This window comes from Lagenorhynchus albirostris, chromosome 2, assembly GCF_949774975.1.
Source record: "Lagenorhynchus albirostris chromosome 2, mLagAlb1.1, whole genome shotgun sequence".
In the NCBI taxonomy this organism is placed as follows: Eukaryota; Metazoa; Chordata; class Mammalia; order Artiodactyla; family Delphinidae; genus Lagenorhynchus; species Lagenorhynchus albirostris.
Genome location: NC_083096.1, coordinates 165,987,819 through 166,052,858, shown reverse-complemented (window position 1 = coordinate 166,052,858; position 65,040 = coordinate 165,987,819). Strand labels below are relative to the sequence as shown.

Genomic DNA, 65,040 nt, shown 5'->3' with positions numbered 1-65,040 from the left:
CAGGTACAGGGATGTCACAGCCTCCTTTACCTCCTTTGTCACTGTTAGGAAGATCTACCTTGGGCCCAGACTCCTGTTGCAAAATAAAATACTTGAGTTCAATTGCATTCCATTCCAATCTAGTCTTTTGGGGGATAAACAACCCAAACGCTTTAAGTTTTCAGCAAGTGGTTGATTTTCCAGGCTTTCATTATAGATCCCATCCTCCAACAGTTCAAGGATCTCTTCTGGTTGGCTACCATCCCACTCCAGCCTTTACCTTGTTGCTAAGTTACTTTAAGTTGGCATATGAGTGACCAGCTTTGGATTTCCTTTTCTCCCCACTACATGCTGAAGTTGGTGGACGACACTTTTTAAAATCAAACTATAATATGCATACAACAAAGTGTGTGAAGTGCACTAATACTAACTGTCCAGCTCAACCTTTTAAAAAAGAAAACATTTGATATAGCCATCACCTAGTTTGAAATGTAGAACATTTCCAATGCTCCCTGTCTCATGCCTCTTCTCTGTTTTCAATCACTCACCCCCCCCAGAGGGAGCCACTGTTTTTTGTTTCCTATCATCTCATTGGGACCCAGTTGGAGTCTGGGTGAATCCTCTTTTAACATCCTGTTAGCAGGTAGAGTGTATATGCTTAATAAAAATCAAGAACAATAACTGTCCTACTCTATTATTGTTACTATAATAACAGTAATAAGCACTAGAAATCAAGCAGTGAATAGAGAGATTAATTCCCTACCCACATGGTGCTTTCATTCTATTGAGGGGAGACAGATAATAAGCGAGCATATAACCAAGATAATTGCATACCATTAAGTGCTCTAAAGGAAATAAGATGCTTTGATGGAGAATAAAAGGAGTGAGCTACTCTCAGTAGGATGGCCAGGGAAGGATTCTCTGAGGAGCTGGCATCTGAGCTGAGCCCAACCTACCACTGAGCTCAGCTGCCCTAATACCTCCCATTTCTTGATTATCTACTATGTATCAGACATGTCATTAGCAACTTCCAAATCCTTTACCTCATTTAGTCCTCCTGGGAAGTATGTCATATTCTCTCTATTTTTCAGACAAGAAAACAGAGGCTCAAAGAGGTAGTAGCAGTTAATGTGGATACCAGCCTCATAGCCCCTCATCCCTTCTCTGAGCCCCCGTGTGTGGTGGTTTCCAGCAGCTGAGAGCCTCTGCACTCAAAGTCCCACTTGTGTCTGCTTCCTTGCCCGAAGGCTGTCTTAGGCATCTATGAACCAGGAAGGGAGAGGCATGTGCTACCCACCCCAAGGGCAACCTTCGGCCATGATGGAAGCTGATGACTCCTCATCCTTAGATAGGATGATTCTGAGGTGCATTTCACACTGTCTCTTGAGTTTCCATGGGGAGCTGAGCCCAGGGGCTCACAGCACTAAGCTGCACATTAGTGCTCCCCTCCCTGTGTCTTCTCCATGCTCTAACTTCTGCTTCTTGAAATCACCTCCCAAATAGACTACGAGCACCCAAGTCTCAGGGTCTGCTTTTGGGGGAACTCAAGCCACCCCCTTGCTCCAAGCACAGAAAAGTGCTTGGGGACATAACATTCTCGAACTGTGCCACGCCCTGTCACCCTCTATGCCTTTGCAAGTGCTGTCTCCTCTGCCGAAACATGTGTTGAATCCGTTGTGGTCCATCCAATGTCCATGACACTCCATCCCTGCCACCCTCCACCTGATGAACTCCAGCTGCTAGTGTCCAGCACTGGTAAGAATCATGTTTGTGCCAAGTGCTTGGCAAACCCTATCTCGTTCAGTTGACACAGAGATTCTGAGACATCGGTAGTACCATTCCTGATTTGCAGGTCAGGAAACAGATTCACAGAGGCCAGGAGACCTACCCAGGTTTTATAGTTAAAGACTGGCAAAGCCAGGACAAAGGGAATTCCATGGAGGTCAAGTGGTTAGGACTCCGTGCTTCCACTGCAGGGGGCACAGGTTTGATCCCTGGCTGGGGAGCTAGGATCCCACAAGCCATGCAGCATAGCCGAAAAATTAATAAACAAAAATTTAAAATCCAGGACCAAAATGCAGATCTACATATTCTACTGCCTTAGCCCTTGGCTGGAGAGAAAGGATAGGAATCGGGGTCTCTAGAGTTGTTCCAGCATTTCCCCTCTCAGAGAGGGGCCTAAATAAACAGCTGAGGGATGCCACCCCACCCCGACCCCGAGGTAGTCACCAGAGCCTCAGCTGGGAGGAGCAGAGACTATGGAGCCCAGAGGAAGGAGGCCAGGTTGAGGGGGCTTCCTACAAACAAAGAGGCTGGACATTCTGCCCCCCCGCCCCTGGGAGGGGAAAACTGGTGAAGGCATTACTCTTTCTATTTTCTGGCTCCTTCCATGGCTTTGGGAGTTTACTTGGCCTTGGCAATGGCCAGCTTCTCAGAATCTCTCATCAAAAATGATTCTCGGAGGCTAGGCCAGTTCTGGGACACCAAGAAGCCAAGGGAGGCCTGAATTCCCACTCTTAATCTTCTCTTCCAGGCCCTCAGTCTCGTTATCAACAAGCCCATCAAATGCCTGGTAAAGGCCCACCAGCCTGCAGAACACAAGCTGGCTAGGTGGGTACCAAGTTCTCAAGGGAGGTTGGGGAAAATGGGGGTGTGGTGGGGTGGAACCCTTATCAACAATGCCATGTCATTCCCTGCTTAAAATCCTCCTCGGACTGCTGTCAGGCTCCACAACAAAAGCTGCAGTCCTTCCAGAAGTGCAGAAGACCTTCAAGGTCTGGACCAACTTCCTTCAGCCTGTCAGATTCACTCCTCCTTCTCATCCAAAGTGACAAGCTCGTCCCTAGACAGCCATGCACTCAGCCACCTTCATGCACTCCATGCATTTGTTTGTGCTTTTTCCATTTTGCTTGTGCTGCATCTTCCTGGTCTGCTCTCTGTCTAATCTTTCAAACCCAGCAGAGATGTCACTTTCTTTGGGAAATCCTTCCTGGCTGAATCCCCCTGTGCTTCCCTAACACTCACTGGCGTCCCAGTAACAGCACACATAACAATGTGTGCAGTGAAGTGACCTGTGTGCCTGTCTCCTCTGAACAGGACCATGGCTCCTTGAGGGCATGGATGCCATCTTATTCATCACTGTGGGCCTAGCACAGCATCTGCCACAGTGGGTGTTGGTTAAAAGAATGAGCGAATAAGAGGCACCCAGAGCGGAGGCTGCAAACATGAATGCCTTCAGGGTCCAAGCAAGTCAGGTAAATTGGTGTAAGACAGTAGGGAGCAGGAGGGACTGTGGCAAACTTGACAGTGATTGGCTTGCCCAAAGGAATTCAAATTTGATTAAAGAACACAGGTGGGTAAAACCTGGCCTCTATTCAAAACAATAGTAATAATAATAGTTATTGTAAACTTACTCTGCAGCAGGAGATAAGGTGCAGTGGTTCAGAGTATAGGCTCTGGAAATGGGCTGCTGGATCTGAATCCCAGCTCTCCTGCCTGTTAGCTGTGAGACTTTGGTCATGTCCCTGAACTCTCTGAGCCTCAGTTTCCTCACTTGCAAAATGGAAATAATAATAATACCTACCTTATAGGGTTGTTGTGAGGATTCAAAGAGTGACTACATGAAAAGGACATAAAATGGTGCCTGGCACATAGAAAACACCCAAGAAGTGCTAGCTATCACTCTTCCCTGATGGTGAGTGCTCAGAGAAGGCCTCCCTGAGGAGGTGACATGTAAACTGAGCCCTGCATGTCAATAAGGAGCCACCCATGATGAGCTCTGAGAGAAGAACGTTCCAGGCAGAGGGGACAGCCAGGTGAAAGGTCCTAAGGGGGAAATGGCTTTGCTGGGTCTGGAGCACAGTGTCTGGGGAGGGGGGCAGGAGACAGTGTCTTGAGGGCAGGCAGGGCCCAGATCTTGGAGGGCCTTCTAAGCTGTGGAAAGAAGCCTGGATTTTGTTCTTGTGTGATGGAAGCCACTGGGGGAGTTTGTTTCAAAATATAGGTTTTATTATTATTTAGGTACAGTGAGGCCAACAGACCAGGAGACAACTGCCATTGAAAAGACAGTTCATTATACTCACAGAACCCAAGAGGAGGAGGCACACCATGCCACTGGGGCAGGGCGGGGCGGGGGGGGGGGGGCACATGGGGAAGCACCAGGGTTGGTCAGGAGGCAGCGGGAGGGAGGGGAAAACACAGGCAAGGGTCTTGATTGTGGTTTCCATGGGAGGAGTGTGTGAGGCCGCAAGCAGTCTTAGAATTGGCTGGATTAATAATTTCAGTGGGCTCTGGGCATGAGGCTGTCTCCAGTTGCCTGGTACCTGACCCTGTGATGCATAAATCAGGGGAGTAGTGGCCCTGAGTGTGAGAGCCCAGTAGAGGAGGTGACGGGGTATAGGCTCTGGATTGGGTAGTTTGCATTTGAAAGGCAAGCTCAAGGGTGAGTTTTTACTATCTATAGGAATTGGCTACCCTGGGAGGGGCAGTCCCTCCAGGGTCAGCAAGGCCCTGGTGCGAAACATCAAAACACAGAAACTAAAAAGACATGGCTAATACACAGTTACAGCCAAGGGGAGATGGGGTTTACATTTTAACAGGTCCTCTGGCTGCTGTGAGGAGACAGTGTTTTAGTGAGACAAGAGGAAAGCAGAGACCAGAGGCCGATGCAATGACCCAGGTGCAAAAGGATGGTGGCCTGGACTTTGGAGGGTGCAGGGGAGTGGGAGCCCGCTAACATCAGGGTCTGTATGGAGGCGGGGCTGCAGGACCTGATAGACATCCAATGAGGATGCCTTTAGGTTACAAGAGGCAATCGTAGCCCATCCTGATTTTATTTCTGGGGTTCACGCCTGTGTTTCCTTCCCCAGTTATGAACTGTACTATCTCACTCTTTTGATGTTAATGGCACAGTAAAGGGATTCTAGGAGATACTTCTGGATTAGAGATTGAAACAAAGTGTCCAACATAGTGCCTGGCACATAGTAAGTTCTCAACAAATTGATAGCCTTTTCTTCCTTGAGGGAAAGCAGAAAGCCCAGCAGATCTGATGTCAAACAGACTGCAGTTTGGTCCCAGCTCTATCACTCACTAGCTGGGTGGCCCTAGACAACTGATTTCACCTCTGCATCCCCCTTCCCTAGTCTGGAAGCAGAGATAAGAGTCCCTCGATTTTCTGGTGCTTGTAAGAATTAAATGAGGTGATGTATGTCAGGGGCTCCATCAATTACAGCAATAATTATCACATATTATGGAATGCCAGTCTAAGCCAGGCTCCCGAGGTGGGGCCCAGACTCCAGAAAAATGGGTCTGAGGCCCCTTCAACGCCTCCTCGGGGCCCACCTCTGGGCCTGATCCCTGCCCCCAGCTCCCACCCCTCTGCTGAGCATCTCCTCAAAGAGCCAGCTGAAAGCTGTTCACTCCGCCAAGCAGCATCCCTGGGGAGGAAGGAGAAGACAAATAAATCTTCCTGCCTTGGCTTTGGAAAGCAGGCTGTCAATTACCTGGGGTTCCAAGCAGCCTGCCTGCTAGGTAAACATTTGCCAGGCTGGCCCCAATGATTAACCACTTGGCACCCAGGGCTGAGGTGGACGTGTCCAGGTATGGGCAGCTCTGGGAGGCTCCAGAAACCGGGGGAGACTGGGCATGGCTTCTGGAGCCTTCAGAGAGGGTCTAATTCAGGTGAAATATTCAGAAGGATGGCACAGGATGACTTCAGAACTAGGGTTAGAAATCGACTTTACTTGGCCTGTCCAAATCTGCTGTCCCCTAGCCCCTACCCTGAACCCTTGGCCCAGGAATACAGGCCCCAAAGGAACAGCCAGAGCTCAGAGCTCAGCCTGTGGTTTCCAGCAGGTGTCCTGTTTGTGAGGGGCTGGACCAGAGATGCCTGCTCACCTCAGTCTCCTCTGACTTTCTCCGGATAACAGAAACCCACCCTGCGGGGAGCAGAGGCCTGCTTCCCAGGGGAGGGGAGACCAGACCCTGGGCCAGGTCTAGGTGTGGCTGGTTAGAAGATAGCCTAGGGGTGGCTATAATTATTCACATGTGTGCATACCTGTAGAGTTTGCCAAGCACTTTCCCACCTGTTGTCTCATTCAAGGAGCTCCACAATAAACCTGTGAAGCAGGAAACAGCGTGCGCCTCCAACCTGTGATGCATTGGTTCAAATCCAGGTTCTGTTACTCCCTGGCTGTGAAGGCTTGGAGCAATCACTTCACCTCTCTGAACCTCATTAACCTCACAGGGGGTGAATAGCTGCCCTGGCAGTTTTGCTGTGAGGCTTAAATGAAATCATGGATATAAAGAGCTCAACAGGGACTTCCCTGGTGGCACAGTGGTTAAGAATCCACCTGCCAACGCAGGAGACACGGGTTCGATCCCTGGTCCGGGAAGATCTCACATGCCTCAGAGCAACTAAACCCGTGTGCCACAACTACTGAGCCCATGCGCCACAACTACTGAAGCTCGCGCACCTAGAGCCCATGCTCTGCAACAAGAGAAGCTACTGCAATGAGAAGCCTGCGCACCACAAGGAAGAGTAGCCCCCATTCGCCGCAACTACAGAAAGCCCCCGCACAGCAACAAAGACCCAACGTAGCCAAAAATAAATAAATAAAGAGCTCAACAGTGCCTGGCACGTGGTCAGCAAATCTGTAAGCCGCTTCCTCGAATTCCTCATTTTACAGAAGAGGAAAATGAGGCCCAGTGAGCTGTCAACTCTTAGTCTTCTAAATATTAAAAAAAAAAAAATTATTCTACAAATGCGTAGTGAGCACCTGTCAAAGTTGTACTTCACTCATTCATGAAGAGACTCTCAGGATGACAAAGCTGGTTCAGAGGACTCATTGATAATAGTCAGCAAAGCACAGAGAAGGCTGAAATAAGATTGCTAGTCAGATTCCCAACTGGCAAATGCCCTATAGTGCATGCCTATAATCTTCAGGGTGATCTCTACTGGTCAGAAGTCATTTGTATCACTATTGGACAAAAATCCTTTGTATCTTATCTGTTTTCTACAAGTTAGCATCTTAGTTCTCAGGCTTATAAAATACCTGAATCCTAATACATAGGGAGTCACATGACCCCCGGGGACTTGCTAGAAGATGCCCCAATGGACAGACGAAGGTCAAGCAGTTGCCCCATTGCCTCACTTCCAAGTTCGTATACTTTTCCTTAACAAAGTCAAGTCTTGACAGGATGGGAAAGGGAAGGATTGACCTGCACCCTATATCAGGATTACTTCTGAGTAAGAATTCCAGACCTTTTTGCTCTGGAAAGCCTAGTCCTGCTACCATGTTAGGCTGAGAGTGAGAAATGGAAGGCCCAGAAAAAAGGATGTGACTTGTCCAAGGTCACAAGCTGTGCCTGGGGGAGAAGCAGAGGCCAGACCTGCTTTCCCCAACTCCCCTCCCCGGGTCCCCTGGGCTGCTCCTCTGGCCCTCCCCCAGGTGCGGTCCAGGTGTGAGTTGGCGCTGTGGGCAGACAACTGCATCCTGCATCTGTCCGCTCTGCATGCTGGTGGTGCCTAGAGGGGCAGACTCACTTTAGCTGGAGCTGGACCGATATTGCAGGGCCCTGTGGGGATTCACCACAGTTTGGGGTTATCTGTGCTCCAGCAAGTGAGAGCTGAAACCCCAGAGTCTCCCGCAGCCTCCAGCCCCCGCTCTTGCTAATTCTGTAGTGAGACACCCAGATGGCTCAGAGAGGGAGGAAAAAACAGCAGCAGATAAGACGAAGCAGATGGGTTTCCACGGTGATTGCGTCCTGGAGCTCCGAGTGTGTTCTTTCTTCCAGAACAGAGATGGGGATGCAGCAGGAAGAACACAGGCACAGCAAGGAAAACCCAAGTCCTGGTCCCAATCTACCCAGATGGACAGCTTGATGCCCCTTGTGCAAGTCATCTCACTGCCCTGGGGCCTGAGGGGGGAGAAAGGACATCATTTGTTAGGTGTCTGAGGGTCAGGCATGGTGTTTTTTGTTTGTTAGTGTGTTTTTTAATTTATCTTATTTATTTTTGGCTGCACTGGGTCTTCGTTGCTGTGCACAGGCTTTCTCTAGTTGCAGCGTGCGGGGGCTACTCTTCGTTGAGGTGCACAGGCTTCTCATTGCGGTGGCTTCTCTTGTTGCAGAGCACAGGCTCTAGGCACGCGGGCTTCAGTAGTTGTGGCTCGCGGGCTCTAGGCACGCCGGCTCAGTAGCTGGGACAAAGGGGCTTAGTTGCTCCGCGGCATGTGGGATCTTCCCGGACCAGGGCTCGAACCCATGTCCCCTGCATTGGCAGGTGGATTCTCAACCACTGCGCCACCAGGGAAGTCACCCAGGCATGGTGTTTTGAATGCCAAACATTCACCATCTCACGTAATCCTCTTCCCAGCGAGCCTTTGAGGAAGGAGCTATTACCACCATTTACAGATGAAGAAGCAGAAGCACAGAGAGGTAAAGTCGCTTGCACGGGAACACAAGCTTGCTAAGTGCTCTTAACCACAGCACTATACAGGGCTCCAGGCCCCTTCCTCCTGGGAGACTAGATATAGTCCTTCTGGAGATTTCAGGCCAAACCCAGAGGAGGAAGGCCAGGAGGGAGGCAGACTCAGGGTGCAAAGAGGGAACACTTCAGATCAAACAGTGATGCTAGCGCCCATTTTCTACCTGGGCACCTTGGCCTGCATGACACCTGGCACTTCAGGCAGGAAGAAACCCCACGCTCAGGCAGCCCCCAGGCAGCGTGATGCCACCATAGCAATGAAACAAACACCGTAGTGCTCAGAGCTCCGGGATGCCGTCCAGAGCACCTCCTTATCCTCAAATCCACATAAAGGCCTTCTTCAACCTTGCCCTGCAGGAAGCAAGGCTTCTGCCTCATCCCAGAAGCCTCTGAACCAGGCGCCAGGCCTTCTCTTCCTCCTCCTCCTATTCACGGCTGTCCTCTCCTTCCTGCCCTTCCCGCACCCTCTCCCCAAAGTGTTGGCTTCTGTCCCATTGATCAGAGCCCAAGTATGGGACGGGAACTCCTGGAGGCTTTGATGAGCCCTAAAGAGCCCGATGGAGGCTCTGGAGCCCTTGGCAGAGCCCAGAGATGTACTTTTAGGATGAGCCCAGTGCAGTCCTGCCTGCCAGGATGCCCTGCCTCCTATTCCTCCATCCAAGGCCCAGGGCAACTCTGTGACTCGCTTTTGGACAAGCCTAGGCCCCGGCTGGCCCCCTGCAGACATGAAAGTAGGAGAGGCCTTGTGTAGAGATGCAAGTGTGGGTGTGCGCACGAGCCAGCCAGAGTGTTCAGGGCCAGCGGTGGGAGAGCTGGAACAGTATCAGGGTCCCCGCAAGCCCCTCACCAGCTGGCCTTGGCCTCCTACCCTCCCAACTTTGTCCATCATCCATTTATTCACTCATTCAACAAGCATTTCTTGGCCATTTATTATATGAATGCTGGAATTAAAAGTATGAATGGGGGCTTCCCTGGTGGCACAGTGGTTAAGAATCCGCCTGCCAATGCAGGGGACACGGGTTCAAGCCCTGGTCCGCGAAGATCCCACATGCCGCGGAGCAACTAAGCCCGTGCGCCACAACAACTGAGCCCGCGCTCTAGAGCCCGTGAGCCACATCTACTGAAGCCCGCGTGCCTAGAGCCTGTGCTCCGCAACAAGAAGCCACCACAGTGAGAAGCCGCGCACCGCAGCAGAGTAACCCCTGCTCGCCGCAACTAGAGAAAGCCCGTGTGCAGCAACGAAGACCCAATGCAGCCAAAAATTAATTAATTAATTAATTAATTAATTTTAAAAAAGGAAAAGATGAATGGAACACAACTCCTAGCCTAGAACCGAAGTCCTGACCTTCCTCCCCAAATTGGCTCCCCGCTCAGTTCATCTCAGTTGACGGGAGCTCCATCTTGCCTGTGGCTCACGCCCAACCTCACATCCAACCCGTCAGCAAATCTGTTGTTTTTCCCTGGCTCAAAATATATGCAGAAAATAATTATTTCTCACCCCTTTCACCCATGGTCCAAACCACCATCAGGGCTCACCTGCATGACTCACCTGGTCCAATGGGGCTCTCTGCTTCTGTCTCTGCTGCTGTATCAGCCTCTCAGCTGGAGTCCGAGCGGTGCTATGGAAACAAGGTTAGATCAGGCTTTGCGCAGGGCAGGCAGACTCCCCACCCAGAGCCTGTGCCCTGGCGGAATGACCTTCCCCTAGAAACATCCTCCGCTCACTCCCTCACCTCAAAGGTCAACTTTTCAGGGAGGCCTGCCTCTAACAGTTAACATTGCATTTAACATTGCAGGCCCTCCCCTCCTCCAGAGCATCATTGCCAAATATCAAGTGAGATATTTTACTTATCTGTTACGTTCATTGCTGATTTTCTCTCTCAGGAAAGGAAGTGCCACCAGATCACTCCCTGAGGACCCGGCTGGCCCACAGCAGTGGCACATTAAGTAGCTGTGGAATGAGTGAAAGAGTGACTTGTGGGGTGACCCGTAGGAAAAGCTGACCCTCCTCCACTTCTGCCATTTCCTCTCTGTCCCCACACAGGCAGCTGCAGTGATGTCATTGCCTCAGACGCCTTTTATGGCCCCCTGGGTTAGGCAGCCCCTCTGAGCACTCCCACAGTCCCCCTTCCCTCGTCCTGTAATTGCTTGGTTACTGGTCTCTCTTTCCCTGGGACAGTGAGCCTGGGAGGGTGGGACTGTGCTTCTAGCTCAGGAGGTGGAATGGTGCAGAAGTTAAAGGAACGGATGGCCTGGGTGTAAATCCAGGCTGAGGTGTGGGGGGAATTGAATCAAGTTACCTAAGCTCCCTGGGCCTCCATTTCCTCATCTGGAAAATGGGGATAATAATAGTATCTCCCTCAAAGCCCTCACAAGAGAGGACTGAACAAGCTAATGCACTGGCACTCAGAGCCATGCGTGGCACATACTAAGTATAACATGAATGTTAGCTGTTATTGTTCTTCAATATTGCATCCGCGGTGCCTGGCACAAAACCTGACCCATATTTAGTGCTCATTAAGTATTTGCTGGATAAATGAATGAATGAGTACAGGCACAGAGGATGAAGAAATGGCATGAGAACCTAGAGAAGCTCCGTAACGCAGCCGGAGGATAGCTAGGGAAACTTCCTACAGGAAGGGAGCCCTGGCTGATCCCCATAGGGTGAGAAGGAGTTAGCAGAGGAAGGTGAAAGGCAGGAGCAGCACGTGCAATGGCCCCTCTTCGCGGGAGAGAACCGGATGTGCGCAGGAAAGTCAGCCTCTCACCTAGTGACTGACCCTGTAGAGCAAGGAGGTCAGATTCCCCCTCTGTTGGCCATTTTGAGGACTTTCTTGGGTGTATGAACTGTGCCCCACCCCAGACTGGCTGCCCACTGAGAGGATAACATTCCCATGGTGGCTCCCTCATCAGATCAGCGGCCCTCTGAGATCAGAGGAAGGTAAGAAGGCAGGAGGCTGCCACTTGTTGAGGGACACCCACAGGGTAGGCCTAGCTTTGACCAGGCTACTGTCTCATGGCAGATATTATTATTGCCTTCCTAGAGAAGAGGGGGCAGAGGCCCAACATCATCCAGCCAGTAAGAGGTGGAAGCAGAGTCCACTCCGGGTCTGCCGGGCTCCCTGTGGCTGCCTTCGTCAGACTGGGGCTTCCGGCAGGCAGAGTCTCTCTCGTTCATCATTTCAGCGATTCCTCAGTGGGTGACATCACCCATTCCTGACTTCCCTCGTAGAGCACAGACCCAAGAACTGAGCAGGGGGGGGAAACCCTCAGTGGGGTGTGGACTAATGGAGAGTCCGTTCACCCTCAGAAGGAACTCCCCATATGAACTGGGGTAAGCATCCGGTCCTACAGACCCTTCCCACAGAGCTCCAGGCAAGGGCTGACCTGTGCGCCTGAGTGTAAGGTGCCACAAATGGGCCTGAAAAAGCTGGAGCTGGAGCTGGATAGGACTGGTGGAGGGTGAGGGCGGGGCAGCTGAAGGAAGAGGGACCAATCCTGGGAATAGCTGGGAACACCTTGCCCAGTACCAGCCCCCCAGCCCCTTGACACCTCACTTATCTGTTGATGGAAGGGGTTAAGTGGAGAGCCTGCCTACCAGCCAGGAGCGAATCCCGCATCTGTGGTGACCAGTGGCAAGCTCTAAGGACTCAGGTCAGGAGCTCCGGGTTCAAATCCCCACCCTGCCACTCCTTAGCTGGGTCACCTTATGAGATACCATCCCCTCTCTGAGCTTCACTTTCCTCATCCATAGGAAACACAACAGTGATAAACTTTGGCCTTGGAAGGTTGATGTGAGAATTCAGAGACAGAGGTTGTGAGAGCTCAAGGCCAACTGTGAGGTGTGGGCCCTGGGGGTTATTATTAATAGCAATCCAGAAAACGGGTTTGGAAGGGGTTAAGTGGAGACCTTGCCTCCCAGCCAGGAGCGAATCAGGGCTGGCAGGGGAGGAGCCAGGCTGCCGCTAGGAAAGAGATCTAGACTGGCCAGATGCTGCCCTGAGAGGGGACGCAAGACACCAGCGGGGCTTGGGGACCATGGGGCAGGGGCTTGGCACGGGGTCCCTGGCCTCTGCACCCTGATAGCTCCAAGCCAGAGGGTGCAGGACCAGCTACTAGCGTTGGAGGGAGGAGGGGCCGAGCCGCCTGAGCCAGGACAGTGGGAGGGTGGGAGAGGACCAGGACCCAGAGCCCTCCCAGTCCCCCGGGTAGGGGCCACTGGCTGCACTCAGGCCTTGACCTCAGCTGACTCTGAGAGCCCACATGGGATGCAGGGTCTAATTTAAGCACCAGCTGCAGGGCCTACAGCCCAGGAGTGCCTGCCAGTGGGCACAGGTGTGGCCAGGCTGCTCTGGGGCTGCTCAGGCAGGGGGAGGATAGGGGAGACCAGCCCTGCTTCCACCCAGCCCTGCACCCCGGCCAAGCCGCCTCCTGTGGGAACCCTCATGGGTCCCCCATGGCCTGGCAGACGGCCCTCCTCTCCGTTGAGGCCAAGGTCAGGGGGTGCAGCCAGGAGGGCAGAAGGACACTGCCTTGCAGTCTGGACAGGGGTTGCATCAGCCTGAGCAGCGCCAGGGGAAGGGGGCCCTGCTGGGAGGGCAAAGGCTGGCTTGGTTGTCCAAAGGCCGAGGAAGCAGAGTCCTGACCGCAGGAAGGCAGGGCCAGAGAGCTGGGTCCTACCTGGCCTCCCGGTGCCTGGCCTGTGACTTGCTGTTTGATCTTACACAGGCAGCCTGCCCTCGATGGGCCTCAGTCTTCCCATCTGTATGATGAGGGTGCTGACCTAGAAGGTGGATCCCAGTCCCAGAGGCCTACACTCAGGCCCCCGCTCCTCCTGCTTCCTGCAGCCCTGGCTGTGGGTGGCCACATGCAGTCGTGGAGACGGAAGTCCCTCTGGCTGGCACTGTTGGCCTCCTGGCTCCTCGTCCTGCTGGGACTCTTCCCCCTTCTCCGCCTGGCAGTGCCCACCAGCCCCCGGGCAGGAGCCCCTCAAGGCTGGCCCCGCTGGCTGGACGCAGAGCTCCTGCAGAGTTTCGCCAAGCCTGGGGAGCTCCTGGAAGATGGCCCTCGACCTCCTCAAGCCCTCCGTGGCGGCAGCTGCAACTGGGGGGCTTGCTTTGACACCTCGAAATGCAGAGGTGGTGGCCTCAAGGTATTCGTGTACCCAGCGGCTGGACCCGTCTCTGAGACTCGCCGCAGGATCCTGGCTTCCGTCGAGGGCTCCCGCTACCACACGCTCAGCGCTGCTGAGGCCTGCCTCCTCCTCCTCCTCAGCCCGGACACCTCCACTGGAGAGTGCGACCCGGTGCCCCCGCAGTGGGATGGGGGCAGGAACCACCTGGTCCTCAGTCTCCACCCAGCCCCTTGCCCCCGGACCTTCCAGCTGGGACAGGCGATGGTGGCCGAGGCCAGTCCCACAGTGGACACCTTTCGGCCCGGCTTTGACGTGGCCCTCCCGCTTCTCCCTGAAGCCCACCCGTTGCGAGGTGGAGCACCTGGCCAGCTGCGGCAACACAGCCCCCGCCCCGGGGTGGCCCTGCTAGCCCTGGCAGAGGACGGGGGCAGGTGGCACGTGGCAGGCACCGACTTCTCTGCCTGCCCCTGGGATGGGCGCTGTGAACAGGACCGTGGACCCAAGCAGTAAGTGGAGCCTCGCCCCTTGGGGGCTGGATGGGAAGGGTATGTGATGGGAGCGAGCCCAGGGGCCAGGGTAGAGGGCAGGATTGAGATGGGCAAACTTAGGGCTCAGCTGCAGCAGGAGGGAATCAGGCTAGAGAGCAGAGAACACGACCACCGAGATGGTGATTTGCTGCATGAGGTATCCAGGGAAGGTTTTGGAATTCTTCCTTGGGGATCTTTAAAAGCATAAAACATGACTCACTCCTATTCTTCTTCTTTTATTCCAATCCTTCCTTCCCTAATATTTTATTTAACATACAACTCTATAGTGTTTACTATGTGCTAAGCACTTTTTATAAATGATTATAATAAAATAATACTAATCTTTATCTTTGAAGCGTTGGTGTACCAGACACTAAAGCTCAGAGAGGTTGAGTAACTTGTCTGAGGCCACCCAGCCAGAAAGAGCACAGCCAGTATTTTAATCCAGGATTGCCTGGCTCCAAAGCCTTCAGCCTCAGAATTCTGGGGTTTAAGCAAGAGTTTATGGTCAATCCTGTCAAATGCCTCAGAGTCATGGTCACAGACGGAAGCTGCTCCTATGTCTAGTTTCCGGGATTAACCTCTCGAGGTAACAGGCTTTGGTTATAGCAAATATGAATTAAGTCAGACCTACAGAAGAATTCCTACCAGTGAGAGTGCCTGAATATATACAAGAGGCATGGGGACATGGAGAGCTCACTTAGAAACTTCTCTCTACCTGGGCTAGTGGTGGTGACGCACCTCAGGTGGTAAAGCAGTTAACGCCTAAGCACCCCAACCCCTGTGCAGCCCCCAGGAGGCCAGCAGTATCCAAAGTCTGGCTGGGCAGACTGGAGGTGGAACCTGTCACTCTAGAATCCTTCCCTTGTCCCCTGTCTCGGGTATCTCCCTATTCTTTGCTAGAACAACATGGCTTATTCTGAGCTCCACTTCCCTCCCAGGAATTCTTCATGTGGCCAAGCTCCATTTTTGCCTCTGTTTGGGGCTTCTGGGGCTTTTCTCAGCCACAGGGCTCTTGTGGGAATGGAATCTCTCTACCTCCTGAAGTCACATGGCCTCCAAGGAGCCCCGCAGCCAGGGGTAAGAGCAGAAAGGCCCCTCAGTCCCCATGGCCCTTCTGCTAGGACCCATCCCTAGCAGGCATCCTCGACAATCACCCAAAAAGCTGCGGATCCCGTCAGGTACCTCAAACTCCAAACTCAGACAGAGCTCACCTTTGGTGACAGGGTTCTCCGCTCACCTTGCCTGCCCTTACTTCTGATTAGGCACTTAGCCATTCTTGGTTTCAGGAAGTTCTTCTTTCAGCTGACTTTAGTTACAGCTAAATGCAGTCGGTTACTGCTGAATATGAAAGTTATTTTAGTCTGAACTTCTCTGAGAAACTGAAACTTGGGGAGTGCACACAATAGGCAGGCGCTCACTAAATGTTTACTGATTGAATCCAAATTGGCCAGAACTGGCCAACGTTTTCTAATAGGCGTGGGCCACCCTCTGAGTAGCAGTTTTGATAAGTGTATTTCCAAGGTGTGATGCCTGACAGCCTCTAACCGTCCTCTGAATTTCTAGCTTTTCTGTCTTTGGCCTCAACCCACCTGCAGGCGACAGGACTTGTAATCTCTGGAGTAGCTGGAGCCTCAGTTTCCCTGACGTGCCAGGCAGCTGCCTGAGCAGCTAGTCAAGTATAGGGACAGAGACAGCGGGAGGCCCACAGCCACAGGCCAGCGCCCGGAAGGTGGCCTGAATAAACAAGTGTCGGCCAGAGAAAGAGGCGATTCAGGTCGCTGCCACCGTCCCACATTCACTCCGCTGGGGGAAGGGAGGAGGGGAGAAAGTGGGCATCTGGGGAGAGCCTGCTCCGCCGCTTTACATACTTCATGACTAATCCTCTCGAGCACCCTTCAAGGGAAGTGTTATGATCCCCATTTCAGGGAACAGGAAACTGAGGCTCAGAGACGTGGAGGCAGCCAGCCAAGGGCCTTGGTGACGAGCTCCGCGGTTCACCCCAGCCTCCCTCACTGCTCCGATCAGGCGCTCAGAAGCAGCAGAGCTGGGATTAAACCCCGCTTCTGGCTCCAAAGCCCGTATTTTTCCACCTTCACTGAACAGTCTCATATTGCTTTAGAATAAGCCTCCACCCGTTTAAATTGTTATTTATTTATTTTTATGAATAGGGAATTCATTCACATGGTACAAAATTCCAAAGGCACAAAAGAGTATACAGTAAAAACTCCCTCCCACCCCTGTCTCCAGCCACCCAGTTTTCCCTCCTGGAGCCAAATACCCTTTCTAGTTTCTCTTGTGTCTTTTCTGAAGTACTCTGGGTGTATATAAACGGGTGTATATGCTCTCCCCTGCTTTTGGGGGGGTTTTTTACATAAATTTAATGCATGTTTTAAGGTCCCCTGGTCTGTCGCCACTGGGCACACGAGGCGCAGTGCCTAGGGCCCATGATACTTCAGGGGCCCATGAAAATGTTCTCATTTCTTTGAAAATCAGAAGAAAAAAGTGAACTTCTAAATAGAAGAAAATGCTTTCATATATAATATTAGTATGTTCATTTTTATACCAACACAGTTATCGAATATAATTTTTATATTTTTATGGCTGAGGGACTGCAAAGGCCAAAGTATGCAGGGCACTGGAAGTCGCAATGCAGCCCTGCCTGTGGCCATGGGTGGAGTCACGTTGACAGCAGCCTTGGACACTGAGGCCCCAAGTCCATGCCAAGCACTTTACAGGGTCACAGATCATCAGCAATCACGACGAGATCCATCCCTTCTACAACACACACACACACACACACACACACACACACGGAGGTGCTCGTCTAGCCTCTGATGGGGAACTCACCACCTCCCAAGGCCACCCACTGGCTATTCTCAGCCAGCTCCATTACTAGAATTTGTGCCAAAACTGACCTTTCAAACATTTAGTCCATTGGTCCTGGGTCTCTCCTCTGTTGCACACTGAGCATTCATTCACTAGCCCCCACTGAGTGCCCATACTCTGCCAGGTGCCCTGCTAGGCCCTGGGGATACTGGATGAGGGAGGCACAGCCCCAGCCCTCAAGTAGCTTAGTCTTATTAGAGAGACAGACAAGTCACTGGTGTGACACACATTGTTAAACAGAGAGAGGGTGGGCAAGCTGCCTGCCCGGCTCCTCTACTTCAGAGCTGTGTGACCACTTTAGGCCTCAGTTTCCTCATCTGTAAAATGGAATATTAACAGCACATACCTCCCATCTCATGGGGTTGCTGTGAGAATGAAGTGAGTCAATGCATGTAAAGCACCTAGAACAAAGGACATGCTCAGTAAAGGTTAGCCCGGCTCGTTACTACTGCAGTGCACAGAAGGGCTGTGGGAGCAGAGAGGAGGGAGCCATCTCTGGAGAGACCAAGGAAAGCTTCCCAGAGGAGGCGATATTTGAACTTTATACATTAAGATCGAGTAGGAGGAATTCTTCGGGCTGCAAGGCAGGAAGGGGTGCTCCAGGCTGAGAGAGAAGGAGGTACAAAGACACAGAGGGAACAGTAGACGTTAACGAGGACTGACTGATACAGTGTATTCAGCAGGCTCTCTGGCTCTGGGTTCTCTGAAGCCTTAAACTTAAGGGTTTTCAGTCCCTTAGGGCTTTACTGGGGGAGGAGGAGAGGGCTGTGGCTGGCTGGTGCCGTGGCTCTCAATGAGGTGGAGGGTGTCCTGTTTTTAACTTGTAGCTTTTTCCAGAAGAAGCCTGGAGGGACACCTGAGCATCGGGCAAACAAGGCTGGGTCCTCGGGGAGACCCCTGGGCAGCAGGTCTGGGGTGGTTCAGATAACCTGGGGCCAGGAGTTAGCACACGTTGGTTCCAGTTCCAGCTCTGCCCCAGCCCTTTCTGAGAACCTGAGCCAGTCCTCGGGTCTCTCTGAGACTCAGTCTCCCCATCTGTGCAATGAGGGTTGGTCCAGAGGCTAAGTACTCCTAGGATTGCTTCTTGAAGGTTCAGACTCAGGACCAGATAGACTGTAGCTGAGGAGGGTCCTGGAACCCTCTAGGCCCTATTCAACAGTCCCACTCTGAGCAGGCCTGTGAGCCCTGGAGTCCTGCACACACACACACACACACCCCGTAGCCAGGTCATGGGCACTCCTTCCCTGACTGGGCAGCTCCCGGGTGGTGGCTCTGAGGAGGCTGTGACTCCTACCCCTCCCCCCAACAGGCACACACAGCCTGAGTGTGGCCCTGGGGCTGGTGGGGGGAGGTGGGAGGAACAGAGGAGGCCTGTCCTCTGGGCGAGGGGGCCTCTGGGCAGCGGCTTCCTGTGTGGTTCCAGGCTGGGGGCCCAGCCCACCTCCTGACAGAAGAGCTTTTCACCGGCCTGGGCTCTGAGGACGGGGAGAGGGCAGGACATGGAGGCCACTCAGGTGAGGGCCGCCCAGAAGTCTGCATGAGGCCAAGAGGTGGGAGGGCAAACGCGTGCTTGCCCAAGTCAGACCAGCCTTGGAAACGTCAGCTCCCACCACCTCCCATTTTGCAAACGAGGGAACCAAGGTCCTAAGAAGAGAAGGGAGGTGTCTAATACCACCAAGGGCAGCGGCAGAGCTAGAGCTGCTACCCCAGCTGTGGGCGAGGGGCAGTGTATGGCTGGGCGTGTGCAAGAGTGTCTGTTAACATATGAGAACATGGTGGTGGGTTTGTACATTGTGAATTTGGGATTGTTAGTGTGGAGGGCTGGGGGGCCATCAGGGGAGTCAGGGGGTTGAGGGGCAGCTGTCTCAGGTCTCCTGGGTGCAGGGCCCCCTCCTGTGCTCCTTAGGACCCACCCTGGGGCAACGCTACCTAACGCCACCTTCTGCCTCATCCCTGGCCGCAGTCCTGATGTCTTACACTTCCTTCAAGCCCTGCAGGTACAACCCCGACTTGGGCATCCCCCATCCCTGTCCCCCTACACTCCTGAGCTGGAAGGGCAGTCTGGGCCCAGGCCAATGGGAAGGGCTGGTGAGCTGCCCACTCCTTTACTCTGGGACTCAGATGTGCCTACAGCCATATTCACTGCACCCTCTGCAGAACACCCCCCCAAAACCCCCCAATTTTCTCTCCTCTGTATCCCTTGCCCCCAATGCAGAAGTTGCTGACTTGGAAAAGGGAGGAGGGGTGAGTGTGTGCAGGGTGGGACTGGGCTCCCCAGTGACCTCCCTACCCCCCAGGCTGGCTGCATCCCTGTGCTTCTCAGCCCTCGCTGGGAGCTGCCCTTCTCTGAGGTCATCGATTGGACCAAGGCGGCCATTGTAGCTGACGAGAGGCTCCCACTTCAGGTAGCTCAGGGCCCTACCAATGGGGTGGGGACTAGACCCGGGACATGGGAGGACCCCGGGATCCCAGCCCCCAGGCTGGTCTCGGTCCTCATTCTTACCCCCCACCTGTGTATATTGATGATTTTGCGCCCAGCCCCAAGCCTCTAGGGTTCTGAGAGCAAGAACTCAGCCTCTTTCAGCCTCAGTTTCCCCATCTGTACAATGGGATAAGTTAGACCAGATGATCTCCATGGGCTCAACCCCACTGGTCCATGACTGATTAAATACCTAGTTTAAAGGAAAGCCACAAAAAATCCAAAATCTGAGTGCCTACATGGAGCCTGGGATGGGGAAACAAAATGCAGAGTGACTTTTCCATCTGATGAAACTCATTTTGCCCAGCTCTGAAAAACATATGCATGGGCCTTGAATCCCCTGAGAGGTGAGAATGGTGTAAGAAGTTAACAGGAATAGCCTCCACTCACTGAGCCTCTACGATGTGCTAAGCCCTTAATATGTATCATCTAATCTAATCCTCACAGCCACCCTACGAGGCAAGTACCATTATTGTTCCCACTTTACAGATGAGGAAACAGACTCAGACGGATTAAGTGGCTCATCCACAGTCACACAGCTACTAAGTGGCATTTAAACTCAGCTCTGTGTGACCCTTGAGCTCTTAATTGCTAAGTTACCTAGGATTTTGCCAAGGCTGGCAGCTGCCAACCCACCTGGAGGAATGTGGGGAGCGGGCTTCTGATTCCCAGACCTCCAACCTAGGTTGTCCCCACCCCAGGGTGAGTCAGGGCCTGCCAGGGCCCCATGCCTTCTCCTTTGCTCCCTCTGTGCCCCAGGTCCTGACTGCCCTCCAGGAGATGCCCCTCACACGGGTCCTTGCCCTGCGTCAGCAGACCCAGTTTCTATGGGATGCCTACTTCTCCTCGGTGGAGAAGGTCATCCATACCACTCTGGAGGTGAGGGGGATTCACCTGATGGGGGCTCTGGGGTTCGGGTCTGCCTCATCCCTGCCCCTCTCCATGCCCCTCTCTTCCGACACCTCCTCTGCCCTGGTGTTTGGGCTTCCCCCTTGAAGATGCTTCTGGGATGAATCAGAGACCTGGCTCGGAGCTCTTGGATGAGTTCCTTCTCCAGTCTTGGCCTCAGTTTCCCCATCTGTAGCAGACAGATTTCAAAGCATGTGCCAACTCCAGCTGATGGGCATTGGTTGCCTGGGGCATATGTTGGGAGGGATTCTGGGTCCGGAAAAAATGTCATGACCTGTTAGTGGTATCTGCCATGAGTGAAGACAGCATCACTGAGTGACCCCCTACCCTGGACTTCTGAACCTTTCTGTCCCCAGCCATCTGGTGTTGCAGATGCTGCCCTCCCCAGATTCCTAAAGGGGGAGGTGTGGGGCTGCACCAGGTCCTCACTTCCTCAGACCCCGCCCATGGCCACACTGGCCGCTCCCTCTGCACAGCCTTCTCTCATTTCACAGATTATTCAGGACCGGATCTTTGGACCCTCTGCTCACCCCTCGCTACTATGGAACAGGCCCCCAGGGGCAATCCTGGCCCTGCCCACTTTCTCCCCAAGCCCCTCGGACTTCCCCTTCTACCACCTACAACAGGGTATGCCCTAGAGATGGGACAACTTGAAGTCCCCTCATCAACTCTCCCCAAGTCTCTGCCCCAGCCTCAACCTTAGAGCCCCACCAAGCCCCTCCCCAAATCTCCCACATCTTTTCTGGCTCCCCAAGTCCCCAACTCAGGTCATTCTCGGGGGGTTCTGTCCCCTCCCGCCCTAATAGCCTGTGTCTCATTCCTCCAGGCTCTCGTCCTCTGGGCAGGTTCAGCGCCCTGATTTGGGGGGGGGCTCCAGGCCAGCCCCCCCTGAAGCTCATCCAGGCTGTGGCAGGCTCCCAGCACTGTGCCCAGGTCTGCCCCCTTGCCAGCTGGGGTGCCGGGATCCAGGATGGGGGCAAGACAGGGCAGAGCCCTTGAAGCCATCTGGACGCCAAGGATAACCACACATTTTGGGGGGAGGCACGGGAAGGATTTTCAAGTACCGTTGCTGCCTTCCTCTTTCAGTCCCAAGTTTCTAGTTCCTTTCCCCCACCTCTGTCCCCTCTTCCCTCATGGAAACTGACAAAGCCACCTGAAAAACAGGTGCCTCTTGTGGAGGTTGAAGTAAACATACATGCATTGTTTTTATTCATCCAGCCTTTTCTGAGCACCCTGGGCTTGACGCTGAGGATGCAGAGAAAAAGTAGGAAAGGATTCTGCCCCAGATTCATATTCAGTTAGCACTTCCCAGCACACAGACTGTCAAATATCATTTCCAGAGAAGCCAGATAGGCTCTTGAGAGTACTTGGAAAGGAGACAAGCAGTTAGCTCAGCCAGGGTGCAGACGGATCAGCTTCAAAGATGGGACATTTGAACTGGGCTGGGAATGACAAAGGAGCAGGAGGAAGAGAATGAAAACCTTTGAGAGAAGACGGGGATGGAGCATGGGGTCAGGGCCCAGGCTAGGTGCGACTTGAGTTCTAATGCTACAGGTAGCTACCTTCGTGTCACTGGAATTCATGCCTTCCGGAAGCTCAGAGGCAAAAACAGGGCAGTCATGAAAGGACCTTGGCTCTAACTAAACTCCTCCCAAACTCACATATACAGCTGCTCTTCCAAACTGCTTCCACCCTGAGAAAGATTACTCCTGGGACACCCCACACACACACCCTGGCCTTCTGACCCAGACTTCAGGAACATCCCCCTTTCCTTCCAGATCTTGGTTCTCTGGAGCAGTGAGAAGCCACCCCCAACCAGGTGGCCCAAGACAGCAGTGCCCTTGACAGTCATTGATGGGCACAGGAAGGTGAGAGATGGGGAGGGATGTGGAAGGGTGGGCTCACCCCCAGAAACCTGAGATCTGGGGAGGACATACACGGTGTGATTTACTTGGGCCTGAGCCAAAGCTGGACTTCAAGTTGGGCCTGGAGAAATCAGACCATGGGTTTCAGCTGCAGGCCTAATAGAGATGATTCTCTTCCATCCCTGGCCCTTGTGAATTGTGCTTCCAGAGAACTGGGGTTTTGTGTGATGAGGGAAGGCAGAGAGAGTACATTGCTGTCTCAGGTAAGGGATAGAGGGGAAACCTGGGCAGGTGGCAGCATTTTGGGCGGGAGAGAAGGGGTGGCTTCCAAGAACCTGGGTTGGTGTGACACACCTGCCTTCCTGTGCCGTTCTGGGAAAGTCCCTTCATCTCTCCGGACCTGTTTCTTTCAAACGAAGGATGTTCACCAGGGTCGAGGTGAACATCTAATGTGACAATAGAGGAATCCTGAAATGTCAAAACTGGAAGGGCCCTAGATACCAATTTGCCCATTTTACCAAAGGGCAAATTGAAGTCCAGAGAGGGAAAATGAGGTCCTCAGGTCCGAGTTCCGGGCAGACTTGCTGTTTTCACTGTTCTTCCTTCTACACCATGTCTGCAGGGGCTCCTGCTTAGCAGATATGCAGATACTCATCATGGGAGCCTGGGGAGGGGGTCCTACGGCTGAGTTGCCCTCCGCTCCCTCCCCTTGCAGGTCAGTGACCGCTTCTTCCCATACAGTGCCATCAGCACCGATGCCATCCTCAGCCTGGATGCCCATAGCAGTCTTTCCACAAGTGAGGTGAGGACTCCCAAGAGGAGCCCTGGCAGCCCTCAGACCCCGGGAGCTGGGATGACCAGAGATCAAGAAGTCGAGGCTCCTGCTTTAGGAGTTTTCAGCTCCTAGCTGCAAAAGCACTGTTTCTAGCTCCCAGTGGGGAAAGTTCCCCTAAGCATCCCCTGGAAATTTTCTAGCTCCCTTCTCCTCTCCCCTGAGTCCCCTCAGCCAGGCTGGCCTTGCCTCCACGTCTCGGGAGGCTCCTGACGGGGCAGGAAGTCCTTCCTCACACCTTACTTAAATGTCTCCCCAGGTGGACTTCGCTTTTGTGGTGTGGCAGAGCTTCCCAGAGAGGATGGTCGGCTTTCTGACGTGGAGCCACTTCTGGGATGAAGCCCGTGGTGGCTGGGGCTACACTGCCAAGAGGACCAACGAATTCTCCATGGTTCTCACCTCGGCTGCCTTCTACCATAGGTACAGACGCCAGCCCCGGCGCTGGGCTCAGAGGGCCAGAGAACCCTCCTTTGAACCAGGAGCAGGGTGGCGTGGGAGTGGACACAGCAGTCAGCCGAGAGCTCAGAGACCCAGGTTCAAGGCCACTTCCCGGTGCTGTGATGGGCAAGTCTCCTCACCTCTCTTGAGGTTCAGTTTCCTTGTCTGTAAAGTGTATTCACCTCACAGGGCTGGTATGATCATCAAATAACAAAAATACATGAAGGGCTTCCCTGGTGGCACAGTGGTTGAGAGTCTGCCTGCTGATGCTAGGGCACGCGGGTTCATGCCCCGGTCCGGGAAGATCCCACATGCCGTGGAGCGACTGGGCCCGTGAGCCATGGCCGCTGAGCCTGCGCGTCCGGAGCCTGTGCTCCGCAACGGGAGAGGCCACAACAGTGAGAGGCCCGCGTACCGCAAAAAACAATCAACTAAAATACATGAAGTCCTTGGCACACAGATAGTCAACAAATGGCAGCTTGTTGTTTTGTTTTTGTTTTTGTTTTTTGCGGCATGTGGGCCCCTCACCGTCGCGGCCTCTCCCGCCGCAGAGCACAGGCTCCGGACGCGCAGGCCCAACGGCCACGGCCCACGGGCCCAGCCGCTCCGCGGCACGCTGGATCCTCCCGGACCGGGGCACGAACCCGCATCCCCCGCCTCAGCAGGCGGACCCCCAACCACTGCGCCACCAGGGAAGCCCAGCAGCTAGTTGTATTTTAAGTAGAGCCATGCAGAGGATATGGACAGTGTTTGGATTTGGGGGTGGGTGAATCCACAGCCTTCCTGAAGCTGGTCTTTGGCCTGCCATGTTTGATGGCCTTGGAACTAGCTGATCCTCCCCTCATTCTGGCTCTGAGTTCAGACTTCAGAGTCCAGGGAAGGGGGCCCCAAGGAGCAGTGAGGGAGGTGGCAGGGAGTTCACCGTTGGCTGCAGACAAGCCACAGAGCACGGAGTAGTGGAGAGTGGTGCATACTTGGGGTGGGAGCTCTCTGAAGCAGCCAGAGCTCAGCTGAAAAGGGAGCAGGACTTTCACAAGAAGCTTAGGAAGGGGTCAAAGGGAGAGTAAGGAGGGAGAAGAATGGGGCCTGGGGGGGGGGCGTTGAATTCGGCTACAGCCTCTCCCGCTCCTCCCTCCTTACCCAGGTATTACCACACCCTCTTCACCCACTCCCTGCCCAAGGCTCTGAGGACCCTGGCAGATGAGGCACCCACCTGTGTGGATGTCCTGATGAACTTCCTAGTAGCATCCGTCACCAAGTTGCCCCCTATCAAGGTGCCCTATGGGATGTGGCATCAGGAGGCCAGACCTCCTCCACTGGTGAGGATCTAGGGGGGGTGGTCGGCACTGGGAGGGCCCCGGCTGGGGAAGGGATTCCCGTTCTAACCCTAACCCTTTTTGCTGCACGAGGCGGGGGTAGGGTGGGGTTCCGAGGACAGAGAAGCCCTCCAACGCATTTCTCCCCGCCCCTTAGGAGCCTGGGGGTCCGGGGCTCAGGCAGGAGCCGCAGCCCGCAGCCCAGAACTGCATCAACCAGATGGCGGCAGGGTTCGGCCACATGCCCCTGGTATCTTCTCGCCTCCGTCTGGACCCCGTGCTCTTCAAGGACCCGGTGTCCGTGCTGCGTAAGAAGTATCGCAGCCTGGAGAAGCCCTAGGAGGGACTAGCTGAGACCCCGGCCCGGCTCCCAGCAGTCGCTGCAAACTGCCTCGGGGGAGGGGGGAGGCTCCGCCTCCTCCCTTGCGGTATCTGGAGACCCAATCAAGGCTGCCATTTAGCCAGCACGGCAGTACCCGATTGGCCAACCACCGCTTCGCCCCCCACCCCCCAGCCTAGCCGCTAGTGGCAGTTCCCACGTCTCTGGCTCTGGGGCCCTTCCTCTGCCTTCGCAGACCCCTTGCCTGGAATGCCTTTCTTGGCTTCTCTGCCGAGCTGACATCTACTTCTCTTTCAGATCCTCGCCTCCTCCACGAAGCTGCCTGACCCCCACCCCCGCCCCGGATCCTCTGCGCTTTCACAGCCGGGTGTGTCCCTTAGTCCCGACGCTATTCATGCTGCCTCGCAAGGTACATCGTCAGGCCCCAGGACTGACCCGGGAGTCCCGGGAGGGCAGGGCCGTGTCCTCGTCTCTCTGGCCTGGCAGGTGCGCCACAAATATTTGACGAACAGGTAGACGGAAGTGACATCAACTACATGCCTGGCTCTGTGGCGACAGTGGCGGGGGTGTGGACAGGGTGTGCGGAGTGAGACACAAAACTGCACCTCCCGCCCCCCACCCCCGGGTTTTTAGTCCGGCCGGAAAGCAGCTTCTCGCAGAACCTGGGCGCAGCCCTCGCGCCCCAAGAATAGAGCAGAGAAGTGCCAGGGAGCCAGTTTCGGGGCTCCCTTCCCTACCTGGCGAAGCCCAGTTGGGGGAGGTATGGGAACGCCGGTGGCCCTGCCGGGCCCGGCCCCGGGCCCCTCGGCTCAGGCACTGCCGTCGTTCTGCATTACCAGCCTGGACCACTAGTGGTCAGCACCGCGCCGCGCTCCCTCCCCCCGGAAAGGGAAGGAAGCTCGAAACGCCCATCGGGTGGGATTAGGGGGAGTGGGGACGTCGGGATTGGTGGTGCGCAGCTTGAAGTCGGAAAACTGGTTGGCCCACACACTTAGGACTAAGAAGGGGCCATTTCTAGGTGGGCTGTGTGGGAGCAAGGGAGGTCCCGAGCGACCAGGTGGTGAGAGTGGAGAGGGGGAGGGGACGCTGGGTTCTCCTGGGTTCACCCACCTGGAACTGGAATGATCACTTCCGAAATAAAGCGCGTGTCTTTGCCCCTTTGCTCAGGCTATAAATACCTCTACAGCAGCTGCGCGGGGGGAGGGGGACCCAGGTCTTGCCTGGGAGCTGGGGCCACTCTAGAGGAATGGGGATGTGGGTCCAAACCAGCTCCAGGGTATCCGGTGTTTTTCTGCTTTGATGGCCTCGCAGCTTTGGAAACTCCCGTGACTAGTGACTAGCTCTCTGGCCAGAACATGGTGTCCCCAAGGCCTCCACGTCCATCCTCCTGTTTGACCTCTGGCCCCTGGATGACTCAGGTCATCCCCAGAGCCAGTCACAGCGTGGGATGCAGAGAAGGCTCTTTGGGGAGGCGTGGGGCTGCTATATTCTTGAGATGGAGGGGGGACTGGGAGTTTAAGGAGAGGGAAGACAGTCTGGCACTGAGTCAAGGACAGTTGTTGAGGAAGCACACAGCTGCAACCCAGGCAGCCTTCCCAGGGTGGGGAGGACTCCAAGTGCCAGGCCCAACTGAGGGAAAGAGACACCTTTTCCCTCCCCACTCACAGTTGCAGCACCCAGAATACTGAACTACCTTGGCATGGCCTTGCCTGTGGGCTGCCAGGCCCAAGGTCTCATACTGTACCAATATGCAGCCCAGAGCAGGTCCCCAGCCCCTGCTGTAGGGGGAGGCCTAGGGCTGTGGGACTTTGGGCAAGTGACTCAACCTCTCTGAGCCTCAGTTTTCTCATCTGTAACACACACACACACACACACACACACACACACACACACACACACACACACACACACACACACACACACACACACACACACTTCCAAGCCAGCACAACTTCCCACAGACTTGAAGGGGCCGAAGAACCCTCAAACCTAGATCACAGACAACCCTGGATGACGGTACTGGAAAGGCACAAACAGGTCGTTTCACAGATGGGAAGAGAGAGGCTCAGAGGGGAAGGCGAGTGACCAACCCCTCCTCCTCCTGCTGTGGGTCAGGACAGAGTCAAGACAAACCCAGTGCTGCCCCCCGAGGCTGGGAAGCCCACCTGGCCCCTCAGGCCATCCTTCCAGAATGATGATAAAAGCACCCACTCTCCCACAACCACCATATGCTCAGCTGACTTTAGTTCCAGTCCTCACAACAACCCTGTGAGGTAGGTGTCAACATTCTTTGTCCGCAGACGAGAGGGGCGCTGACCTGCCTAAGGGCAGAGACAGACCGCTAGATCAGAGCCACCTGATGACTGGGCATGCTGCCTCCTCTGTGAGACTGGGGACAGGTCCCCCGGCTTCATCTTGGAAATACAAGCCACCTCCTGATTCAGGAATCTTCACACACACCTCAGGAAGCCAGGGGTTCCTGTTCAGGTTGTACCCTCTGTGTCCTCCATCCCCAAATTTTGAGCAGGCCAGGCCATACCGGCAACAGAGCTGGCCCAACCATACCCAGTGTCAGGCTCCCCGACCCCGGGACACAATCAGGGCAAGAGGAGTGGCCCGGGGCCTGTGGGGCTGTTTGCGGGGGACCCAAGCTGAAACCTGTGCCCACCTCCACCCCTCCCGCCAGGACACCTTTGTGTTGGCACAGCTTCCTGGGCGTTGGCGAGGTGGGGGGAATAAAGAAAGAGGAAACCAGCAGGTCCTTACCTAGTCAGAAGCCCCCTACCTCCACGAAAAGGAAACATTTGGCTCTCAGTGAAATGACTCAGGCACAGATCAGCCTCAGGTGCCCCCTGGCTCCCCATCTCAGGGGAGACCCGTATGAGTGTGCAGAGTCCTCACAATTCCCCAACTCCCCATGGCCTCCTTGTAGCGTATTGTTAGAGGCAGAGGAAGGGGGCTCTGTCCCAGGGCTTCTTTATGGATTCATAAGGCAAAGGCCAGACAGACTGAAAATGGGAAATGAGGCAGGCAGGTGAGGGGACAATGAGTCTCCCCTCTGTCACCCCTCACTATGCCCCACTGCCTTTCCAGAGGCTAGTGGTAGGGCGGCATTAGCTGAGGATGAGGCCCAAACCCTGCCCCACCGGGAACTGGAAGAGTGGGGTCACACCAGCTTTACACCTGCAGAGTTCCCATCCCGGGGCTGGCGGGAGTCAGATGGGGGAGACGGGGAAGAGCCCGTTCCTGGAGTGGGACGAGCCTCCTCCACACTGAACATGGAGCAGCAGTCAGGAGAGTGACCTGGTTTATAACCCACCTGGGGTAGGCAGAGTCCTGGCTGGGCCTGGGGGACACTCAGTCCAGCCGTCGGCAGGCCTGTCCATGCCCCAGTTGGTGCCTGGCCAGGCAGTCAGTCCGAGGGACCCTGGCATGACTGACAGTCCTTCATGTCCTCAGAATAGTCCTCTATCTGGATGGTCACGGTGTGGAAGTGGAACCTACCCTGCAGGCAGGTCCTGGCTGCCTTCAGCACAGCCTGGGCGTCTGCATTCCCAGCTGGGGGCAGAGAGGACACATGAGGGGAGGCACCAGAGAGCCGATTACTCACTCCTGGGCCCTTAGGAATGACTAGGAGCCTCAGTCTCATATCCTACCCCCAGCAGAACAAGATAGGGGACGATGGACATCAAGAAACCCCCAGACTCACTCCTGTACCAGGCAACCCTCTGGTTCCCATACCTGGCACAACCCTGAAAGAGCAGGAAAAGCACTGGCTTTAAGGCTAGGAATCTTTCCTCTGCCACTGATTAGTTGTAAGAGCCTGGGCGAGTGACCTTATAACCCCCCACCCCCCAACCTCAGTTTCTTCATCTATAAATGGGACTGTGATGACCAAATGAAATAATGTATGTCAAGTACTCAGCATGGGGTCAGGTCCAATGCATGGGCACTGCAAGCATCTGGGGTCATCTGGACCCATCAGGGATGGCCCCGGGCCTCCCGCTGCCTCTCTCTCACCCACCCCAAGTGTTCCCACGACTCACCGATGGCGACATGGACAGACAGGATAGGCTGGGCCACAGTCAGCGCCCAGATATGCAGGCTGTGCAGGGCTTCCACCCCCTCCACCGACAGCAGCAGATCCCGCACAGCCATGAAGTCCATGCCCCTGGGGGTCCCTGAGGATGGCAGGGACAGGGGCTGAAGGAAAGGGCGCCCTCCCACCTACGCTTGTTCCTGCTCCTCAAATGTCCCCTCACTCAGACCTCCATGGCCTGACGTTGCCCCCACCTCCCAAATGACCCCCATCATCTCACCCTGTTGTATCTTCCTCTTCACACTTAACACTGTCAGAAATTATCTTCTTTGTTAGTTTCTTGCTGTCTCTCCCTCTGAAGTGGAAACTATGCGAGCAGGACAATTGTTTGGTTTACCACCCTATCCTCAGTGCCTAGAACAGTGCCTAGTCCCACAGTATATGCTCTATTAAAAAAATTTTTTTTTGTCTTCAGCAAGTGGTGCTGGGAAAGTTGGACAGCTGCATGTAAGTCAATGAAGTTAGAACACACCCTTACACCATGCACAAAAATAAACTCAAAATGGCTTAAAGACTTAAACATAAGACGTTGACACCATAAAACTAATAGAAGACAGCATAGGCAAGACATATTCTGACATAAATCGTACCAATGTTTTCTCAGGTCAGTCTCCCAAGGCAACAGAAATAAAAACAAAAATAAACAAATGAGGGCTTCCCTGTGGCACAGTGGTTGAGAATCCGCCTGCCAGTGCAGAGGACACAGGTTCGAGCCCTGGTCTGGGAAGATCCCACATGCCACGGAGCAACTAAGCCACAACTACTGAGCCTGCACTCTAGAGCCCACGAGCCACAACTACTGAAGCCCACGCGCCTAGAGCCCGTGCTCCACAACAAGAGAAGCCACCGCAATGAGAAGCTCACACACTGCAAGGAAGAGTAGCCCCCGCTCACCACAACTAGAGAAAGTCCGCGTGCAGCAACAAAGACCCAGCGCAGCCAAAAATAAATTAATTAAAACACAGAACAAAACAAAAAAAACCTACTTTAAAATAAATAAATAAATAAAATAAAATATGGCACAAATGAGCCTATCTACAAAACAGAAACAGACTCACAGACATAGAGATCAGACTTGTGGTTGCCAAGGTGGCAGGAAGGGAGAGGAATGGACTGGGAGTTTGGGGTTGGTAGGTGCAAACTATCACATGTAGAATGGATAAACAAGGTCCTACTGTATAGCACGGGGAACTATATCTAATCCCCTGGGATAAACCATAATGGAAAAGAACATTAAAAAAGAATGTATACATGTGTATAACTGAGTCACTTTGCTGTACAGCGGAGACTGGCACAACATGTAAATCAACTATGCTGCAAATAAAAAACTTTTTTTTTTAAAGAAGGGAACCTGGGGATCCCTGCACCCGCATAGGGAATCCTGATCATCACTTTCATCTGGGTCAGTCACATTCTTGGAGAAAAAGCTCTGACCTGCAGCCAAGCACTCCTGTTGACCCCAAATCAGGATCTAGACCAACCCTGACCACACCTATGACCCAAGATCCTGAGCACAAGCAAGCTGGGTGAATGTGTGCGGTACCTCAGGGCAGACCATCTGCCACCAATCAAAGCCCTGCCACGTCCTCTGGAGGTGGGGTCCTCAGAAAGGAAGGCCTGAGCTGCAGCGGATTCCGCAGTCTTGTCCAACACCAACTGTCTTTTTCTGATCCTCAGTCTGCCCCACCCCGACCCCACTGTGCAATGAGAAACATAAACCTCACCCCCCAAGGGAAGGCAAGTGGAGACTCAGGAAACATGAGGAAGGACTGGAGGGCCAGGTGCTACAGACACCAGCCGGAAGTCCCCTGCCTAGGCAGGGAGGACACATCCCAGCAGGGAGGAGGCACCCTTGGGGGTAAGAGGAAGGAAAGGACGATCCAGAGAACATTTCCAGAAACAAGCACACCTGAGGGCCCTGCTCAATGCCAAGATCAGCCCGGGGCCCCAGGAGGTTCTCCAACCTATGCCAGGCTCCAGACCATGGCCCCCCGCCAATGTGCTGGGATGCACCCTACACCCAACACACACACACACACACACACACACACACACACACACACACACACACACACACACACACCCCTGAACTTATATTAGAGCTGGAGAGCCAAGAGCAAAAAGGGAGCCCCAAGCCCAGGTTACCTTCCATCAGCACCAGGATCACATCTCTCAGGATGGTCAAGGTTGTCCCCAGGACGAGGATGGAGAAGAGGAAGGTGCAAATGGGGTCTATAAACTTGTACTCTGGCTACAGGAAAAGGGCAAGGCAGAGCTGGGGCTCACCACCCAACACCTTAGCCTCCCTTCTCTGCTCCCACCCAGCATTAAGTCACGGAGAGGGGCTCTCTCTGCAGGGTGGGCATGAACCTCACCCTGACCCTGCCTCCCAGTTCTCTACCTTTTATTCTGTGTCCAAAAGGACAGGCAGGACAGACCACAGTTTAGGATAAGGCACTGCACCTTCCCACCCCTCCTTGCCCAAGGGGCTGAGACACGGACGGAGCTAAATGGAATCTTAGGCACCATCTGGTCCAACATCCCCATTTTATAGATGGGGAAACAGAGGCTCAATTAGAGCAAGGGACTCACTCCACATCATGCGGCTGGCAAGGGGTGAACCAGGCTTCAAACCCAACCCTTGGCTCTTTCCACTACACCACACTGCCTCTATATGATGGGCAATGCCCAGGCAGCACACAGTCCTGGGTTTTAATCTGGCTTCACAACTTACCAGCTGGGTGACGCTGTGCAAGTCCCTGAGCCTTTCTGAGCTGCAGAAAACACCACCACCTCCCCTTCAGGGTTGTTATCAAGATCAGAAGTGCTAACACTTATTGGGCGTTGGATAAATGTTCCTTCCCTCTCCCACCCTTTTGCCCAGAGCTGGGAGGGAGCTAGAATCTGGAAATGATTCTAGCTCCAGATGATGTAGCCTCCCTTCCCCACCCGGCCCACTTCCCTGTGTCCCCAGCTCTAACCTTGAAGTATAAAATAAAGGCTGCCACTAAAACGCCCAAGCTCTGCAGAAAGTCTCCAACCACATGGATAAAGGCAGCTCGGACACTGGGGTTCTCCTGCTGCTGGCTGGTGTCGTGGCTGTGCTCATGGCCATGGCTGTGTCCGTGGCCAGACTGGTGAAGAATCAATCCCATTCTACAGAAGTGGAGACAAGGCCAAGGGGCTCATTGAGGTAGCAGATAGAGGCTTCAAATCAGCCAGGTAGAGGCCCCCATCAGGACTGGCCTCCCCAGACTGCATGATCCCTTTGGCCACGTGAGGAGCCCAACCCACGTGGCCTTGGTTCAGAGTACCAACAGGAGAAGGGGCTCACTCCATCCAATGCCAGGCTGAATCTGGGCACAAAGATGCCCCAGTGCCAAGTCTCAGAGCAGGAAAGCCCCATAGAGGGGCCTTCACCATGTCACAGATGGTGAAGCTGAGGCCCAGAGAAGGAAGTGGCTTGCCCAAGGCCACTGAGCAAAGGTGAGAGAACCCAAAAGAGACCTCGGTGCTCTACACACCCTGCCTCTCACTGAGACCAATTTCAGGCACATCACCTTGAAAAAGGACTTGGATTCTGCCCCTAGGGACACCTGCTCCTACAAGAACTAAACTCACCCCTCCCCATGACAGGTAAGAAGCCTCTCTGGTTATTCACTGACTTGTATGGGGTGGGAACTTGATGCTGCCCCAGGTTTACAGCTCCCGATGGCCTTGCCCTAGGCCTCAGGCAGGACCCAGGTGTTCCAGGTGCCAGAGCTCAGACCACTAGGGAAATTCTGATCCTGCGACCTATCCTGGAGTGCAGCACCTCCTCCTTCTAGCGAGAGCAGGCATGTAGGTATGCATGTGAGAAGTGGGAGGGGGAAAGACTCACAAGGAACCCAGGCCACACTCACATGATGTTCACGACCACAGCACAGCCCGACGTGATCAGCATGGTCCCCTTCTCGAGCTCATAGTCCCCAGAGATCAGCCGTTCCACCGCCAGGTACACCAGTACCCCGGTCACGACCCAGATGGACAGCACAGAGATCAGGGCGCCCAGGATCTCTGAGGAAGAACCCGGCCCCCAATACCAATCTTAGCATGGGGCCCTAAGGCTAAGGAGCCCCCTCCTCGTCTCCACAAAGTCTGGGCCTGGGTCCGACTGGGCTCTGCTGGAGCTATGGCTGGTGTGGTTGTACCTTACCCCACCACTCATACATCTGGGAACATCTGAGCTAGAAGAAACTCAAGAAATCATCTGGGTCAACCCTTTCTGTTGAAGCTGACTCATTAAAATATATACCCATTGCTCAGCTGGCAAACTAAGGCTTCTGAGGAACAGAGGCTGGGCCATCTGCCACAAAGAGGAAAATGACAGTGCAGCGCAGAGATGAACTTCAAAAGTCTTCGCTGAACTTCCCCTCCCCCTAGAGCTGATCCATGGAGTTATGTGCAGAGTTAATGCACAGTCATTTATTCTTGAAGTCTGGCCACTTCATTTCTTAGGAAGGTGGACTCTCCTCCCCTGCAGGGTGGGAATTCCCAGAGGAACAGGGGACCAGGGCTAGCCCATCAGACTGGGAGCTCCCAAAGGACAGAAGCCAAGGTTAACATCCTCTTCCCCCACCCAAATCACCCTCCTGGTCTTACTCAGGGACCCAGTGCACCCACCTAAGAACCTGATCTTGACCTACCCCCTCTCCCAACTCCAACCCCACCCCAACCAGGGCCCTTACCAGCTCGATGCCAGCCGAAGTTCATGGTCTTGGTGGCTGGCCGGGAAGACATCCACAGGGAGAAGAGGCTGATGAGCATGCTGGCGAAGTCAGTGAGCAGGTGGGCTGCGTCTGTCATGATCGCCAAACTATGTGCCAGGTACCCACCTGCAGGGGCAGGGCCAAGAGGGTGGAGGGTCCTTATCAGTTCCCCAAGGAGCCAACTTCCCAGAGTGTGTGTGCAGCAGGAAAACCATGAGCTCTGGAGAAAGACAATGGATTCCAGACCTCTGCACCATTAGCTGTGTCACCACGGGCAAGTGACTTACTTTCTCTGAGCCTCAACTTCTACCATCTGTGAAATGGGATTAGCAAAATCTACGTAGAGGGTGAACGTGAAAATTGAGTTCAAATTGGGCCTGTAGGGGAATTCCGTGGCGGTGCAGTAGTTAGGACTCCCCGCTTTCACTGCATCCTCGGAATGGATTCAATCCCTGGTCGGGGAACTAAGATCCCACAAGCCGCATGGCATGGCCAAAAACAAAAAACAAAAACAAAAAACCAAAATGGGCCTGGAAAGCATAGCAGGCACTCAGTAAATGCTCCTTCCTTCCAGGCACTCAGGTCTTCCCTGACCTACTAGCTGTGTGTGATCTTGGGCAAGTTCCTAAACCTTATGGTGCCTCAGTTTCATCATCTGTAAAATAATGAGACTAACAGCACCCATATGCCAGTGCAAGGTTGTTGTGAGGATTACATGAGACAGTGTGCATATAAAATATGGAGCTCTTAGTATTAATACTACAGGAACATCCAGGAGAAAAGCCTTTTGGATCATCCAAACTACCCATGTGCCAATTTCATTTAATTAGCAAAAAAGTCCTTACCAACGACTTCCCCAATCATGAACAACAGGCAGAAGGCACAGGCCACACAGAGCTGGCGCCACGCCCTCTTCTTCTTGAGGTCGCAGTCACTGCCAGGACCCGTCTGGGCATGACAGTAATGGTTGCTCTTGGTAGCCAGCTCAACGGTCTGCAAGTCCAGGCCAGGTGAAGACAGAGGAATCCTGCCAGCCCCATCCTGCCACAGAGATCTGTAAGACCTGTCCAAGGAGGAAGGGTGAGGGGAGGCTCAGCTCTGAGATGGGAGCAAAGAAGGCTGACTCCAGTCTTACCTCTCTGCGGGGCCTGGTTGTTCCCATGTGCCCATTTGGAAGAAGAGCTTAAGGATACTCCAAGCTCGACAGACTCTGCGGAGTGACCAGAAGCCCCTCTTTGCAGGGGGTGCTGGGGAACAACCAGTTCAGGAGTCTTGGCTCGGCGTGTTCCCTCCTCCCCCATCCCTCCCAGGGCCTGGAGGAGGCAAAGACCTTGGGAACTGGCCAAAGGGCTGGGCCGGTCCAGCCGAGCGCGGAGAAGGAGGAGAGTTTACACTCAGGGAGAAGAGCAGATCTCCCCTTCTCACGGTCTGGGGACACCGGGCCTCCCAGGGCGGGGCTGCCCCCGGGCAAAGTGCTGGCCCCGGGGCAAGGCTCCAGGCACGCACTCCCCACTAACCCGTCAGGATCTGTGCTCAGCCACAAGAGGGGAGGGATGATCCCCGTGCCCAGGCTCCATTTCCCCTTTCCTTCCTTCACCTCATCCCACCCCTCCCGTGTGGTCCCAGTTCAAGCCGCCGTCCAAACCAACCACTGGCAGGATAGCAAATGAGGAGGTGGGTCTGATGCCACTCAAATTCCCGCCCCTCCCCAGGCTCTCGCCTTACCCGGCTCCAAGCCTGGCGTCTAACAGATGCTTCCTCTCGGTGGCCTCCATGCGGTCTCGCGCGCCCTGCCGTGTACTCCCTGGAAGTTGCGCGCGGGACGCTCCGCGGCGCGCACTCACCTGCCGGGAGGGCACTGCGCGCCTTTCCCGCCGCCCCGGCGCGTAAGCCCCTCGCCCGCCCGCTCTGCCGCGAGTTCGCTCCCGCCTGGCCGTGCCGAGACTGCCGAGGGGTCGTCCCGCTGTTGCTACCGCTGCTGCCCCCACTACGTCAGCCGTGGCGCCCCGCTCCCGCTGGCTTTACCCGGTCCCCGCTACCCCGTGTGAAGCGCGCGCGTCGTGTGCAAAAGCCCGCAGGGAAGGGGGAGGGGGCAGCTGGCGGCAAAGGGCCCCGGCATTGACCCCTAGAACCCCGTCCCCTGCGCCCCCGGGGCCCAAGGAGCCCACCTGGCCTGCGACACAAAGCCTAACCGCTCCCCTCCGCCCCCGCTCTGCTGCTTGGTGTTTCCGAGTTGGGACTAGTCTGCGCCGCCTTCCCTGGCTCGGCGCGGGGTGTGTCCCACCGAGAAGTTCTCGGGCCCCGCCTTGTAGAAATCCGCTGTGGGTCCCCTGAGAGCAGAAGTGTGGCTCCTAAACTCAGAATAAGGGCTCCGAGGCTGGGGTTGTGTCTTGCCCTCAGGAAACCACTGATCGGTTTCCACTCTCAGGCTGCAGACGCCCGAGACCCCCATGTTCTTCCGCTCAGGCCAGGGGGCTCCTGCGGGCGGGGTATGCCTGCCCTCAGGCTGGGGCGGTAGCCCTCCTTAAGACTGGTTGGCACTGACTAATCCATCTTCGCCACTGAAGCAGCGCCGGTTCCTCCTGTCTTGCGCGCTCGGATTAGATCTGGGGTGGCCGTCTTTATCTCCACCGCTGCACAGAGCAGGGTCGCGCTTCAGCAGCAGTCGCCATCTAGACAGAGCTGACACCACTACCACCACGCCATCCTTTCTCCACTGCCCCGCAGCAGTTCCCAGGAGCCCCAGGACGGTGCCATGCGTAGTGTTCCGCTGGTGGAAGCCGGCCGGCCCTTCCTGCCGGCTTGATGCCCCATCCAGTTGAAGTTTCGCCCTCCCCCGGCGGTTGGGTGGGAGGAGGGGCAGGGGCCTCTGATAGGCCCTCTACCTAAAAAGAGCTTTGGGCTGGGGACCTCCCTGGCCAGTCACCCCATCATCAAGGGCCCTGGGGACCTTGGCTTGGCTATGGCCCTTCACAGAGACAAGAGACTAGGGTGTGATCCCCTATCCCACACCACTGGGGACAAGGAGGGGCTCCTTCAGTGTCTCCCCGACAGGAGTCATCTTGTTAGGAAACTAAGTGCAAGGAGCGAGGATGGCAGCGGCATGCCTGCCCAGATTGGGTCCCCACTGAGTACCTTTCCACCTGCTCTGGACAGTGTGGACAACTTTTACCGCAGGCTTCCTGGTTTTCCTGTATGCTCTTAGAACCAGCAAGCTCAGCGTTACCTGGAGAAGGTGTTAGAATGCAGGTTCCAGGTCCCCGCATCAGACCAACTGAATCAGAATCTCTGGATGTAGACCCTAGGAATCGACATAGTTACAAATTCTCAGGGGATTTTCTGCACAGTAAAGTCTGAGGACCTCTACATAAGCTTTTATCATCTCAGACATATACTCACCTGATCTCCCCACTAGATTTTAAGCTCTTTGAGAGCTGGGATGTATTTTATACTTCTATTACAATTTAGTTTAGCTCTGAGCACCTACTGAGCACTTAGTTAAAAGCCTGTGAATTGGATTGAAATAAAGAAGTACATAAATATAGAGCTGGTCACTTAGTCAGATGAGAGTAAGTGAGGCAGGTGCAGCTCACAGGGGTTTCTTGCTGGGCCATCTCAGTCGTGTTGTAGTTTCCAGCTGCCCTGTGCTCAGATTAATCTTATAATTTATTTGAGGGCAAAACATTTATGCTTTAAAAAAGTGTGTCATCTATGTCCCTCTCGTTCCCTTTAATGCAAAGCACATTGTAAATTCTCAATATGTGGAGATTTCCAAATTGGATCCAGACACATATATTCATTTTATAAAAACTTTTGTGCCAAATTTCCCTTAAATTCATACTTTTCTAGGATGCATTTTAATTGATTTGCAAGAGTTTGACTAATTAGTTAAGACTTTGATATACTGAAAAACTGCTCCACTTGTATTCTATTCACAGATCCCCAGAAGGTCCTCTGCTAATGACCTAGCAAGTTGCAGACCTCAACAATTTTATTCTAAAGATGTAGATTTCCCTATAAAGAAAAAAAATGTTTCCTGCCATTCCAGTTCTACAAGGATCAAGCCATTAGCTACTACAGTCGGCCACTGAGGAGAATTCAGGATGGAGAAAAAATAAGAAGTATTCTGGGCTTTGGATATACTGGCCCCTAGGTAGTTAAGATGCACATGTAATGAAAATTTTTAATGATGCCAGATTCTTGCATCTTCCCTTACATAGGAAAGCACTAAAATCATTAACTTGAGATGTCTGTTTTTTGTGATTAGCAGACTACATATTTTTCTCAGGCAAAAAAATTCATATATATCCTGGTTCCTCCCTTACCTCTTCGGAGCAGCTGCTTAGTAAGGACCCCAAATAAAACATAACTCACAACTTTTGTGTTGTGCATTTTTATCTTGGTCAACACCTACATTCCACAATGAATCTGATTCTGTAGGTCTGGGGAGGGGGTCTGGGAACCTATATTGTTTAAACTTCTGAGTTGAATGCTATTGTGAAATTATTGTTCATTTTTTATGGTATAAATGGTTATGATTTTGAAAAGAACCTTTATCTAAACTATTGAAGGATAAAAGGGCATGATATCTGGGATTTGCCTTAAAATAATCCCAGTGTGGGGAGGGAGTAATGATGGAGAAGAAACAAGTGTCTGTAACTGTTGAAACTGAGTGATGAGTATGGAGGGTATGTTATAATATTCCCTCTACTTTTCCATAAGTTTGAAATTTCCCAGAATTAAAGGTTTAAGGGAAAATAACCCTCTGGTGATTCTAATGCAGCAGCCTATGGAACCGTATTCAAGGTTCATGGAATAACCCTCTGCAACCAGTTTCCTTACAGCATGATCTTAAAAGAAACTTGTTGATCAAGAACCCTTCATACCACCCTTAAGTGTTCTGGGTGTTCTGGTTTGTGTGGCAAAGTAGAGATTCCCTTATCTGCAAAGAACGGGTATCTCCCTGGAATTCAAATTTCTGACTACAGAGCCTTGACTGCCCTCCCTCCTCCCTCTGATAAGTGACAAGATAGTGGATGGACATGCCTATCTCACATGTGATCAGTAACCCGGAGAAGAAATCTGGAGCCAGAATGTGGACAGGTTGTAATCCTGATTCTTGTGATTTCAAGGTGATGAAAGCTTCTAACTTTCCGGCCTCAAATTCCTTCAGTCTTCTATAGGAGGATAATTTAGGACTATGAAGAAAAGCAAGTGCGTGATTGTTAAAAAAAGGATAGTGGTGGGACTTCCCTGGTGGTCCAGTAGAAAAACAGAAAAAAGGACAGTGGCTACCTCCAAGCAGGAGGAGGGAGACATGTGATGCGTTTCTTGGGTTTGATAAAGTTCTTTTCCTTTTTCTTTTTCTTTTTTGGCTGCACTGCGCAGCATGAGGGATATTAGTTCCCCAACCAGGGATCAAACCCGTGTCCCCTGCAGTGGAAGCGCGGAGTCTTAACCACTGGACTGCCAGGGAAGTCCCTATTATTATTATTATTTTTTAGTTGAAGTATAATTGGTTTACAGTGTTTAGGATGTACAGCAAAGTGATTCAGTTAAACATATAATGTTCCTTTTCTTGACCTGCTAAGTAACAGCATAGGATTTCACTATACAGTAGTTTATTTAACTCTAAAATTAGTTCTGTGCACTTGTGTGTATGTAATATGTTACACAATTTTTTTAAAAAAATTTAAGCTTCAGAATTTAAGGACTAGAAATGAAAACAAAATCTGATTACCTGAAATTCAAAGTTAAGGACTGAGTTAGCCTTGGAAAAACTCCCAGAAGTGAAAATGGACAGAGGTGTGAGGGTTGAAAACATTTTTGTAAAGTGAATTCCATAGAATGCTAGTTCTGGAGGATGTCATGTAAATGAATAAGTTGGGAAATGCTGGGTTATATAGTCAATCCACCAAGAAATATTAAGAGCTTTAAAGATCAGATGGTATTCCAAATACCGTGAACTCGATGGACCAGTAATTTGGCTAAAGTTAAACAGCTTTCATTATGGCAGGACTGCTCAGAGCCCTTAAGTTGCTACTGAGTTCTGAATGTCGAAAATTTGGGACAGACTCTGCAGTGTTCCTCAGATTTCTAAATCCGAGGTGTCTCAGACCCAATTAACGCACCACCTCAGATTCGCTCAGCTGCACCTCTCTCCTAACCCCTTGGCCCCTTGTTCACGGAGAGCCTGGATGCTACTTCAGCCGCGGTCATCGCCTCATCCGCTAGCACGGGTGGCTGTCTTGGCCTTCCCTGGAGTAAATCTGGGCTCCAGCAGAGCCTCCATGGTGACCACTGCGGCGGGGCAGCAGTAGTTCTAGCACCCCTGCCGTTAGCCCTGACAGGTTTTTATTTTGGTTTTTTTTCTTTTTTGTGATGTGAGTGTCCGACTTGAGCTTTGACTGCCATCCATTTCAAAAGAGGCAACCACTTCAGGGCTATCTCTAATAAACACCTTGCCAGCCACAGCACTAGATAGAGAGCTAGGCCGTATCTCCCCACTGAGGCTCCTTTGTTTTGGAGATCTTAGTTGATTTTGCTAACTGACCATTTGAGCCATTCGCTTTTTTTCTACTTCCCACGCTTTAAATTCCCTCTCTTATGTTCTAAATTCACCAATAAAGAGTGAGCTTTTGAAACCCTAGGCCCCCACCCTAGACCCCAATAAAAGCGGAACCCAGGCTCTTGCTTTCTCCCTCCCTCTCTCCACCCGTGAACTCACTGCGTGGCCTCAGGGATGCTATGTAATTTGCAGATCTTGTAAGTAATAAACCTTTATTTTTTCAGAATTTCCTGATGGTTAGTACTTAAGGGCATCTTGAAATCATAATAAGAACTACAAGGGCCAGTCTAACCACAACATTGGTTGCTGATAGGCTGAGACTGACACAAAACACACACCCAACCCCACTGGCCCCCCGAGGCTCTGCTCCACCCACCACCTGCAGGGTCAGCTGACAGGTGCCTTCTAGCTTCCCCGGCAGCTGCCCAAAGGGCCAAGTGATGCAGTGGAAGAGCAAGGGCATTAACTCTCCGGGAGGCAAACTCCAGTCCTGGGAGATGGGAGGTGGAAGAAGCCAGCAGACAGGTCTCTCCCTTCTTCCCTCTGATGAACTGTTTGAGGCGGGTTGTTCTTTGTAACCTGCTAGAAGCATCTCGCTTGGCTGAGCAAGCAGCCAGGGGTTTCCTGGTGGAGCTGTGGCCAGCTGGGTAACGCGATACTTTGTATTTGCTTCCCTCCTTTCCTGACTTGCTTCCACTTCCCTTCACTCTGGCTGCCCTAGGAACGTAGCTGAACTCAAGTGTTTACTCTTTGCCTCAGGCTCTGTTTTCTGGAGAGCCAGAAAATAAGGCATTGAACCCTTTTCTGGAGGGTCCTCTCAGGGCCAGTTTTCCACACAGTTCTCATTGGAAAATGCGGGTTTAAAGGACAACTTCTTCGGTGGGATAGAAACCTTGGCTTGCCATCACTGTCTACTTCCTGCTGCACTCTTCCTATCAGGCCTTCTGTCCGTCTACCCTGAACTGTCCTCTGAAAAAAAGGCTGAATGAAACCCCAGCTCTTTTGGTAATAAAGGGAAGAAAGCTCTGTGCATTTATTAAAACAACATGTAACACGAACTCAGTCGCTGTCCCTTATGTAAGGAATAGACACTGAAATACAGTACCTTATCCTTTCCTAGGTCTGTGAGTGCTACGGAGCCCCTCCCACCAAGGAGAGGAAGTGGGTGGCTGTATCAACCTGGCTTCTTTCGCTTCTTTACAACAATCGTCCATCACACGATGACCAGGCATTATCATACAAAAGTTCCTTTACAAAAAGCACCAAATTGGCATACGTATACAAGTATATACAAAAATCACATTTTAAAAATGTACAAAATATTCCATTTTGCACCAACGTAGAAGAGTATCCAGTGTGGTTGTTTCAAGCACGTTTCCAACTCTGGTTCATGACGCTGGACACAGCGGTGAGGTCCTGCTCCTGGTTCCTGCTCTCTGAGCAGAGAGAAGACACACCTCCCCATTGCCCCTCCGGGGGCCCTGACCCCTCCCACCCTGGGCCTGTCACCAAGGTAGCTGGGCCCATCCCCACCCTCCCCAGTCTCTCTGCATCTAGACGGTCTCTCCCTCATCCATCTCCTTACTGGTGTCCTGAAAAAAAAGACGAAGAAACACAAGGTGAGATAGGGCCTCAGGAGGATCCAGGGCTTACCAGGATGCAGTGACAAAATTATCAGACTCCAATTCCTGCCTGGCCTCTTCCGTTTAAAATTGCAATAGAATTTAGCTGCCTAAATGCTATGGATTTCAGATCCAATGCAAAAGACTCTAGAAGGCTACTTTGTGTTTTTTAGCTGGATTGGAATTTAGTTCCAATAATAACTTGAATTGAAAAATAATAACATTAGCAAACATGACGTTTCTATGTGCCAGACACTGTGTTAAATGATTACCTAATTTAGTCCTGATTACAGTCTAATCTTTTGAGGTCAGTACTGGTATGCCCCCTTGCATAGATGAGTATGTCAAGATTCAGAAAAGTCGTGAACTGCCCAGGAACACACCGCTAGTCCGTGGTAAAGCTGTGATTCAGAACTCAGGCCCTTAACTGTACTCTGTCAGGTTGGGAAACTCAGATACCTATGGGGCCAGGTGACATGAATGGGTCAAGCAGGCAGGCTGACAGTGGTGGGGCTGGGCAAACTAGCAAATGGATGTCCCATCCAAAGGAGGCAACTGCTTCCCAGAGCCAGCTCTCTGAGACTAGGGAGAAGGGCAAGCCCAGCGTTGTTAGCTCTTTCCAAATTTTGACAGGGTGAAAATCCAAAGTCTTAGTTGAACTCTTCTTTTAAAAGAAAACAAAAACAAAACATCCTTTTAAAAAAATCTAATTTAAAAAATGTTGACAACTAATTTTTAAAATTTTGAACATTGGGCCAAGCCTGCCTTGTGGGTGCTCTCTTTTGCCTCTGTTACGCTGTGTCACTTTTTGTTTAGGAAGGTCATTTAGATGTAAAATGGGAGCTTTTTATTATGAATAGTTTGGGGGAGTTCTCTAAGAGTAAAGGGAACACGACTTTACCTTAACAGGTTTAAAACCCCTACAGGGAACAAGAAACATCACCCCACCGTCAAGCACAGCACTTTGCACTCAGTAGGGATCTCATGTTGTCACTGAATGAATGAACGAATGAAAGGAGGGAGACGGATTTCTCACCTTCTTCCCTCCCCTCTGTGGACTCTTCCTCTTCCTGATTTTCTTCTTCAATAAACTCCTCCTCTTCCTCACCTGTGTGTGACAAAGAACAATTGCATTAGGTTGGGGCTGGTGTCTCAGAGGAGAGGCTCAAAGGAGATCCAGGCTGGAGACCGCACCCGTTCCATAACCAGTCGGGGTCCAGCGGCCACGCGGTGACATCACTGGCCGAGGAGGTGATGGGCTTGTGTCCTCCTTCCCCAGCCTCCTCCTTTCTTCCCACACCCTTCCAAGCGAGGGAGGCTCAAGACCTCCTTTTTCCAGTCGCAGCAGCAGCAGCAGCAGCATCTGTCACTTGATCTGCCTGCGACTGGAGGGACCTTTGGGGAAGCACACTGTGTACCGCTGCACATTTCTCAGACAGATCAACTTTACCTGGGGAAAATGGGACAAAAACGCCTTGATTCTCAGGGAGCAGAATCCTTATTCTGAAGGAATCTGCTCAGCCTTTGAAATCTGCTTGCCTAGCGCTCCTTCTTCAGTCTTCCGCATTCCTTAGCCTACAGAGGCGTGGAAGTGGGGCATGAAGCCCTTCTGGGGCCATCTGCTCCTTAGGTGTCTGAAACTGAGCTTCAGACAGTGACTGTGCCGCAAGCTTTGTGCTCACTCTCCCATCCTGGGGTATCGCCTTCAAGCTCTACTCACAGGGAACGTGTCCCTTCCCCACCCCCTCTCTCAAGCCACTTCCTTAAGCCTTTGGGGGCCCTGAGGGGTCACTACAGACTCAGAGCATTTGTCAAGAGTATCTGGGGAGAGGCTTGAAAGAGTTAATTCCTCCAAACTGACAATTGGGATCTGTGCATAACCCAGGGAACGGTTTTGTGGTGGTTTAACCATTATCACAATTAACTACTCATAGCAGCATTTGCTGAGAACTTACTATGTGCCAAGTGCTTCCTTGTGCTAAGGACTGTACACGCACTGCCTCATAAAATCCCCAGAAGGCCCTCGGTGGAATCTGCGCGGGGTTACTTACTGGTATGTGGCCTTTGCAAGTCTTTCACCTTTCCTTGGTTTTATTGCCTCAGTTACAAAATGGAGATGACAAGAGAACTACCTCTTAAAGTTGTTGTATTAAACAACAAAATTCACGTCCAGGGCTCAGTGCCCCAGATATAGAAAGTGCTCGATAAATGGTAGCTGTGGGTACTCTCCCCATTTATCCATGAGGGCACGGAGGCTCAGGGAGATTACTGAAGGCAGTACAGATAGTCACAATGTCGGACTGTTCACATAGTATGATCGACTCTTGAATATCTTAGCTTAGGGAGGGTGACAGTGGAGCAGATGCTCTACAGCAGTGGATACACCCGAGTCCGTTGACATCTCAGCTTTGGGATGCATTTTGTCCTTACCCAAGAATAGAGTATATTTGGGCTTCTGGGAACAGATTTAACACATCAGAGTCTGAAAGCTTGCAGGAGAGCAGATGCAGGAGGTGCCAAGAAGCTTTTCTCTTTCTCTTGCCAGCCCACTCACAGTTCTTCCCTGTTCCTGAACAACCTCTACCCCTCTTTCTTTCTCTCGGCAGATCATTGGAGCATCACCTCTCAGACAAATGCAACATTCAGCAGAATGGGATCCGCCCTCTCTTTCTTCATCGCTAACTAGCTATCTTTCAACTGTGTAACCTTGAGCAAACTATCAAAATCTTTGTTCTCCATCTGGTTGCCTCATTTTCTCTTATAATTTTTCCTTTATTATTGTTATGGTTATATTGTTACAATTATTATATGCACGTTATGGAAGAGTAATCACAAACAGAAGCAAGGACAGAATATAGATGAATTAAGGTGCCTGAGCGTCCGCGATTACAGCAGTAAGAAGCTGAAGCCAAGACTAGCTTTAGGCAATAACTAGTATATGTCCAGCATCTTACAAAGGCTTCTGAAGCAATATCTTATTTGTTGTAACAGCACCATTCGGTGGTCATTGTCAGGAGGTCCATTTGTTACCTAAGTTTAAAGTTAGGAAATGAAGCTCCTAACTTCAGAGGCGGAGGGAGCCTCCAAAAGGCCACACAGATAAGAAGTGGTAGAATCGGATTTGACCTTAGGTCTGCCCGACTCCAGTTGCCAAGCTCTTTCTATTGCCCCAGGTTCCTCCCTAACGCAGAGCCATACATAATTAATTGAGCAACTATTATGTACCAGGCACTGTGGTGGGCTCTGGGCTCATCCAGAAGTTGGCTGTATGAATTTAACTGATATCTGGGCGTCTTTGCTAGTGTATCTGCCTCTATGTGGGGCTCAGTGGGAGGGAAGCTGATTTTGGGGGAAAATAGTCCCTTACCTGTCTCAAAGTCGATGGCCCTCAGGGTGTCTGCTATGTGCTCTAAGTCCAAAGTAAAGTAGTCCATGTTTTCAAAGCCCTGCTCTATCTTCCCCAGTTGGCAACCCTTGGACGCTTCCACAATGCTGTAGGGGAGAGAGAAAAAGGGGTGGGGTGGGAGCACAGTGAGATCTCTGGCCTCAGAGAAGGAAGGAGTTGTTTTAGCCCTAACTTATACCAGTGTGCCTGCTTGTGCCCACACCCAGGCCTTGCACCCAGTGACTCCCCCTGGAGGATGGAGTATTTCCTCTCCAGTCACAAGCAGAATGGATGGTCCAAGAAAGCAGGGGTGCAAAGGCCAGGAAAGCTATCCTGGGGTGAGACCCTCCCAGCAGACCTAATGCAAAGGAGGAGGCCCTCTGGACAGAAGTCAGAGGCCCTGAAGGGAGCTGGGGCCTTGGATCATAGCCCCGGAGAGACACTGACCTTCTGATGAGTTGCTTGGCACTCTGTGGGGGAAAAAAAAGAGCAAAGGGTTAGGACTGCAGAAAGGGTAGCCCCAGGAAATCAGCAAAACCAGTGACTGGGCTCTGCAGATGGGCACTTGGTGCCGTTCCCTAGCCCAGCTGTGACCCGCTCCTGAGTTTCAGCAGAACACAACTTGGATTTTCCCTCTGTCCATCGTCTGCACACATCTTGCTCATCATCCTAGGACCCTCCCGTTGTCCTGGCAGGAAGCTTGGATTCTAGGAGTATCAGTCTAAACCCTCTTAAACTCTGAAATCTTCAAGATGAGAATGATACCTAATCACATTTTTATACCCAATGGATAGCACGAAGCCTGGCCCACAGTACGTGCTTAGGAAATTTTTATTGAACTTTACTCTTCCTTCACAAAATCTTATTGCTGATCTTTTTATGTCTCCCCCAAGAAGCTCTTCTAGGGTAGGGCTGTGTCTCGTTCATCTGTGTCTCCACCTCAGTGGCTGGCCTCTGGCAGGTGCTCAATTAATCGTCTCCACGTGGACACTGTATTTTGCCGCTTGCAAAGCCATTTCACAAACATCCTTTTATATGATCCTCATAAAATCAGTTAAGAGGAAAGAAGGTAGGAACTGTTACATGCTCATTTACAGATGAGAGACTGAGGCTTGGAGAGCATTAAATGACTTGCCCAAGGGCACATTCTTTGGTGATCCGGGATGAAGCACGACTTGACCCTCAGACAGGGCTGTGGAGCTGAAGTGCCCACACCCTCCCGGTCCTGCTCACCGAGAGGAAGATGGCCCCGCCAGGCTCGTCCAGGGACTGGATGGCTGTCTCCACCAGCTTGCTGGACTTCTCCAGTTGCTGCCGGTATTGCTGGATGAGGGCCTCGTGGAAGCTGAGCTTCTCCTCCTGCTCTCGCGTGACCCGCTGCAGCAGCTCACTCTTCTTCTCGTCCAGGATGGTGTACAGCACATCGAACTTCCGGCTCAGCTCTTCCTTCACCTGGTGACTGTTCTCCTGGGGACAGAAATCTTGGAGTCACATCCTGCAGGCCCTCCATCCTATCCCCAATGCTTCTTTCTTGGGATGGGTGTGCTAGGAATAAAAAGTCTGAAGCTGGGGAGATTGACTGCACCCCCATTTCACAGAACATGAAATGAAGCCTTAGCAAGAAGACAGCTTTTGCTAAGGTTCCCCAGCCACTTAGCACACCAGTAACATTTGGAGGCTGGGGTCATAGAGAAAGCTACACCTTTCGTCAAAAGTAGAGACTCTGGGCTTCCCTGGTGGCGCAGTGGTTGAGAGTCCGCCTGCCGATACAGGGGACGCGAGTTTGTGCCCCGGTCCGGGAAGATCCCACATGCCGCGGAGCGGCTGGGCCCGTGAGCCATGGCCGCTGAGCCTGCGCGTCCGGAGCCTGTGCTCCGCAACGGGAGAGGCCACAACAGTGAGAGGCCCGCGTACCGCAAAAAAAAAAAAAAAAAAAAAGTAGAGACTCTAAGGTCAGATGGGATGATGTATGTGGGCCTCCCCAAGTCACAGTCTTCCTCCCATTTTAGGACCAAGACCAGATTTGGGAAGCTCTGCATCATTTGGTCATCTGAGAGGTGGAGAAGCTGCTCCTCCCCTAGTGGCCTCCACATTGAGGCTTCCTTCTGTCCAACACTGATGCTAATCTTCGTTTCCTTACCTATAAAGTAGGTATAATAATAGCATCTCATCAGACTGGGGGCTCTAGTATCCTCTGTCAGACTGGGAGCCCCTCCCAGTTATTATGTTGTTATGTTATTATGTTGTTATGGGTAATAACAACATCCCTCTTCCTTCCTTTAAACCTATCCTTCACACAACTCTTTTGTCCACCAGAAATGTAATGATCCCTTTCCCCCATCTCATTTCCAGGTCCCCACAAGGGGAGATGGAAAATCATGGGTGCTTTTGCAGGGATAGAAAAGTTGCCTTCTGCCTCTACAGCCTTGCTACTCAAAGTGTAGTCCATGGACTAGCAACTTGGGCAAATCCTGGGAGCTTGTTAGAAAAGCAGAATCTCATGCCTCATTCTAGACCTACTGAATCAGAACTTGAATTTTAACAAGATCCCAGGGTGGTTTGCATGCACATTCAAGTTTGAGAAGCTTTAGTCTACAGCACACTGGAGAACAATGTTCTAAAAGCTACTAGTGCTGAATAAATGCTGGGAATTATTGGTGGGACACTGCCTGAAGTCAGGGACCTGGTCTGTCTTGCTCACCACCACATCCTCAGCACCTCTGGCTGAGCCTGACACACAGCTGTCCTCAGGAAGCGTTTGTTGAATGGGTGGATGAATTGATTAGTCAGTCCCTCCCCCACCATCCCTGCTTGAACACCCCAGAGACCAAGCTGCACTGGGAGGCTTCGAACCCCCAGGCAGAGCTAGTCTTCCCCTCACCTTGGTCACTCGACAGGAGTCCTCCAGCTGAGTGATGATGGTCTGAACACGGTCATTCCCTGCTACCAGCATGGAGATACAGTTATTCAGCTCAGTCTAGACGGGAGGAAGGGGTAGGGGATCAGGAGAAGAGAGACAAAAATAGTCTCAGGGCCTGCCCTCTGGAGCGTGGCAGCAAAACGGCACCCTTACTCCCCTCTCTGCTAGAAAGAGCCTCTTTCTGAGGTACAGCTCAGCTCCAGAGCAGAAAATATCAGAGAGATACTGCATCCCTCATTTTACAGATGAGGCCCAGAGAGGGGAAATGAGCTGCCCAAAATACACAGCAACGTGCTGGCAGAGGAGGGGCTTGTTTCTAGGAATGGAGGGATCCATAAAAGAAAGAGGTTGGAGAGTTCTAGAAGAGAGAGATCAAGAGAAGAGTAGGAGGGGGGGAGGAAAGAGTATAGAAAGGGCAGCCATTGCTTACTGCATGTACAGCATGGCGGGGCTCCCACAGGCCCAGAGGCCCGGGGAGAGGACTCTCAGCTGCCTCCTGCTGCAGAGGGATCCAGGGAGAGGTGACCAGCACAGGAAGGGGTATCTGGGACCCAAACCACACTGGGTGGTAGAAGTCGTGGCCAGAGAGGGCCCTGGTGGCCTGGCCCTGGGACCTGCCCTCTCTCTTGGGGCCACACCGAGATGCTCTCAAGTGGCTCTAAGTATAACTCATGAGTTCAGCCACCTCCCCAGGGAAGGCAAGGGCTGCTGGCCCTGCGGGCAGGAAGTCCCTCCAGGGTGACTATTCCCGCAAGGCCAGCTCAGCAGATCTATAGGGATCAAATCCACATCCTGAATCATATGTCCAGCAGGCTCGGGCTGGGGGTGGAAGTAGCTCAGGTCAGCACCTTTTGTCCCTGGAAGACACTCTGCAGTGGGGCCACCTCGCAGGCCTTGTGGACCCCAAACACCTTACACATGGAGCACGTGGGCACCTCACACGTGAGGCAGTAGATGTTGATTTTCTCATCTTCGTGCTCCTTGCACATGGGGTGGTTGCCTTTCTGCAGGGGCCGACTGAAGTGGAGAAGAGTCATAAGTCACGAGGTGGGAGTCTCGAGTCCCTGTCTCCTCCCCCAGCCCCAGGAGGCCACCCCAGATCCATGACCCAAGCTCTCAGTGGTGGGCTGTCCCAAACCCTTTTCTTTCCATCCTCTGAGGACCCAGGACCAGGGAAGCCAATGACACCAAGACTAGGATTCAAAGTCCAGTGATGGAGTTGGCCCTAGGCCTTGCCAGTACAGGACATGGGAAGGATTGCAGAATCCCAGAGTCATTTTGAGACATTTTCAAGAAGAGGAAACTGGGCCCCAGAAAGGTGAATTGACTTGCCCAAGGTCACCCAGCAAGTCAGGGCATGGGAGGCTAGAGTTCATTTGCTCTAATTATAGTCCCCATGCTCTTGGGTACAGCAGGCTGGGCTCTGAGCAAAGCAATTTATATTCATGGCCTCATTGAATTCTATATTTAATCCACCAGACTGTAGTCTCCATCAAAGCCGGGAAACTTGCCTAGTCCCTTCACCCCCTGAATCTGCAGTGTACAGTGCCTGGCATGGAGAAGGTGGTAATTAAATACAGGTAGAAAGAATAAATCCTTAAGCATGCCAGGAAGGCGCCCCGAGGCTCTGAGACAGAGGCACTATGTGTGCCCCAAGTCACACAACTAGAACATGGGCAACGCAGGGCCATCCAATGGCCCAGCACAAGCCTTGATTTCCAGTCCGAGATTCTTTCCAGGATCCAGAATCGCTTCTTTCTGTTTCCTCCCAAACACACACTCTTAGGATGACTTTCTCCCTTTGTCTCTCTCTCTCCTTTTAGGGCCTCTGGCATGTTTTCTGTGTTTCTCTCAGGGTCACTTCCTCCCCGAGATTCCATTTTTTGGGTCTAGGTCTTACTGCCCCAGCTAACTATACACTCATTTAGAGCCAAGAGCACATCTACACACCTCTGCTTTCCCAGCCCCTAACACAGCAGGCAGCTCAGAATGACTGTCCCCCATCATGTCGGTGCCTCCTCTCCAAAGAACCTTGCATGGCCAGTCACACCCTGGGCATTTTTGTCCCCTCAGGGTCTTAAATAGGCCCCTTTCCAGACTTACCTTTTTGTATCTTTTAGCCCAGGGTCCCCCCATGCTGGCAGGGCTCTCCCTTTGCCACCTGTCTCTATCCCCTGGGAAGGGAGCTCTGGGGTGGCAGTAGGTGCAGAGGTGAGGCAAGATCCTGAGGGTCTGGTACTTGTGTCCTCTGTCATCCCAGTTGCCTATCCTCCCAGCCCCAGGCGCCAAAATCGGGGTTCAAATCCAGATTGTTCTGCCACTTACTCATTGTGACCTTGGACAAATGATTTCACCTCTCTGAGCCTTGGTTTCATCCCAGAGCTACTGGGATCATGGCAGGAATTGTCTGTACTGAATGTGCAGTGCCTGGCACAGAGCAGACCCTCAATAACTATCATCATCATTCAACTCTGTGGAAAGGCCTTGACAACATGCTCTTCCTAGGTCGACACTGGGTGGGCTACTATTCTGGTGCAATATTGATTTTATTATTATTATTATCATGATCAACGATATCATTGCATTTTTGTAGTGTTGAACTCTAGCTACATAAGAGGCAGTAGCAGTTAAGAATGTTCGCTGGGCAGTCAGTCAGACAGGCTCCCTCTCAGCTTCACCACTTGCTAGCTGAGTGGCCTAGGACAAACCTTTCAGAGCCTCCATTTCCTCATCAGAAAATGAGGGTAAGAATGGTTTACAGGATTACTGTGAGAATTAAACAGGGATAATGCACGGAAAATACTTAGTGCAGTGCCTACACACAGTAGCTGCTCAATAAATATTTGATATCTTTAACATTTCCCATCAAAATCCTACATGACAGTCACAATAACAAATCTTACTGTCCCTTTCTGGACACAGGGGAAAAGGAGGCCCAAAGACTTACCCAGTATTCTACACTGCATGAGTAACAGAGTCAGAGTAGCAAACACAGTTCTCAGGTCAGAGCTTTCTCAGGCGAGGACTGGTCTGTCACCTTTTTGGGGGGCCAGACACTGCCTGTAGGCAGGCACTTGGTGAAGGTTTGGGACCACAAGGGCCATGAGGTCAGCAGCCTGGAAGTCTTGTCAGGATGTCCTGATTTGTAGAGATCTCCCTGGTAGCTGTGTCTCTCCCCAGTTTGAGGCCCAACACTGTACAACTTCGACCATGCACAAATTCTGCCTGAGAATGAGTGGCTATTTCACAAATAGGGAGACTTGGAGCTAGATGGACTGGGCCCAGTCCCAGCAATTCTACTTGTCAGCTGGGAAACCTTGGGTAATTGACTTCACCTCTTTGAGCCTCAGCTTCCTCATCCATGAAACAGGGATGATGAAAGCCGTGCTGATCCACAGGATTGTCATGAAGCAGCAGCAGGAAGAATTCCCAGTGTCTCGCGCTGGTGTTATCACTATAGAGAAACTGGCTATGTTCTCACTGGGTGACTTCTCTGCTTATCAGGGCCACTTAGCTGGCTCCAGTGCCTCTCTCTCCCTCTTACATCTCATCTTTCCCCTGGTTTCTGTCTCAGTATCTTCCAGGAGGACAGCCTAACGTGACACTAAAAGCCAGGGCTGGGTGACACTAAAAGCCAGGGCTGCGGGATAAGGTGAGCCTCCGTTCCTGCCTGGGGAAGAGGGAGATGGCTCTCTGGATTGGCTAGCATAGCTCTTCCAGCTAGGGGACTGGATCCTGAGCAGATGAAGGAGGATGGGGCCTTGGAGAGCTGGGCTCAGAGGATGAGCTGGGGAGAGGGGATGGCCTCCCAGCTGCAGGGTGAACTGACCTGCAGCACTCCTGTTTGTAGATATCAATGATGTTCTCCACCAGCAGATTCCTCTGCAGGCCGTACACTCCATGACGGTCCATGATCACTTCATGGCGGCAGGAGGGGCATCGGAAACGGCTTCCAGACATGGACACTGAGCCACCCCGGTTGGCCCAGTAGGGATTTGCAGCCTGCTGGTGACAAGGGCAGAGGTGAGGCCTGGGCTCCCTCCTCAACTCCTTCCCTTTCTGACCTCCGACTATCCTTCCCCCTGCTCACCCCAAGATGACTTAAAGCCCCCTATCCTGAAATGAGAGAACCAGCCTCCTTACACAGGGAGCACCTGAGAAGTAACCAAGCAATCAACAGGTTTGGAGGTCAGCAGACCTAGGCTCAAGTCACAGTAATTCTCTGAATGACTTCAGGCGAGCAACATTTTCTCTCCAAGCCTCAGTTTGCCTATTTATGAAATGGGCATATAATTAGAGCCAGCTCCTAGGGCTGCTACTTTAAAGAAAAAACAGTGAGAGATCATTCTGTAAAGTGCTTCTGGGGAACTTTGAGGCCTGCCTCCCAACCAGGATGCACATCGCTCCCATTCTTTTCTTAGAGAGATGAAGTCCCTCCTGCACCACATTATAGAGGGAACAGCGTCAAAGGGGAAGATGCCTCTATGGCTCAGTGCCTCTCGGCCACCCTCCTCCTAAAACTCTGGGCACTCTGCCACTTTGGAGCTGGCTCCAGCCCCCAGGGTCTGGTTTCTCTCCCCTCTCCGCCTGTCTCTCCCACTTATCACTTGAGGCTTTTGGAATCCTGATTGGAGAGTCAACTGCGGTGCTCAGGACAGGGGTGGAGTAGCTACAGGCAGGGTGGGGAGGGGAAATGTACGTCATGGAGAAGGAATGGGGCAGCCAGAGCTGCTTCCCTACCCGCCTCGGCCCCTTCCAGAGGCCTCTGCAGGGGTTCACTTCAGAGGGGGGTAAAACAGCCCCAGTTTGGAAGGGTCCCGGGCTAAGAGAGAAGTTTTCTTTTAGTTTTCACTGCAGGAAAACTGAGTAGCTGCCTGAGGCCCCAGTTCTAGGCCATGCCCAGCACTGACCTGGAAGATGTCACAGGCACACTTCCGGCAGAGGTTGTGTTGACATGGCAAGATGACCACTGGCTTGGTAAACATCTCCAGGCAGATGGGGCAGATCAGCTGCTTCTCCAGGTTCTCCATGGGGTTCCCATCCTGGATCAGGCTTGACTTATAATCCATACTGTCAGGAGACGTGGGGACCCACCTGGCTGTCTCCTTCACCTGCCTCGCTCTAAGCAGATCTGGGGTCTTGCCTTTGTCACAGAATACCCGCCTGGAGCCTCTTTGCCTTCTTCTCCTGGAGCCCAAATTCTGCCTTGGTCTGTGGCCCCTCTGATATTTATAGCTGGACCCTGGTCACATGAGCCCCAGGAAGGGACCAGCTGAGAATTCCAACGCCAAGCGGCTGGCGAGGCTTGAGTTTCCTCCAGGCCCGAAAGACCAGCCTCTCAAATCACATGTAAGGATGAGCAATCGCTGTTCCCTTGGGACGGGGGTCGTAAACAAGAACAGCTTGTTCGTGGACAGGCTTGGGGCAGGACTGGGTACCCAGAGTTTCCTCCAAAAATTAGTCTCCTCCCACGGTAGGCTGGTAAGGAGGGAGTGGGCCACTGGGATTTGTGGGGTTAATAGCCGGTGCCCTCTCACTGACCTAAATCAGGTCTGTCCCCAGATGAGGCCCATCCCCAGCACAGCATGTTGCTAAAGACCTTGGTCCCGCCCCATCCCCGCCCCCCACCCCCACCCCCAACCCCACACACTCAGGCTAGCCCATCCCTCCATCCTTCCACCACTAATTCCACTTTTTTCTTTTTGGCCATACCGCATGCGAGATCTTAGTTCCCAAACCAGGGATTGAACCCGTACCCCCTGCAGTGGAAGCATGAAGTCTTAACCACTGGACAGCCAGGAAAGTCCCTAATTCCACTTTAATACTGAAAGGGCTCCCTTGAGACAGAGCCTAGTTCCCTCATTTTATAGATTTTGACACTGAGGTCTAAGAAAGAAAGGACCTTATTCAAAGTCATTTGGAAAGTAAGTGGCAAAGCCAGGAATCTTATTCATTCATCAGACATTTTCTGAGTACTAACTATACATCAGGTACCAAGGTGATAGATAAATGAGTAATCCTTTTCCCTGCCCTGAGATACTCACAGCCTAGGGAGGGAGACAGACAGAAATAAATATCACGTAGTGCCACGAAGCCCTACCTAACCACTTAGACATTATCCAGATGTTCCTGTCTGCTCTCTGCACAAATTTAAATTTTTCTCCACGTCCTTCTTGACCGTCGTCCTTGTCAGCAGGTAGAAGTCATTAGAGCAGTTCCAACGGCTGTCTTTAAGGTAGAATGTCATGCAAAGGGACATTGGTATAAGGTGCTGGGGCAAGAGTGGGAGCAGTAACATCAGGCCTCAGGATGAGCCTAACAGGCTGTAGAACCTACAGGAGGAGTGTCCATGATCTCACGAAAGAGGGGCAGCAGGAGAGTGGGTTTGATGGCCTCAGCCTGGAGAGGAGTTGATTGTTGGAGCCCTGAGACGAGAGCTAGTGAGTAGTGAAGGCGTAAGAGCCAAACTTAGGAAGGGGAACGGGGAGGAGAAGAAGAAGGGCAATCAGTCACAGAAAGAGGAGGGGGCCTAGAGGACAAGGAGTGGGCAATTTCAAGGAGAGGGTAGTCCTCCCAAAATGTCAATGGCTGGTCTTAGCTGAGCACCTACTATATGCTGGGCACTGGGCTAAGCAATTCATACACATTATTTCATTTCATCATCTCAATAGCCAGCAACGTAAGTAAAATAACTTGTATGAAGTCACGCAGGTTGTAAGAAGGGGCCCTAGGACAAAACCCAGATATGCTTGACTCAGGAGTCCAAGCTCTTCAAGTCTCTACTGAACTGTAGGTCAACACTGCCAGGCCAGCCAGGGGCTGGAGGAGGATGAGAGTTGAAAAGAGGCCATTTTTTCCTCCTTGCTCAGTTTTGTTCAGGCGTAAGGTAGCACCGTTCTCCAGGAAGGTGGGCCTTTTCACTGCCACAGGAGACGAAGGCTTCAGCCTATCGTGGAATCCCATTCTCTTTTGCCTAAGTGGCATAGTTATGGTCAAGGAGATCCAAGGGCTAGTGTAGGTGGGCTAAAGATAAAGGATTTCCTCCCTGATAAAAAGTAAAGTGCAAGAAGAAAGCTTCGTTCTTGCCTTTGAATGAGGTTATGAGAGGGTGAGGCAGCGATCTTGCAATCAAGAAGGGGCAAGTCTGAAAAGGAAATCAACTCCCTAGAATGGCAAAGACGAACTACAGAAAGCACTGGGGTCATTGATGCCATCATTGTGCTGCCAGTCTACCCACCCCCAGAAGTGCCCTCTAAAATGTGAGATAACAAATGTCAGGACAGTGTAATTAAATCTGTTACTTGCAGCAGAGAGCACTCTATATCCATTCATGATTTCAACTCTTCTATGCCAATGATTCTCAAATCTCTAATTCCAGTTCAGACCCCTCTCTTCCTTAAGCTGAAGACGTGTTGGAGATCTCCACTGGGATGTCCCCATAGCACCTCAAACTCATCATACCCCAAACAGAACACACCATCTCCTCCCCGCCTCCCCCCCAACCAAGCTCCTGCTTCCGTTTTCCTTGTCTCATGTCTCGGTGGACAGCACTCCCATCCAGCCATTTGCACAGACCAGAAAGCTGAGAGCCATCCTGGGGCTCCTCCTTCCTCCTTCCTGCACATCCAGTCAATCTCTGCATCAAACTTGGGTCCACCTTTACATCTCACTTGTCATCTTGCCAGCTGTGAGTCTGGCTCTCCCTCTGGGCTTATAAGACTGAGGGCAAAGACCGTCTCTATTTGTCTCTGTACCTCCAGCACCTGGCACGTAGTAGGCACAAAGAAATGTTTCTTAAATGGGTGGATGAGTGAATGAGCAAATTAAACATAGAAGCAGCAGGGTTACTGTCAGACTTGGGGGAGATTGAGGTAGTTGAGCGAGTTTTTTTCTTAGCTGAGATGGTACAGACAGTGCAGCTGGGTGTTGGGGTTGATGGCATAAATCCTAAAGCCTTGGGAAGGAGAGGGACACTCCTACCTTTGAGTTGGGAGGATGAGAGAGAGGAAAGGATGGAGGTTAGAATTAGCGGTGTTGGGAGATGGAGAGAAATGTGCTCATGTTGATAACCTCCGTCAGTCAAGAGAGAGTTGAGGTCACCTTCTGAGGCTGAGGCTGGGAGAAGAGGAGCCTGAGTGTGTGAAGCATAGGAGGAAGTGCCCTAGAGAGGGGTGGAAGAACTGTCTGTGGGCAGAAGAGCCTCACTGATGTCTGTCAACACGGATTTGCCATTTCAGAGGAGCCATTCACGTGGCTCTGTTGACTTTCTCTAGCCACACTTGGCAGTTCAGGTGCAAAAGCCACGCAAATAGACAGTGGGATTGACTCCAGCCTGGGAGCTGGCAAGGCCAGCACTGTTGAAAGTCAAGGGGTGAGAAAAGGAAATTCTCACATAGGCCATGCTGGGCAGCAAAACATGTCTTGTCATTTAATCTTCACAACAGCCCTGCAAGAGAGATATTTTGATCTTTGTTTTTCCCAGGAAGAAATGAGATTCAGAGAGTTAATTGGCTTGGCCAGAGTCACACAGCCGCAAGCAGGAGAGCTGAGCTGGGGTTCACATCCAAGGTAGCCTGACTCCTAAACCTGTGCTCCTCACACTGAAACATTTATTTAGTGCTTATTGCACGCCAGGCACTGTGCTAAGCCCTTTCCATCCATCCCGCTCTCTTTTTTTTTTTTTTTTTTTACTTTTTGGCCAGGCTGTTCGGCATGCAGGGATCTTAGTTCCCCGACCAGGGATCGAACCCATGCCCCCTGCAGTGAAAGTGTCCAGTCTTAACCGCTGCACTGCCTGGGAAGTCCCTCCATCCTTCCCTCTTGTTCAGTCTTCAAAATAACTCAGTGAGGCAGGGATCATGATTTTCCCTGTTTTGCAGCTGAGTTATAGAGGCTCAGGGCAGTTAAGTCACTTGGCCAAAGTCCCCCAGCCAGTGAGTGGCAGAGCCAGCATCAGAAGCAGGAAGTTATAAAACGGTATCCTTACCAGTTCTTAGAACATGCTGTGAAGCTATGGACTGACAGACGAAGACAAACGTGGACTATCAGTGGCGCATCTGAGCCCAGAGCGCTTAACGACCACATTTTACTGCTTCGCTCTTTGCCAGTCTCCACGCATCTTCATTTTTACTGTTTATTAATGAGAATCCCAAACACAGAAAAGTAGAGAGAATGCTATAATGAACTCATGGGACCAAACCCAGATTCAATTCTTTTCAACATGTCCCCAGTCTTACTTCATCTATACCCCAACAAACTTCTATTTTCTAGAATATTTTAAAGCCAATCTTAGTCATCGAGTCATTTCATCCATAAGTACTTTGGTAAGCATTTCTAACTGATAAGGATTTTTTTTACATAATCACATGCCATTATCATAGCAAAAATAACAAAAACGTCTTAATATTATCTAAATCCCAGACCATTCTCAGAGGCTGCTGATTGTCTCGAATGTCTTTCTTTAAAATAAATTTTATTTATTTTTGGCTGCATTGGGTCTTCGCTGCTACACGCGGGCTTTCTCTAGTTGCAGCGAGCGGAGGCTACTCTTCGTTGCAGTGTGTGGCCTTCTTATTGCGGTGTCTTGTTGCGGAGCACGGGCTCTAGGCTCACAGGCTTCAGCAGTTGTAGTACGCGGGCTCAGTAGTTGTGGCTCACAGTTTCTAGAGAGCAGGCTCAATAGTTGTGGCGCACGGGCTTAGTTGCTCCGCGGCATTTGGGATCTTCCCAGACGAGGGCTCAAACCTGTGTCCCCTGCACTGGCCGGCAGATTCTTAACCACTGGGCCACGAGGGAAGCCCTCAAGTGTCTTTTTAGTTAATTTGTCAAATCAGATCCAAATAAGGTCTTACACGTAGCATTTTGTTGTTTTTTTTCTCATTAACCTCTTTTAATCTATAACAATCCCCTTCCCTACCATTCTTTATGCCACTGATTTGTCCGAGAATGATCATGGCTATTATGATTCTCTTTTTGACATATCAGGAACTGAAGTTCAGAGAGGTTAAGTGATTTATGGAAAGTCACCCAGCTAAGAGACAGACTTCTCATTTGGGACTGCCCCCAAAGTCTGTTACTAGTAGGAGGAGATTTAGCGCCAGAGGGGGGTCCCAGCTGAGTAGCCATCAGGCAAAGCAGCAGGGAGAATGGTTTGGGCCTGACAAGGAGAAGGTAAAGATGGAAGGTGATAGCAATACTAACACTATTTTTGACTGATTCAGTTCTCCCAAGGGGCTGGGCATCTACTCAGAGCTCCACGACACTATTTCATTCAGTCCTAGTCACAACCATGAGTAGGTCATTCTTATCCCCATTTTACAGATGAGGAAACTGAGGCACAGCTTGGCATATGGAGTTGCCCCAAATCCCATAGCTAGTGTTGGCAGATCTGGAATAGGCCAATTTAACCCCAAAGTCTGTGCTCCTTTGATTGTCACTAGAGAGGGGACTTTTCAGAAACCTGAGATTTTGAGGCCTCTTGGTTGGGGCAGAGAACCCTGGCCTGGGGCCCAGACACCTGGGCTCCATGTCCAGCTTTGTCAGAGACAAGCAATGTGATGCCCAGTAAGCCACACCCACCTCCAGTGTCTTCATCTGCCAAGTGGAGCGAGCATAAGAGATGATCCCTGAAGGTCTTTGCCCCTCCCCAGTGGCACGGTTCTCAGAGGAACTCTTCCCAGGATGGAAGGCCTGGGGGCAGTGATGCTGGGAAGGAACAACCCTGCAACTCCCCTTTCATTTCCACATAGCTCCGGCTTGCTTAGATGTTTTCTTGGTGCGTCATAGAGCAGCTCCTTTCCACGGGTGTGGTGTGTGCTGTTCTCCCTGCAGCCCCCATGACCTTCCCTGGAGGGCTGGGCCTGCCCCGCCTGTTCTTCTGGATTTCCCCTTGAGCCTCCTTCGTTCCTGGAGTACCCTCAGAAAGGGTGTGGGATGGGCACTGTTTTTCTTATGGTTTGAGATCCCTGTCACATGCTTTGATGTCATCCTCACTGAAGAATCATCCCAAATCACAGGATCAAACAGATAGGTCACTGGATACAAAGACTAAAGCCAGAGCAGTTGCCAGAGGCAGGTCCATGGGGTCTAGCTCATGATGCAGTGCCCCGGGTGCCAGGGCAAAGCCCACTGGGCCTGGAAGGGCAGCAGAGCATCTCAGGATCTCACCACTCAGGGCTGGAAGCCCTATAGGCCTCTTCCCCCTATGCCCAGATCCAGATGACCACTGGGGGCAGCTACAAGGGCTCTGGGGAGTGGATGGCGTTTAGAGAAAGGGACTGCCCCGGCGACAGGGAACATGAGTTGCGAATAAGGTCTGGAGGGGGCTCTACATAAATGATCCTGAACTAAAGTATCAAAAGTGCTTTATAAACAATGAGATGCAATAAACCCTTACTATAAGGCCCCGAGAGTGCAGAGCAACAAGGAAGAGGCTGCCAGGCACTAATGGATCTGGGTTCAAGTTTAGGCTCCTCTACGTTTCAGTTCTGTTACTTTGAGCGGATTATTTAACCTCTGTGCCTCAGTTTTCTCATCTGTAAAATGAGAGCTAGGTAGAGTAAAGATATCTCTGGGTCTTTCCAGCCTGGAAAGTCTAGGGTTCTGGGTGACTGCTGCCAACACTCTACCCCTTGCTGAAAATTCATGGTGCAGAGGAGGGACTCAATTTGCCCAGGCACATGGCACATATCTGGCAAGCGACAGACACTCAGCAAACGTTGTTGCCAATATTTTCTGTCAGGAGACTGATACTGGTTGGCACTCACTGAACAGTTACTACAGATGACCCCATGCATGGTCTGTGTGTTACCTGTTGCTGCACAACTTATTTTCACAAAACTTAGCAACTTAAAACAATAATAAACATTTATTATCTCACACAGTTTCTGTGGGTCAGGAATTCCAGAGCAGCTCTTTATTAACTTATGAGGTCAGTACTATCGTCATGAGGTTCCAGCTCATTGTCTCTAATGAGGTTGTAGTGAAGATGTTGGCTGGGGGTACAGTTCAGTTTATCTTAAGGCTTGACTGGAGCTGGAGGATCCACTTCCAAGATGGCTTATTCACACGGTTGGCAAGTTTGTGGGAGGTGTCAGTTCCCCAGCAATTGCATCTCTCCCCAGGGCTGCTTGAGCATCCTCGTAGCATGGTGTCTGACTTCCCCCGCAGAGAGATTGACCTAAAAGAGCAAGACAGAAGTTGTCCCCAGCAAAGCCCATTAACAATTCCCAGGAAATACAAATTGAATCTGGGTAATAAAATAGCGTCTGACCTTTTTCTTCCCCCTTTGTGTTTAGTCTAGTTTCACTTTCTCATAGGGTACCGCATGCAGAGGCCTTGCACCTGGCACTTCAGACCAAAGCTCCTAGTGCAAAATGGCTGCACTCAACACTTCAGCTCGATGGGCTCGAAGCGCTGCACACGACACTGCAATTCAAGATGGTAGTGGTGGGCCATGTGCTGCGCCCAGCACTGTGATCTGGACCTGTGAGCAGCACAGCTGCACCTCTTCCACAAGAGCTCTGCCCCTACTCCCTGCGGACAAGAACCCTGTAAAGCAGCCCTGCTAATGGCCTTTTGAGGAGAGCGTGTGCTCTAGAGCATGAGCTCACATCTCTCTATTCCTCAATTAAAGAATAAAGCTTTCATTTGCTTCTGAACCAAACTCAGTCTTAGAACTCGGTCTCGTTCTATTGGCTTGAACTACATTGGGGCTGAACTAAACCTTGTTAGGGACCAACTTGGGAGGGTCAGTAACAAAATTTTGGCATCCAGGATGGGGCACTCCGTGCTCTTTTAACCTGCACCTATCCACAAGGCTCTGAACTTGCCCTGGCTCCAGCAAGAGGATGGCGGAGGCTTTGGGAGGTTCACCTGAGAATGATTGACTCTGATCTTTGAGTTCACTCTGACAGGGTAGAACTGCAGAAGGCTTCAGTCAAATTCGGTTTAACTCTGCCCAGCACGCTGATACCGGGTGTGGTGCACACACAGCACAGCACTGAGTCATCTGGACTGTGCCCCCTTGAGGAGATCACACTGTGGCATCACTGGGGATTGGAGACTGAAACTCATGCATGTCTGCCCACTGCCTCTGACTGGTTTTTTCTCCGTACCAGACACCCGGGGAATGTTGGGGACCTGTGGACCAGGGGGAGCTACAGCAGTCTTCCCACTGTCTCGCCAGTAGTGCTCCTCTTGGCCCCTGTACAAGGCAGTGTGGCCGCACCAGGGCTTTTTGTTCTCCTCGTCGGCCTCCAGGGGTCAACAGTAGCATTGTCCATAGTCATTTCAGTTTAGTAAAGGAAAGTGGCCAGCCCTGTGAGCCAAGAGGTGAGACTGGGAAAAGGCCCAGGTAATGAGGATGCCTGACAAAATGGAACAAGGACACTCAATCCAAGTTCAGGAAAAGGCTCCAGGGACACCTGAGTGCAAAAGGATCCCAAAGTAGGTACGTGAGCGGTAACTTGGCCTCTTCTGGTCAGTGCTATTTTCTCTGAAGTGGGCTGGGGAGCCCTATGAACCACTCGCCAAAGATAGCAGAGCTATAGAGGAAGAAAAGTCAGAGGATAAAAAGGCCCAGAGTCAAGCCCACCTACTGGTTATTACCCTCCAATGTCAACTGGTCAGTACAGGAATCTGGACTAACTGCCCACAGAAACTCTCAACTCCAGTAAGTGACCCCTGGCCCCTACCAAGGGGGCTATCTCAAGCCAAGGAAACTAGGACCCAATCGGCACGCCATATGTAAAAAAGAGGGACCCTGGAAGAGAGAATGTCCTTGCCACCCCTGACAGGGGGCAGAAATGGCAGATTCTGGCCACTACCCTCAAAGGCAGATGGTCCAAATAGATGAAGAAAGACAGGCCAGGGGGCTCCTAAGCTGGCGTTCCAATTGACCCCCGAGGAGCCCCGCTGACACTGCACATAGCAGGGAAAGCCTATTGAAGTCTTAGTTGACACTTAACTCGGTTCTGAACCCCAGATCAGGCAAAACTGGTCACAAGACTTGTAAAATGATGGGGGTAAAATGTAAAATGGTTCAGGGAAGCCCCAAGAATGGGCATTCATAAAGCCATTAGAATGTAAATTGGATGAACACATGCTCACCCACCATTCTTTCCTGTATGTCCCCAAATGCCCTATACCCTTGCTAGGAAGAGATATTTTACACAAATCATGGGCTACTATCCACCTAATGGGAGGCAAATTGGAGACTGGTATTCCCTTAGACAAAGGGCACAAGATGATAATGTTAATGGCTGAGGACAAACGTCCCTGGACAAAACAATAATGGTCCAGCATTCGCGCCTCAAGTGATGAAGGGGATAATGGGTGACTTGGGCATAAAATGGACCTTGCACTCAGCCTGGAGGCCCTAATCACTAGGGAAAGTAGAAAGATCCAATCAAAGCTTGAAATGGGCCCTAGTCAAGCTATGTCAGGAAACCTAAGAAAATTGGGTAAAGTTGCTATTGATCGCCCTGCTCTGCATTCAGTTTGCCCCAAGAGATAAGTTTAAAGTTAAGTGCATTTGAATTCATGTCTGGTAGACCCATTCCCAAGCCCGAGAGAAGGGACACCTTAGCCCCCATGAAATGGAACAACTCAAGTATGCCCTCCAGGTAGGAGAAACCATGAAAGTTGTCAACGAATAAGGTAACCAGGTGCTTCCTGCATCCACTGACCTGGCCCTACACTTCTCCCAGCCAGGAGACTGAGTGAACCTAAAAACCTGGAAAAGCGGCAGCACACAAGATACCCTGGTGATTGCTGCCATCGTGCTGAGTCTTCTTTGCCCCTCCCTCCGCAGACACATTTACCCCAGTGCTTGCAAAATGAGGGCCCTATACTTCCAATTTATACTTCCCATTTTGGGAATTAAAACGTCCTCCCCACTGTCGCTCCATGGCAAAAAACTTTCTTCTATAATATGATCAGAGATATTCAGGAAGGATGGAACTTCACTGATTGTTGGATCTGTCACGCCCAACCTGAAACAGGAAAGGACCGTCAGACGTATTTAAGAGGAACCCCAATAACCAAGGAGGAAGCATTAAATAGCACCCTCTTCCCAGCAAGCGGTAAACTGTTAGCAAGTTGAAGTCGCAGCTGGTCCCAGCTGTGACACTTAGGGGTCAATAGCACCAACAATTATGTGACTCAGGCAGTCCAACGAGGGAAAAGTGTCGAGTTTGGTACCTGGGTGCCCTAATAGGACCCTGGATATACTTACATGGATGAAAAACCAGAGCACTGACCCCTCAAAGATCCAAACCAATGACACAGGGCTGGTGCACTTACGAAGAGGATACATGTTCTTGGGTAAGCCCCCCAACTCAACGTGGGGCTGGGCATCTCAATGCTTAGAGGGGGTATGTCAACCTAAGAACTGTGGGACCAGATCCAAACTTTAATTAAGTTTACAGTCGGGGGACTTCCCTGGCGGTCTGGTGGTTAAGACTTTGAGTTCCAATGCAGGGGGGGGGTTCAATCCCTGGTCGGGGAGCTAAGATCCCACATGCCTCGTGGCCAAAAAAACAAAACATAAAAAAACAGAAGCAGGGCTTCCCTGGTGGCACAGTGGTTGAGAGTCCACCTGCTGATGCAGGAGACACGGGTTCATGTCCCGGTCCGGGAAGATCCCACATGCCGCGGAGCGGCTGGGCCCGTGAGTCATGGACGCTGAGCCTGTGCGTCCGGAGCCTGTGCTCCGCAACAGGAGAGGCCACAACAGTGAGAGGCCCACACACCACAAAAAAAAAAAAAAACATAACAGCCACAGTACAACAGTGGCCAACAAGACTGGACTCGACTTCAACTTATTAGAAAAAATTTGACATGTGAAGCAGGACAAACCCTTAAACCCCATACAAAAATCTGTTGGCTCACTGGCTGTTATGGTCCTAGATAACCGAATTGCCCTAGATTATCTGTTAGCTGACCAGGGAGAGGTCTGTGCACTGGCCAATAGGTCAAGTTGCTTTCATGTTAATGCAAGTGGCCTGATTGAAGAAAGTGCACACAGGCTACTAGAAAAAGCAACTTGGCAGACAGGCCAGGCAGCCTCATCTGGCCCAACAAATATGCAGCGGGTGAAACAGGCCCTCCCTAGTGTCACTTGGTTTCTACCTTTCCTGGGCCCCTTAATAATAACCTTTGTCCTCTTGCTGATACTTGAACCATGCATCTCAAATTGTCTGGTGTCCTTTGTCTCCAAAAGGTCAGAATCTATAAAACTTCCAATGGTGGTCGCTCAGGGACATGAACAGCCGGGCTAAGCCCTGGTGACAATCTAAAGGCAGCTGAGGAGAAATTCTGCTCCTCTCCCAGGGTTATGATGACGCCCAAACTCAGCGGGAAGCAGTTGCAGAAGACGAACCTCTTTGCCCCTCAGCGCCCCTCAAGAAAGAAGAGCAGGACAGAAGACAGAGGAGGGATTTGTTACCAGCAAAGCCCATGAACATTTCCTTCGGAATAAAAGTAGAATCTGGGTAATAAAAGTT

At 51.9% G+C, this 65,040-nt stretch overlaps 3 protein-coding genes and 1 long non-coding RNA gene across 11 annotated transcripts; 2 read left to right on the top strand and 2 right to left on the bottom strand.

The window, feature by feature from the left end:
* Positions 1-10,026: 10,026 nt before the first annotated feature.
* SLC30A2 (solute carrier family 30 member 2) lies at positions 10,027-36,247 on the bottom strand. 8 transcript variants are annotated; one of them, XR_009539035.1, is made up of 10 exons: positions 35,766-36,247; positions 34,886-35,103; positions 34,020-34,166; positions 33,195-33,348; positions 32,274-32,448; positions 31,438-31,543; positions 30,836-30,989; positions 29,240-29,374; positions 28,513-28,751; positions 16,396-17,618 (listed from the first exon to the last, which is right to left on the bottom strand). XR_009539035.1 is itself a non-coding variant. In XM_060140993.1 (9 exons), the coding sequence occupies exons 1-9, from the start codon at positions 35,813-35,815 to the stop codon at positions 28,694-28,696; spliced, it is 1,197 nt and encodes a 398-aa protein (XP_059996976.1). In that variant the 5' UTR covers positions 35,816-36,247; the 3' UTR covers positions 27,421-28,693. The 8 variants fall into 8 exon arrangements, 3 of the variants coding, with proteins under 3 accessions (XP_059996976.1, XP_059996977.1, XP_059996978.1); XR_009539037.1 differs by lacking the exons at positions 16,396-17,618; positions 30,836-30,989 and adding an exon at positions 10,027-10,083; XR_009539038.1 differs by lacking the exons at positions 16,396-17,618; positions 30,836-30,989 and adding an exon at positions 15,396-15,466.
* Positions 13,146-25,193, top strand: EXTL1 (exostosin like glycosyltransferase 1). Its single transcript, XM_060140991.1, has 11 exons — positions 13,146-14,104; positions 18,921-19,011; positions 19,312-19,419; positions 20,253-20,372; positions 20,897-21,029; positions 21,229-21,335; positions 22,181-22,270; positions 22,983-23,069; positions 23,359-23,519; positions 24,682-24,856; positions 25,011-25,193. The coding sequence occupies exons 1-11, from the start codon at positions 13,332-13,334 to the stop codon at positions 25,191-25,193; spliced, it is 2,028 nt and encodes a 675-aa protein (XP_059996974.1). The 5' UTR covers positions 13,146-13,331.
* A 5,361-nt stretch (positions 36,248-41,608) lies between the features above and the next one.
* TRIM63 (tripartite motif containing 63) lies at positions 41,609-53,746 on the bottom strand. Its single transcript, XM_060140990.1, has 9 exons — positions 53,446-53,746; positions 52,365-52,537; positions 49,384-49,552; positions 48,497-48,592; positions 46,849-47,082; positions 46,063-46,085; positions 45,598-45,722; positions 43,267-43,338; positions 41,609-42,200 (listed from the first exon to the last, which is right to left on the bottom strand). Exons 1-9 carry the CDS (start codon positions 53,602-53,604, stop codon positions 42,190-42,192), a joined length of 1,062 nt encoding a protein of 353 aa, XP_059996973.1. The 5' UTR covers positions 53,605-53,746; the 3' UTR covers positions 41,609-42,189.
* Positions 52,075-61,199, top strand: LOC132515086 (uncharacterized). Its single transcript, XR_009539034.1, has 3 exons — positions 52,075-52,187; positions 52,412-52,558; positions 60,832-61,199. It is a non-coding gene; the product is annotated as an uncharacterized LOC132515086 (long non-coding RNA).
* Positions 61,200-65,040: the final 3,841 nt, after the last annotated feature.

What these genes read in the sequence shown, in the direction of transcription:
- EXTL1 (XM_060140991.1), top strand. Translation starts at nt 13,332, where the DNA reads ATGCAGTCGTGGAGACGGAAGTCCCTCTGGCTGGCACTGTTGGCCTCC. An exon ending in ACTTCCTTCAAGCCCTGCAG is followed by an intron (nt 19,012 to 19,311) that starts GTACAACCCCGA and finishes CCTACCCCCCAG; the next exon opens with GCTGGCTGCATCCCTGTGCT. An exon ending in AGGCCAGACCTCCTCCACTG is followed by an intron (nt 24,857 to 25,010) that starts GTGAGGATCTAG and finishes CCCGCCCCTTAG; the next exon opens with GAGCCTGGGGGTCCGGGGCT.
- SLC30A2 (XM_060140993.1), bottom strand. Translation starts at nt 35,815, where the DNA reads ATGGAGGCCACCGAGAGGAAGCATCTGTTAGACGCCAGGCTTGGAGCC. An exon ending in CTTCGGCTGGCATCGAGCTG is followed by an intron (nt 33,349 to 34,019) that starts GTAAGGGCCCTG and finishes GTTCTTCCTCAG; the next exon opens with AGATCCTGGGCGCCCTGATC. An exon ending in GGCAGATGGTCTGCCCTGAG is followed by an intron (nt 29,375 to 30,835) that starts GTACCGCACACA and finishes TGCCATCCTCAG; the next exon opens with GGACCCCCAGGGGCATGGAC.
- TRIM63 (XM_060140990.1), bottom strand. Translation starts at nt 53,604, where the DNA reads ATGGATTATAAGTCAAGCCTGATCCAGGATGGGAACCCCATGGAGAAC. An exon ending in GTGCCTGTGACATCTTCCAG is followed by an intron (nt 52,538 to 53,445) that starts GTCAGTGCTGGG and finishes TGTCACCAGCAG; the next exon opens with GCTGCAAATCCCTACTGGGC. An exon ending in ACTCCTGTCGAGTGACCAAG is followed by an intron (nt 47,083 to 48,496) that starts GTGAGGGGAAGA and finishes TTCTGTCCCCAG; the next exon opens with GAGAACAGTCACCAGGTGAA.